Source organism: Oncorhynchus keta, chromosome 30 (genome assembly GCF_023373465.1).
Source record: "Oncorhynchus keta strain PuntledgeMale-10-30-2019 chromosome 30, Oket_V2, whole genome shotgun sequence".
In the NCBI taxonomy this organism is placed as follows: domain Eukaryota; kingdom Metazoa; phylum Chordata; class Actinopteri; order Salmoniformes; family Salmonidae; genus Oncorhynchus; species Oncorhynchus keta.
In genome coordinates, this window is record NC_068450.1 from 24,071,150 (window position 1) to 24,143,238 (window position 72,089).

The following is a 72,089-nucleotide window of genomic DNA, read 5'->3' on the forward strand; positions in this document are numbered from 1 at the left end:
GGCACCAAACGTCAGAGAGAGAGAAAGTTGAGAGCCCACCTAGGACTTGATCTGATGCTGTATCACGAGGATGTCAATTGTCATATTTGACACTTTAATAAAAGCACAGACATGAAGAAGAGATATGCCTTTCATGTTTTCTGTGTGTTCATAATATATCTTGGTGTGGTGACACATCTTTGTAAATATGTATTTTTAGTGAATGGAACATCAACACAACAAGTATGTTTTGATGTGATGTCAGACACTGTGGGAATGAAAAAAAAAAAAGATCCTTCAATATATCTTAATCTTTTAGATGCCTACTGTATTTTATGTATTTATATGTATACTGTATGTTACATAGTGTAGAACAGCTTAGAGTTTATCTTTCAAAAGTGTAGAACAGCTATTGGGTTTCTCTTTCAAAGTGTAGAACAACCATTGGGTTTTTCTTGCAAACGTGTAGAACAGCTATTTGGTTTATCTTACAAAAGTGTAGAACTGCTATTGGGCTTCTAAGTCATGAGGCATAGAAAAACAAACAGATAGAATGTGTGGCACATCAAAATGTGGCCTGCGCTGCGTAGCCTTGTCTAGGGCAAACCGATCAAATCAGAATGTAGCCTATTTGATGGGGGTGATACATGATACTGTATCATGAGAACCTAAACCCTGCAGCTCAACACACATCCAGCAGTGGCACCTGAACAACATGGGGAGATCTGGCACATACAGGAGGATCAAGCTATCCATACATGTTTTAGAACCTTTAGATCGTTGTATAGGAGAATCAAGCTAGCTATGCATTTTTTAAAACTTTTAGACCAGGGTGTAGTTGTTCGGTTCTTGAATATCTCTACTTTGTCCTGAACTTGTTGAGTGAAGAATGAGTCTGGTGGTGCAGTCGATGTAGCTGGGCTGTCAGTGAATTTAACAGACACTCAGAGACCCAGAATCAATCGATGAAGGGCATTTCATTTCATCCAATTGTCCTCACCAGCGCTCCATGCACCCAGGTTTAATTAGAATCAGTTTTAAATATTTATAGCAGTTGTCCCTACTGTAATCCTTAGAGGAAACTGGATAACTTGGGAAACCTGATGACACCAAACACACTCACTGACAACTTCAAGCTGCTTAGCAATTAATTAATTACCTAGGGCCATGCAGTTTCTTAACATATAGATCCATTTTGATGTCTTGTTGATGCGAGCTGGACTCCAGTGAACCTGAAAGATACGGTATAGAGTTGAGGAGTAGAGGTTAGTGGCGCGGCCTGAGCTAATGTGTCCATATGGTGTGAGGCAGGTCCACATGAATATGCAGCACATCAACGTCAGGGTTCCAGCAGGTTCACAGCATGACCATTAGGGCCGGAGTAGACATTTAACACTGATCACACAGCCCATTTCATCCCAGTGAATGGAGGCGCTCTCGAATGCCAGCTCAGGGTCACCTCCCCTCTTATACTCTGAGCATATGAGACACTCGAGGCAGCGATAACCTTTGTCTGCTTTGAACAAGGACCAAGCTGGAAAGTTGAATGCATCAGAATGAGTTGAAGTCCGTACAGCACACTCTGTGCCTGTAACTCTATCTGTCACATTGATGACTATGAGATACGTAGTCATTTGGGATGTGTTGTTGATGGAAAAGGACAAAGCTTGAAGGTTGTTATACTCCACACTGTCTCCAAACTGTCTCCACACTGTCTCCACACTGACTCCACACTGTCTCCTCACTGCTTCCACACTGTCTCCACACTGTCTCCTCACTGTTTCCACACTGCCTCCACACTGTCTCCTCACTGCTTCCACACTGCCTCCACACTGTCTCCACACTGTCTCCACAGTGCATTCTGTGCAGATATAAGCCCTGTGAGCTCATCAAAATGTAAAGTGAGGAGCACAGATTACTCATTCTGCTGTTACTGTCAGACCTCCCTATAATCTTTGAGGGCTCAATGATGAATTTTGAGTCAGTGACAGAAACATGAACACTCTGTCATTATTCCACAGAACAGCTATGCTGCACGTTTCACTGACACACAAGACCACAGACTATGTAACCCAGAGGTTGTCCACTGTCGTCATATAATATGACATTGTAGATGATGGTGGGAGGACACATGTCTCTGTAACACAGATTAGCCGTAGCATAGCGCTACACAGGAAACACTGTAAAGGTTACTAGAGTGGTAAACGTACCATCTCAAAGGGAAAGCTCCCTGTGCTCTTCTAGCAAAGTGAATCATTTGTCTCCATTTGACGGGACACCAGCCTCACAGAACCAGTCTTATCTGTTCTCGTTCATTCTTCTTACAACCTCGCTAATGTGTTGGGGGAGCAAATTATTCTATTAATATCAAGAGCAAAGTTAATCACATTGAAGAAAAACTCAGAGAAATCTATTGAGGTGCCGTGGCCAGGTGGCACAGGAAAATGGACTGCAGGGTGATGGAGTGAGCTGGGCTACGGGTTCCTCCATACAGCTGAACCGGGTGAACTATGGTCCTGTTATTCATTTGGCACTGCAAAGCAGGGAAGGTGAAGAAAAAAATGCAGAGCTCACATTTCATTTTGCACAATACCAGTGTAAACACATGTATTATCAGTCCACGATTGCAGGACATAAGCTACAGATGTGAAAGAACATTATCCTTTTACTGCATTTTACCATAGGCCACAGCTTTATATTATTGTCAACATGACTGCACAAGAACATCACCATTTTACTGCAGTAGGCTAAATCATGGCCACACAGTGTTTATTGGTAGTTTTAAATACATCTACTGAAACGTAAGTATACAACTCACACACATCACACACATGGTTATGTGTTTGACATAGAAACATAGAAGTGACATAGACATGTCATAATGTTTATTCATTATGAAATATATGAATACCATTACACCCATGAGGCCACTAGGTCATTTGACTTCAGGAAAGGGCTACCAAAGAGCATGTAATGTTCAATCAAAATCTTTTACCTAAATATGTGGTCCTCTCAGTTGGTAGAGCATGACGTTGAGGCACTTGCAATGCCAGGATAGTGGGTTCCATTCCCGGACCAACCATATATTAAAAATACATTTAAATGATGTTGCTTTGGCTAAAAGTGTCTGCTAAATGGCATATATTATTTTATTATATTATATTGCCTGAGTACAGATTTGTTCCTTATCGTTTGCTCTCATTATGCGATAAGGATGATACATTCTGATCCATAGGACCTAGTGATGTGGTAAGGTAGTTCATGTCACTACATGTATCTTTAGGTTACCGACACCAGGTGAAGCAGGTTGCATGTATGTTCATGTCAGCTTCACATACAGTATAATATGTAAACTAAGGTCTTCTTTCAGCCCAACAGCAATAAGACACCTGTCCCACCTTGTTCAAATTTGATTGTGCAATTTGAAAAGCTTAGTTATGTCTCACAGTGGCACATCAACAGAAATCACCTTTGAATTAATAATTTATACAGATAAATCAACAGCATGATTGGCATTGCATTTTCCCATAAAATTATCAGAATGACACCTATGAGCATGGAAGCATAACTGGATAATGCATAATGTATAACAACTACATAATGCACATTTGAATACAGTAATGAGCAAAAAAATGAATGATGGATGTCCTTGTTGTAAGCAATACAAGGACAAAGACAGTAATGATCCACCTGCACTGGAACTCTATTTTGACTTTCTCTCTTTTCACCTGCAAGTCATTTTCTACGTCAGGCTTTCAGTCAAGGCTTTCAGTCAAGAACTCTCACCGGCCAACTCTGGTCCTGTAGGACTGCAGGGTACAGGCATTTATTTCAGCCCTTCTACTACAGCGTAGTCAGAAATAAATATGTTTGGTATGGTGCTAATAAAACGTGACTGGTCTGGGTTCACCACAAGGTTAAACGCCTCCCATCTCAGTGCTAATCAGGGACCCGCTTCCTCACTTTGTCACGTCCTCCCACAGTCTGGTGAAGTGGCAAGTAACTCCTCCAAAACAGATCTTGAAAAGGAGTGAATGAGTCTGCATCTGAAATTGCCTTCCCCTCAAGCCAGTGACTGTGTCGGTCATCAATAAGACCAGGACAAGGAGATTACAGCCAGCTAGATGCTTTGTGTTGTGTAAATACATGCTGATCCCGAGGAGACACAACATGGCTAATTCCCTGTTGGCTCCATGCACCTTGAACTTTAGCCATGCAGTCTTAGTATGCGTCCCAAATCGCACCCTAGTCTCTATATAGTGCACTACTTTTGAGCAGAGCATGAAAAGGGTACCATTTGGGATGCACACTTACTCACAGCATTCGGATCCAGACAACAAGCGTATTGAGTAAAACAATATGGCTCAGATGGTTTGTGGTTGGCATCTGTGCCTTTGCAGTTTCTTAATTGCATTCAAAGTTGTACTCCACTTTGGCATCATGATGTTGTATCGCTCCCCTTAGAGCATGAAATAGAATAGAGGCTGCAGCAGAACTCACTGCATTATTCTCTGCCCTGTTTACTGATACTGTACCTCCTCCTGTCTCCCCTCTGAATCTCACCTACCAGGCTACAATGCTACCACGCTCACATGGCCCCTGCTGCACAACAAACAGCCTCAATAAGGTTAGCAGAACGTCAGGGATGACAAATGCAGCACTTAGTGTACGTGTCTTCTACACAGATATGTGTCTTGCCACATCTATTCTAAATGATCCCTTTACCCTTCTGTCTATCCTTCATGTTCTATTTATCTGCCAATATGAGTGGAGACTTTCTGCTGATTGAAGCACTCCTCGTGGCCCCTCCCTCCCTCTCCCTATCTCTCCTTTCCTCAGTCTGAATTTTTTTTTTTTTACTTTCTTCCCAGTCAATGCAGATCAAGATGAAACAGCTCCTCGGGCTAGTCCTCCTAGCCCTCCCAGTTCTCCTAGCCCACATAGCCTTCCTAGCCCTCCCAATCATCCTATCCCTCATAGCCCTCCTATCTCTCCCAGTCATCCTAGCCCTCCTTTTCTTCCTAGCCCTCCCAGTCATCCCAGCCCTCCCAGTCCTCTCAGTCCTCCCATTCCTCCCAGTCCTCCTAGCCCTCCTATTCCTCCCAGTCTTCTCAGTACTTCCAGTCCTCCTAGCCCTACCAGCCCTCCCAGTCCTCCCAGTCTAAAAAAACATGCATTGCTGTCATGTACAGACATAGAAAAAAATGGATTGTAGTTACACATGAGACTCAGAAGAGGGGAGGGGGATTGTGTTTATGTGTGTATTGTGGAGTAGCTTAGTGCATGTTGATAAAGCACTGGCAGAATGATGTCAAGAGACTACTGTTAAATATCCCTGCTATGTTGTTTTGACGCTGTCTGGCAGAACATGATGTTGCTTCATCATGGCTAATGCATTAGGTATATTCATTCTCTTGTAAACCGTCTATGGACGGCATGCACAAAACAACTGTCAACTCTGAAGGATTATTGACAACGTGAACTATATTTAATCTCAAATGTTAATTGAAAACATGAAGACATTTGTCCAATGAGCACTTGTTGTCCCTCAAATACATTGTTACAGTTGTTGGTTAGCTACCTAGTGAATTTTAGCCATGTTAGCATAGACATGAAATCAGTAAAAACACCTCAAAACAAGACAAGGTATCAATAACAAGATAAAACTAGCTGAAACGAGTCATCTACAGTTCTCTACATGGCAGTTCCTTGTCATTGATGCTCGCTATCTGGCCATCCAGAATCACAACACACCTTCGATATGTGCATTAGTTTCGTGACGTTGTCAGGCAACCCATCTATTGTATGTCTTCATCCATGATACTATCTGCACAAAATGATAGGGAGGAAGATAGTCAAAGTTACTTTGGAGGACACAGTTTTCCTGAAACATACAACCAAAATGGGATATAGTCATAGTGAGCTATGGTGTAATGTCTACGCCATCTTTTCATGGGATGACTAAACTGGGAGTAGTGTTGGAGGCTGAGTTGATCCTTTGTCTTTGTATTTAATACTGTTGTGTGTTGCCCTGTGGTGCCATACCTTCATGGATTTGAAAAATAAACGTTTGGAGAAAACGTTCTCCTGCAGTTTCATCTTTGCATACTCAATATCCTACGTACCGCCATAAGAAGTATTATACTTGTCACTTCCATGCTAAAAGAAAAATAAACATTCCTGACTTTCACAACTGCTATGGTTATATTTACTGTAGGCTGATATTCTGTTTGTCACTGAAATAAAACAGATAATCCTGCAGCAACAGGAAATGTGTATTATTGTGTGGATTATAATGAATATACGTTTTTGTGGGGGCAGGGCGAGACCCAGATGCAGACACAGGAGGCAGATGGTTCGAGTCTGATATTTATTAAAATATAAGGGGCAGACAATAGGCAGGTCGAGGACAGGCAGAAGTTCATTAACCAGGTCAGAGTCCGAAAGGTACAGGGCGGCAGGCAGGCTGAATAGTCAGGCAGGCGGGCTCAGTGTCAGAGCAGGCAGAACAGGTCGGAACCGGGAGGGCTAGAAAACAGAGACTAGGGAAAAACAGAGACTAGGAAAAACCAGGAGCATGGAACAAAACACGCTGGTAGGCTTGACAAGACAAGACGAACTGGCAACAGACATATAGAGAACACAGGTATAAATGCACTGGGGATAATGGGGAAGATGGCGCAGACAGAGATGGTCGCCTAACTTAGTGTTCTTGTGAAACTATACATTATCTCGTTTTTTATGTATTATCTCTTACATTGTTAATCCAGGAAATCTTAAGTCATAGTACATACAGCCATAAAGAACTATTGGATATAAGAGCGATGTCAACTAACTAACATTATGACCAGGAATACGACTTTCCCGAAGCGGATCCTCTATTTGGACCACCACCCAGGATAATGGATCTGATCCCAGTAGACGACCCAAAACAACGGCACCGCAGAGGGGGCAGACGGAGCGGTCTTCTGGTCAGGCTCTGTAGACGGGCACATTGCTCACCACTCCCGAGTATACTACTCGCCAATGTCCAGTCTCTTGACAACAATGTAGATTAAATTTGAGCAGAGGTTGCCTTCCAGAGAGACATCAGAGATATTAACTTTCTCTGTTTCACGGAAACATGGCTCACTTGGGATATGTTATCAGAGTCTGTACAGCCACCCGGTTTCAACACGCCTTGCGCCGACAGAAACAAACATCTCTCTGGTAAGTAGAAGGGTGGGGGTGTATGCCTTATGATTAACGAAGCGTGGTGTAATCATGACAACATACAGGAAATCCCTCCCCCGCCCTCCTTTCGGCAAATCTGACCACGACTTCATTTTGTTTCTCCCAGCCTACAGACAAAAACTAAAACAGGAAACGTCCGTGCTCAGGTCTGTTCAGCGCTGGTCCGACCAATCGAATTCCACGCTTCAAGATTGCTTAGATCACATTGAATGTGTTTCCGGATAGCCTCAGACAACATCATTGATGTATACGCTGACTCTGGACTCTGTGAGCGAGTCAGTTAGCAAGTGCATCGGTGATGTTGTACCCATGGTGACTATTAAAACCTTCCCTGACCAGAAACCGTGGATTGATGGCAGCATTCATGCCAAATTGAAAGAGCAGACCACCAATTTTTTTTTTTATCGACCAGAAACATGACCGAATACAAACAGTGTAGCTATTCCCTCCGAAAGCCAATAAAACAAGCTAAGCATCAGTATAAAGACAAAGTAGAGTCGCAATTCAACGGCTATAACTCCAGATGTATGTGGCAGGATCTACAGTCAATCACAGATTACAAAAAGAAAACCAGCCCCGTCGCGGACACCGACATCTTGCTCCTAGACAAATTAAACAACTTCTTTGCTCTCTTTGAGGACAATACAGTGCCACTGACATGGCCTGCTACCAAACCCTGTGGTCTCTCCTTCACAGTGGCCAATGTGAGTAAAACATTTAAATGTGGTAACCCTCGCAAGGCTGCCGGCCCAGACGGCATCCCTAGCCGTGTCCTCAGTGCATGTGCAGACCAGCTGGCTGGTGTGTTTACGGACATATTCAATCAATCCCTATCCCAGTCTGCTGTGCCCACATGCTTCAAGAGGGCCATCATTGTTCCTGTTCCCAAGAAAGCTAAGGTAACTGAGCTAAACTATTTCCTTGTAGCACTCACTTCTGTTAAACAGCCATCACAAACATTGAGTGGCTGCTGCCAACATACTCAAATCTCTAGCCAATTTAAAAATATATAATTGGATGTAATAGATGTATCACTCGTCACTTTAAACAATACCACTTTATATCATGTTTACATACCCTCCATTACTCATCTCATATGTATATACTCTACTCTATACCATCTACTGCATCTTGCCTATACGGCCATCGCTCATCCATATATTTGTATGTACATATTCTTATTCATCCCTTTACACTTGTGTGTATAAGGTAGTTGTTGTGAAATTTTTAGATTACTTGTTATTACTGCACTGTCGGAACTAGAAGCACAAGCATTTCTCTACACTCGCATTAACATCTGCTAACCATGTGTATGTGACCAATACAATTTGATTTGATTTGAGATGGGTGACACCTTGAGGGGGGTGGAGACAAGCACAAAAACAGGTGAAACAGATCAGTGTGACACATTTATCTCAGAAATTGTGGAAATTACAAACTCCAGAAGCATTTTTTAAACCTCAAATATACTACACGTTTTAAACGTCCTGCATTGCAGTAAAGTCCTCCTTCAACAAAATGATCAAATTAAAATCCTACATCTGAATGTCCTTTTAGTGAATACAGTCAGAGGTCAATAAAATACATTCCATCCACTTTTCCTTATTGCCTATCAAGGGGAGTCCTTATTCCCAGAAGTCTGTCTGTATTTGATTGAAACCCAGAGTGTTGGATTGAGTCTCTGAAACTTGATAACCGTGCTTGATTGAATAGGTTCCATCGTTTTTTCAAAATATGTCGCACTTCACGTCACAGAACACATTTCAACAAATGTTCAATACAGTCCCGCTCTTTGGTAAGATCAATATGGAGATATCAAAGCTGTGGTGCAGTACTCACACTGAGATATAAAATCACCTGGAAGAGAGGCCATGTGCCCTAATGTACATTATTACCACATCAACATGACATCAATGGGAAGTGGACAGCGCCATTCATTTTAATACATTACTATTAACCCATCAGACTACACCATATGGGCTTTGAAGGTATGAAATAAATTGCCCAACTGTTGATTGCTTCTACATCCCTATCAACACCATACCGCCTCTTATTGTTAAGCATCTGGAAAACCTCAAGGCCTATGCTAGACTGTTATTTATTGATTTCAGTTCAGTGTTTAGCACAATACAGCCATATGTCCTCCTCAGCCAGTAAAGCAGATGGCAGATGGGTGTTAACCCCTGTACCATAAGTACAGGGGTTACCACTCATTCCTGACTAGCTGTACTCAACAGGTTGGAGTTAACAGTACCCTCTCTAAATTACAATACTCAACAGGTTAGAGTTAACAGCACCCTCTCTGAATTACAATACTCAACAGGTTAGAGTTAACAGTACCCTCTCTAAGGCAAGAGACATTAGCACAGGGGCACCACAGGGTTGTGTGAGTTCACCCATCTTATTCACACTGTACACAAATGAATGCACTAGCAGCAATCCTGGTAATTATATTGTCAAATCTTCTAATGTTAACTCCACTCTCGGTCGGTTGTATAAAGATGCTGATATTACTGTGTACAGGTCAGAGATTCAAAGGTTTGTCAAGTGGTGTGATGATCACGATCTCATCCTCAATGTAAAGAAAATGGAGGAGACGGTGTTTGACCCCAAATGAGTCTGTGACCATGTGCCTGCCTGTGGTTGTCCACATTGCCTACATAGCACAGGTTAGTTGGTACCAGTACATGGGTGTACACTTGGATAATATCCTGAGCTGGGAGATCCAAGTAGAGAGTGTCTGCTGCAGAGTCCAACAACACCTCTATTTCCTACAGAGACTCAGGGTTTTTGAAGTTTCCCAGAAAATAATGCACATTTTCCACCATGCGTTCATATAGAGTATCCTGAGATACGGCACCACGGTCTGGCATGGCAATTTATCAGTCCAACGGAAAACCCAAATTGCCCGCCTGATACATACTGCCATGAAGGTCATGGGTGTGAGGCAACATCCCTCCCTGCAGTCTATTTTTGAACAGACTGTTACCAAACAAGTGCAAAAAAAAGTATGTTCCCTCCAATGTACTTTACTTTCAGTACAAGCTCCTCCCCTCAGGCAGACGCTATGGGGTCCCTCCTCCCCTCAGACAGACCCTATGGGGTCCCTCCTCCCCTCAGTCAGATGTTATAGGGTTCCTCCTTCCCTCATGCAGACCCTATAGGTTCCCTCCTCTCCTCAGGCAGACGCTATAGGGTCCCTCCTCCCCTCAGACAGACCCTATGGGGTCCCTCCTCCCTCAGTCAGACAGACAGACCCTATGGGGTCCCTCAGTCAGATGTTATAGGGTTCCTCCTTCCCCATGCAGACAGACCCTATGGGGTCCCTCCTCCCCTCAGTCAGATGTTATAGGGTTCCTCCTTCCCTCATGCAGACGCTATAGGGTCCCTCCTCTCCTCAGACAGATGGGGTCCCTCCTCCCCTCAGTCTATAGGGTCCTCCTTCCCTCCCCTCAGACAGACCCTATGGGGTCCCTCCTCCCCTCCAGTCAGATGTTATAGGGTTCCTCCTTCCCCTCAGACGCTATAGGGTCCCTCCTCCCCTCAGACAGACCCTATGGGGTCCCTCCTCTCCTCAGGCAGACACTATAGGGTCCCTCCTCCCCTCAGACAGACAGTCTATAGGGTCCCTCCTCCCCTCATGCAGACCCTATAGGGTCCCTCCTCCCCCTCCTCATAGGGTCCTCCTCCCTCATGCAGACCCTATGGGGTCCCTCCTCTCCTCAGGCAGACGCTATAGGGTCCCTCCTCCCCTCAGGCAGACGCTATAGGGTCCCTCCTCCCCTCAGACAGACCCTATGGGGTCCCTCCTCCCCTCAGTCAGATGTTATAGGGTTCCTCCTTCCCTCATGCAGACCCTATAGGTTCCCTCCTCTCCTCAGGCAGACGTAGGGTCCCTCCTCTCCTCAGGCAGACCCTATAGGGTCCCTCCTCTCCTCAGGCACTATAGGGTCCCTCATCTCCTCAGGCAGAGATAGGGCTCCTAGGGTCCCTCCTCTCCTCAGGCTCATGGGGTCCCTCCTCCCCTCAGTCACAGACCCTATAGGGTCCCTCCTCTCCTCAGGCAGAGGCAGTTATAGGGTCCCTCCTCTCCTCAGGCCTCAGGGTCCCTCCTCTCCTCAGGCAGACGCTATAGGGTCCCTCCTCCCCTCAGGCAGACGCTATAGGGTCCCTCCTCTCCTCAGGCAGACGCTATAGGGTCCCTCCTCCCCTCAGGCAGACGCTATAGGGTCCCTCCTCCCCTCAGACAGACCCTATGGGGTCCCTCCTCCCCTCAGTCAGATGTTATAGGGTTCCTCCTTCCCTCATGCAGACCCTATAGGTTCCCTCCTCTCCTCAGGCAGACGCTATAGGGTCCCTCCTCTCCTCAGGCAGACACTATAGGGTCCCTCCTCTCCTCAGGCAGACACTATAGGGTCCCTCCTCTCCTCAGGCAGACGCTATAGGGTCCCTCCTCTCCTCAGGCAGACGCTATAGGGTCCCTCCTCCTCTCCTCAGGCAGATGTTATAGGGTCCCTCCTCTCCTCTGGCAGACCCTATAGGGTTCCTCCCTCCTCAGGCAGATGCTATAGGGTTCCTCATCTCCTCAGGCAGACGCTATAGGGTCCTTCCCTCCTCAGGCAGACGTTATAGCGTCCCTCCTCTCCTCAGGCAGACCCTATGGGGTCCCTCCTCCCCTCAGTCAGATGTTATAGGGTTCCTCCTTCCTCATGCAGACCCTATAGGGTCCTTCCTCTCCTCAGGCAGACGCTATAGCGTCCCTCCTCTCCTCAGGCAGACCCTACAGGGTCCCTCCTCTCCTCAGGCAGATGCTATAGGGTCCCTCCTCTCCTCAGGCAGACCCTATAGGGTCCCTCCTCTCCTCAGGCAGACGCTATAGGGTCCCTCCTCTCCTCAGGCAGACCCTATAGGGTCCCTCCTCTCCTCAGGCAGACGCTATAGCGTCCCTCCTCTCCTCAGGCAGACCCTATGGGGTCCCTCCTCCCCTCAGTCAGATGTTATAGGGTTCCTCCTTCCCTCATGCAGACCCTATAGGGTCCTTCCTCTCCTCAGGCAGACGCTATAGCGTCCCTCCTCTCCTCAGGCAGACACTATAGGGTCCCTCCTCTCCTCAGGCAGACCCTACAGGGTCCCTCCTCTCCTCTGGCAGATACTATAGGGTTCCTCCCTCCCTCAGGCAGATGCTATAGGGTTCCTCCCTCCCTCAGGCAGATGTTATAGGGTTCCTCCTCTCCTCTGGCAGATGCTATAGGGTTCCTCCCTCCCTCAGGCAGATGCTATAGGGTCCCTCCTCTCCTCAGGCAGACCCTATAGGGTCCCTCCTCTCCTCAGGCAGATGCTATAGGGTTCCTCCTCTCCTCAGGCAGATGCTATAGGGTTCCTCCTCTCCTCAGGCAGATGCTATAGGGTTCCTCCTCTCCTCAAGCAGATGCTATAGGGTTCCTCCCTCCCTCAGGCAGATGTTATAGGGTTCCTCCTCTCCTCAGGCAGATGCTATAGGGTTCCTCCTCTCCTCAGGCAGATGCTATAGGGTTCCTCCTCTCCTCAAGCAGATGCTATAGGGTTCCTCCCTCCCTCAGGCAGACGCTATAGGGTTCCTCCTCTCCTCAGGCAGATGCTATAGGGTTCCTCCTCTCCTCAAGCAGATGCTATAGGGTTCCTCCCTCCCTCAGGCAGATGTTATAGGGTTCCTCCCTCCCTCAGGCAGATGCTATAGGGTTCCTCCTCTCCTCAAGCAGATGCTATAGGGTTCCTCCCTCCCTCAGGCAGATGCTATAGGGTTCCTCCCTCCCTCAGGCAGATGTTATAGGGTTCCTCCTCTCCTCAGGCAGATGCTATAGGGTTCCTCCTCTCCTCAGGCAGATGCTATAGGGTTCCTCCCTCCCTCAGGCAGATGTTATAGGGTTCCTCCTCTCCTCAGGCAGATGCTATAGGGTTCCTCCTCTCCTCAGGCAGATGCTATAGGGTTCCTCCCTCCCTCAGGCAGATGTTATAGGGTTCCTCCTCTCCTCAGGCAGACGCTATAGGGTTCCTCCTCTCCTCAAGCAGATGCTATAGGGTTCCTCCCTCCCTCAGGCAGATGTTATAGGGTTCCTCCTCTCCTCAGGCAGATGCTATAGGGTTCCTCCTCTCCTCAGGCAGATGCTATAGGGTTCCTCCTCTCCTCAAGCAGATGCTATAGGGTTCCTCCCTCCCTCAGGCAGACGCTATAGGGTTCCTCCCTCCCTCAGGCAGATGTTATAGGGTTCCTCCTCTCCTCTGGCAGATGCTATAGGGTTCCTCCCTCCCTCAGGCAGACGCTATAGGGTCCCTCATCTCCTCAGGCAGACGCTATAGGGTCCTTCCTCTCCTCAGGCAGACGTTATAGCGTCCCTCCTCTCCTCAGGCAGACCCTATGGGGTCCCTCCTCCCCTCAGTCAGATGTTATAGGGTTCCTCCTTCCCTCATGCAGACCCTATAGGGTCCTTCCTCTCCTCAGGCAGACGCTATAGCGTCCCTCCTCTCCTCAGGCAGACCCTACAGGGTCCCTCCTCTCCTCAGGCAGATGCTATAGGGTCCCTCCTCTCCTCAGGCAGACCCTATAGGGTCCCTCCTCTCCTCAGGCAGACGCTATAGGGTCCCTCATCTCCTCAGGCAGACGCTATAGGGTCCTTCCTCTCCTCAGGCAGACGTTATAGCGTCCCTCCTCTCCTCAGGCAGACCCTATGGGGTCCCTCCTCCCCTCAGTCAGATGTCATAGGGTCCTCCTTCCTCATGCAGACCCTATAGGGTCCTTCCTCTCCTCAGGCAGACGCTATAGCGTCCCTGCTCTCCTCAGGCAGACCCGATAGGGTCCCTGCTCTCCTCAGGCAGACCCTACAGGGTCCCTCCTCTCCTCTGGCAGATACTATAGGGTTCCTCCCTCCCTCAGGCAGATGCTATAGGGTTCCTCCCTCCTCAGGCAGATGTTATAGGGTTCCTCCTCTCCTCTGGCAGATGCTATAGGTTCCTCCCTCCCTCAGGCAGATGCTATAGGGTTCCTCCTCTCCTCAAGCAGATGCTATAGGGTTCCTCCCTCCCTCAGGCAGACGCTATAGGGTTCCTCCTCTCCTCAGGCAGATGCTATAGGGTTCCTCCTCTCCTCAGGCAGATGCTATAGGGTTCCTCCTCTCCTCAAGCAGATGCTATAGGGTTCCTCCCTCCCTCAGGCAGATGTTATAGGGTTCCTCCTCTCCTCAGGCAGATGCTATAGGGTTCCTCCTCTCCTCAGGCAGATGCTATAGGGTTCCTCCTCTCCTCAGGCAGATGCTATAGGGTTCCTCCCTCCCTCAGGCAGACGCTATAGGGTTCCTCCTCTCCTCAGGCAGATGCTATAGGGTTCCTCCTCTCCTCAAGCAGATGCTATAGGGTTCCTCCCTCCCTCAGGCAGATGTTATAGGGTTCCTCCCTCCCTCAGGCAGATGCTATAGGGTTCCTCCCTCCTCAAGCAGATGCTATAGGGTTCCTCCCTCCCTCAGGCAGATGCTATAGGGTTCCTCCCTCCCTCAGGCAGATGTTATAGGGTTCCTCCTCTCCTCAGGCAGATGCTATAGGGTTCCTCCCTCCTCAGGCAGATGCTATAGGGTTCCTCCCTCCCTCAGGCAGATGTTATAGGGTTCCTCCTCTCCTCAGGCAGATGCTATAGGGTTCCTCCTCTCCTCAGGCAGATGCTATAGGGTTCCTCCCTCCCTCAGGCAGATGTTATAGGGTTCCTCCTCTCCTCAGGCAGACGCTATAGGGTTCCTCCTCTCCTCAAGCAGATGCTATAGGGTTCCTCCCTCCCTCAGGCAGATGTTATAGGGTTCCTCCTCTCCTCAGGCAGATGCTATAGGGTTCCTCCTCTCCTCAGGCAGATGCTATAGGGTTCCTCCTCTCCTCAAGCAGATGCTATAGGGTTCCTCCCTCCCTCAGGCAGACGCTATAGGGTTCCTCCCTCCCTCAGGCAGATGTTATAGGGTTCCTCCTCTCCTCAGGCAGATGCTATAGGGTTCCTCCTCTCCTCAAGCAGATGCTATAGGGTTCCTCCCTCCCTCAGGCAGACGCTATAGGGTTCCTCCCTCCCTCAGGCAGATGTTATAGGGTTCCTCCTCTCCTCAGGCAGATGCTATAGGGTTCCTCCTCTCCTCAAGCAGATGCTATAGGGTTCCTCCCTCCCTCAGGCAGACGATATAGGGTTCCTCCCTCCCTCAGGCAGATGTTATAGGGTTCCTCCTCTCCTCAGGCAGATGCTATAGGGTTCCTCCTCTCCTCAAGCAGATGCTATAGGGTTCCTCCCTCCCTCCCTCAGGCAGACGCTATAGGGTTCCTCCCTCCCTCAGGCAGATGCTATAGGGTTCCTCCCTCCCTCAGGCAGATGCTATAGGGTTCCTCCTCTCCTCAAGCAGACGCTATAGGGTTCCTCCCTCCCTCAGGCAGACGCTATAGGCTTCCTCCCTCCCTCAGGCAGATGCTATAGGGTTCCTCCCTCCCTCAGGCAGACGCTATAGGCTTCCTCCCTCCCTCAGGCAGATGCTATAGGGTTCCTCCCTCCCTCAGGCAGACGCTATAGGGTTCCTCCCTCCCTCAGGCAGACGCTATAGGCTTCCTCCCTCCCTCAGGCAGATGCTATAGGGTTCCTCCCTCCCTCAGGCAGACGCTATAGGGTTCCTCCCTCCCTCAGGCAGATGCTATAGGGTTCCTCCCTCCCTCAGGCAGACGTTATAGGGTTCCTCCCTCCCTCAGGCAGACGCTATAGGCTTCCTCCCTCCCTCAGGCAGACGCTATAGGGTTCCTCCCTCCCTCAGGCAGACGCTATAGGGTTCCTCCCTCCCTCAGGCAGACGCTATAGGCTTCCTCCCTCCCTCAGGCAGACGCTATAGGGTTCCTCCTCTCCTCAAGCAGATGCTATAGGGTTCCTCCCTCCCTCAGGCAGATCTTATAGGGTTCCTCCCTCCCTCAGGCAGACGCTATAGGCTTCCTCCCTCCCTCAGGCAGACGCTATAGGGTTCCTCCCTCCCTCAGGCAGACGCTATAGGGTTCCTCCCTCCCTCAGGCAGACGCTATAGGCTTCCTCCCTCCCTCAGGCAGACGCTATAGGGTTCCTCCCTCCCTCAGGCAGACGTTATAGGCTTCCTCCCTCCCTCAGGCAGACGCTATAGGGTTCCTCCCTACCTCAGGGAGACGCTATAGGCTTCCTCCCTCCCTCAGGCAGATGCTATAGGGTTCCTCCCTCCCTCAGGCAGACGCTATAGGCTTCCTCCCTCCCTCAGGCAGACGCTATAGGGTTCCTCCCTCCCTCAGGCAGATGCTATAGGGTTCCTCCCTCCCTCAGGCAGATGCTATAGGCTTCCTCCGTCCCTCAGGCAGACGCTATAGGCTTCCTCCGTCCCTCAGGCAGACGCTATAGGGTTCCTCCCTCCCTCAGGCAGACGCTATAGGGTTCCTCCTCTCCTCAAGCAGATGCCATAGGGTTCCTCCCTCCCTCAGGCAGACGCTATAGGGTTCCTCCCTCAGGCAGACGCTATAGGGTTCCTCCCTCAGGCAGACGCTATAGGGTTCCTCCTCTCCTCAAGCAGATGCTATAGGGTTCCTCCCTCCCTCAGGCAGACGCTATAGGGTTCCTCCTCTCCTCAAGCAGATGCTATAGGGTTCCTCCCTCCCTCAGGCAGACGCTATCGGGTTCCTCCCTCCCTCAGGCAGACGCTATAGGGTTCCTCCCTCAGGCAGACGCTATAGGGTTCCTCCCTCCCTCAGGCAGACGCTATCGGGTTCCTCCCTCCCTCAGGCAGACGCTATAGGGTTCCTCCCTCCCTCAGGCAGACGCTATAGGGTTCCTCCCTCCCTCAGGCAGACGCTATAGGGTTCCTCCCTCCCTCAGGCAGACGCTATAGGGTTCCTCCCTCCCTCAGGCAGATGTTATAGGGTCTCTACAGCTGAACAGGTATAAGCAGTCCTTCATTCCCATGTCCATCAAATACCTAATCAGCAATAGGTAAAGCTGATCTGTGTTAGTACTCCACTGACAGAATAAGGGAATATGCTAAGTATTATACAGTAAAGTATATATACAATATATGGCTATTTGAGAAGTATATGGTGATAAGGGTAACGTGTAATGTACTGTATATAGTATTATGTTGAGTGTGTAATATACAGTGTTTATTTGTATGCAACAGAACCGTGTGTCTAAGACAATTTTCCGCTTGGGACATTACATTTCAACTTATCCTATCCTAAACAATATGACCTCATACAAATGATATCCCCTCTTCTCTCATGCTAAAATAATACTTTATTAACAACCATTAACCATTTACTTTCTCTAAAACGTCAATATCACTTACGATTCCTTTCCATGTGGGAGTGAAAAGGTAATAGTGTGTGAAGCTTTCTAAGGAGGTGAATGAAGAATATCCTATGAACATTTTCACCATCTGTGTTGTGGGACAAATTGTCAAATGCACCTTCCCTTCTGGTTTCATTTTTCTCCATTGGGCTCCCTTCATGTGTTGTGTTTCAGGCAAGGTAGATCAAATCCAATGCTTCATTGAATCAGTCGTGCAATTCAAATTGATATCATCACGTACATCCTAAAGATATGGATGAGAAAATTGTTCTTCATTAAAGTGGAACTGACAGTGTTTCAACTACTTTGCAGATATGAAACAAACAGACAATCATAATATCAATCAAAAATATCAAACTCCCAGTTTATGCTACAATACTTTTTAAAAATAGGTTCTATTTGACTTCAAATTCAATGATGTTCACTAAGACATTGTTGGCAGAATAGATGGATGCAGTTCAATGCATGATTGATATAATTCACCAATACATTTCTTGGTCATCCAAAACATATTGCTATCAGGTTGTAAATCACATCTCCCTGGTACATTGTTTTCTGCCTCCACTCACTCGGGAAGCACTCTTTCAGTTTCAAAGGCTCTGAATTTTATTGCAATCAAACTAGCAAGGGCAATGATCAAGTTAGTCATAATGTAGCTAATAGGTTACCGTATCTATTTATGTAGCTCTATATTTAGCAAGCTAAAAACATAGAGCCTAACGTTAGCTAGCTAGCTGATATGAGGCATGCCATGTGATTGGAGGAGTGGGTGAGTGATCGACTTTTCCCCCTCATATCATTTTTCGGTGGCTACAGTTAGATGCAGGTCTCATTTGGTTAGCTAGCAAAAAAATTGAATCGCTTTCTAGCTAGCTATGCTGAACTTGAAAAACAGTTATCCAGTTAGCGTTCGTAAATTCACTCTGACTAACTACTCTGATTGCTTTAGATAACATGTAACCAGCCTAACCAACTCTGCTAGGGTGAGTAAAATGGTCAGAGTGAGGTGTTCTCTCATTGATGTCATGAAGTAGCTAGGAAGCAAGCTAACTTTAGCCAGTTAGCTTGGGTGCTTGACTGCCGTTGTGAAGAACGCTCTTCTCAACCCTACGTTACCTACTCCTCGGCCAGAGCGTCCAGTGTCAGTCGTGCAGTGTGCGCTCTGAACACTCAGAGAATGAAACTGAATTTACAAACAGACAATCTGACAAAGCTCTGAATTTACGAAAGACCCAGAGCACACTGACACACTGGAGGCAATTTATGAATGCACCCTTATCTATTTGTCAATCAAATGGGCGGGCAGGCAAGTTCCCATTCAGTTATCAACACTTGGGTTAGGAAAGCATGCATTGGCAGGCAAGCTGCAGAAGGATGAGGAGGCTACTATTCCCCTATCGTTTATCAGTGAAATGTGGGTGGCCAACTATCTGAAAAGGTTTGAGAGAGTTTACCTAGTGTTCCCTCGTTAGATTTGAGCTCATCTCGCCTTGACTAGCATTGGTTGTTGTTCTTGTTTTTGTTGATGTGCATAACAGAGGGAGGGAGCCTGACCTTTTCATGGTTGTTTGATCAATAGGACTGTAACGTTCCCAAATGTAAAAGGACTCCTGTGGTATTTCCATATTTGCAGAAATCCATTCAGGTGTGTTCTTTCAGCTTTTGGCAAATGCCTTCTCATGATCCAAAGTTGCGGTGTTGCAACTGCCTGTAAACACACAGTCCAGTTCAAAGTGAATGATGGCAGGCCTGTATGGCAAATACAGTGGGGCAAAAAAGTATTTAGTCAGCCACCAATTGTGTAAGTTCTCCCACTTAAAAAGATGAGAGAGGCCTGTAATTTTCATCATAGGTACACTTCAAATATGACAGACAAAATTAGAAAAAAAATCCAGAAAATCACATTGTAGGATTTTTAATTAATTTATTTGCAAATTATGGTGGAAAATAAGTATGTTGAATATGTTGAAAATTACAGGCCTCTCTCATCTTTTTAAGTGGGAGAGCTTGCACAATTGGTGGCTGACTAAATACTTTTTTGCCCCACTGTAGCTTGTTTGCATAAAGGCCTACTGTAGCTCTGATTGGCAATGGTGCACTGGTCTGCATAGACTCCAGTCCTGTACGATACAGATGTTTTTATTAGGTTTTATTTCCTGTCTGAAACTGTCAAAAAAAAATATTCCTGGGGGTGTATATGAACAGATTTGAATAACATTTAATGTTGCGTATATTTAATGTGGCGTATAGAGAGAGAGTTGAGAGAGTTGTGTACATTTGGAGGATGTTGCATACATTTTAAAACACATTTCGAGGGTGTTGCATACATTTAGAAAGGGTTTAGCATACATTTAGAGAGGGTGTTGCATACATTCAGAGAGAGTGTTGCATACATTTAGTTTGGGTGTTGCATACATTCAGAGAGTGTGTTGCATACATTTAGTTATGGTGTTGCATACATTTAGTTAGGGTGTTGCATTCACTTTTAACAAGGCACACCTGTTAAATGAAATGCATTCCAGGTGACTACAGCATGAAGCTGGTTGAGAGAATGCCAAGAGTGTGTAAAGCTGTCATCAAGGCAAAGGGCGGCTACTTTGAAGAATCTCAAATATAAAGTATATTTTGATTTGTTTTACACTTTTTTGGTTACTACATGATTCCTTATGTGTTATTTCATAGCGTTGATGTATTCACTATTATTCTACAATGTAGAAAATAGTAAAAAATAAAGTAAAGCTCTGGAATGGGTAGGTGTGTCCAAACTTTTGACTGGTACTGTACGTAATTCCCGAACATGCTAAGAATGTATGAAAATGTGAAAATGACCATATCTAAGTGCTCACTTGTCTGAAACTGTAAAAAAATATATATTCCTGGGGGTGTATATGAACAGATTTGAATAACATTTAATGGTGCTAAAATGTTGTCAGTTCCATTTTTAAGAAATGTTAAATCTACATGTGTTATGATTGCCACTCACCCCAGCACAAATGGAATGCAATCCTTATAGAATATCCTTGAACATTCCTACACATTTTCGGTTCAAAATGTATAATCTGTTTTTTCTGTCCATCCTTCCACTAAGATCCAGCTCACAGGATCCTTATTTTCAATCTTCACAGTATTATGAATACACAACTATTGTTGTTTACTGATGCATTCATTAATCATTATAACGTTTCTTTAAGAAGGTGTTCTTAATGTTTTGTACACTCAGTGTCGAGACGTAGGCAAACAGATGGCGTAGTCAAGGACTCCATTTATTCCTTTTTCTGAGACCTGAGCTTGAAGCCAAGACATAAAAAACACTCCATCTCATAGTTAATTTACTTTGAATATAATTGATTAAAATCCACATTATGGGAGCCTGTAGACTTAGAGTGAGAGACCTTGAGCCATGAGGAAAAGAACTAAAGAAACATGAACGTTTCAAGATGTTTTAATGTAGCTAACGGCCAAGGACAGAATGATGGTGTACATACATCTTTTGTGGGATTGTTTTCTTCAGAAAGCTCAAAACATTTTGGACTCTTTCAGATGCTCTAATATGCCAATAAAGCAGTAAATAAATACATTTACAAGAGCACATCATTTGTTTGTAAGATGTTATGATCAACTGTAAAAACAAAAAGGATCATAATAAACATAAATGTTGGTAACACTGTATAAATGTAGAGTGTGTTGCATACATTTAGAGGGTGTTGCATACATTTAGAGGGTGTTGCATACATTTAGAGGGTGTTGGTGTTACATATATTTAGAGGGTGTTGGTGTTGCATATATTTAGAGGGTGTTGCATATATTTAGAGAGTGTTGCATATATTTAGAGGGTGTTGCATATATTTAGAGGGTGTTATATTTAGAGGGTGTTGCATATATTTAGAGGGTGTTGCATATATTTAGAGGGTGTTGCATATATTTAGAGGGTGTTATATTTAGAGGGTGTTGCATATATTTAGAGGGTGTTGCATATATTTAGAGGGTGTTGCATATATTTTTGAGGGTGTTGCATACATTTTAGAGGGTGTTGCATACATTTAGAGGGTGTTACATACATTTAGAGGGTGTTACATACATTTAGAGGGTGTTGAATACATTTAGAGAGTGTTGCGTACATTTAGATGGTGTTCCATATATTTAGAGGGTGCTGCATGCATTTAGAGGGTGTTGCATATATTTAGAGAGGGTTTTGCATACATTTAGAGGGTGTTGCATATATTTAGAGGGTGTTGTATATGTTTAGAGAAGAAGTTGCATACATTTAGATGTTGTTGTATACATTTAGAGGGTGTTGCATACATGTAGAGAGTTTTGTATATATTTTGAGGGTGTTGCATACATTTAGAGAAAGTGTTGCGTATATTTAGAGAGAGAGTTGTGTACATTTGGAGGATGTTGCATACATTTAAAAACACATTTCGAGGGTGTTGCATACATTTAGAAAGGGTTTAGCATACATTTAGAGAGGGTGTTGCATACATTTAGAAAGGGTTTAGCATACATTTAGAGAGGGTGTTGCATACATTCCGAGAGATTGTTGCATACATTTAGAGGGTGTTGCATACATTTAGAGGGTGTTGTATATATGTAGAGGGTGTTGTATATATTTAGAGGGTGTTGTAACGGCGTTCTTCGTTTGTAGAAAGAGAGTTGGACCGAAATGCAGCGTGGTGGTTACTCATGACTTTAATGAAAAAAGTGACACATGAAATAACTATACAAATACAAAACAACAAACGGAACGTGAAACCTAATTACAGCCTATCTGGTGAAACTACACAGAGACAGGAACAATCACCCACGAAATATACAGTGAAACCACGGCTACCTAAATACGGTTCCCAATCAGAGACAACGAGAATCACCTGACTCTGATTGAGAACCGCCTCAGGCAGCCAAGCCTATACAACACCCCTACTCAGCCGCAATCCCAAATACTACAAACCCCAATACGAAAATACAATATATAAACCCATGTCACACCCTGGCCTGACCAAATATATAACGAAAACACAAAATACAATGACCAAGGCGTGACAGGTGTTGCATATATTTAGAGGGTGTTGCATACATTTATAGGGTGTTGCATACATTTAGAGGGTGTTTGCATACATTCGGAGAGGGTGTTGCATACATTTAGATGGTGTTGCATATATTTAGAGGGTGCTGCATACATTTAGAGGGTGTTGCATATATTTAGAGGGTGTTGCATATATTTAGAGGGTGTTGCATACATTGAGAGAGGGTTTTGCATACATTTAGAGGGTGTTGCATATATTTAGAGGGTGTTGCATACATTCAGAGAGGGTGTCACATACATTTAGATGGTGTTGCATACATTTAGAGGGTGTTGCATATGTTTAGAGAAGAAGTTGCATACATTTAGATGTTGTTGTATACATTTAGAGGGTGTTGCATACATGTAGAGAGTTTTGGATATATTTAGAGGGTGTTGCATACATGTAGAGAAGGGTTTGTGTATATTTAGAGAGAGAGTTGTGTACATTTGGAGGATGTTGCATACATTTAAAAACACATTTCGAGGGTTTTGCATACATTTAGAAAGGGTTTAGCATACATTCTTAGAGGTTGTTGCATACATTTAGAGGGGGTTGCATACTTTCAGAGAGGGTGTTGCATACACTTAGAGGTTGTTGCATACATTTAGAGGGGGTTGCATACTTTCAGAGAGGGTGTTTCATACACTTAGAGGTTGTTGCATACATTTATAGGGGGTTGTATACTTTCAGAGAGGGTGTTGCATACACTTAGAGGTTGTTGCATACATTTATAGGGGGTTGCATACATTTATTCCTTTCTCTGAGACCTGACCTTTGAAGCCAAGACATATTAAACACTCCATCTCATTGTTAATTTACTTTGAATATAATTGATTAAAATCCACATTATGGGAGCCTGTAGACTTAAAGTGAATGACCTTGGGCCATGAGGAAAAAAGCTAAAGAAATGTGAATGTTTCAAAATGTTTTAATTAACTAAAGGCCAAGGACATGACGATGGCGTACATACATTTTTAGTTTGATTGTTTTCCTCAGAAATCTCAATTTTGGGGGGATTCTTTCAGATGCACTAATATGCCAATAAAGCAGTAAATAAAGACATTTACAAGAGCACATCATTTGTTTGTAAGATGTTATGATCAGCTGTAAAAACAAAAAGATCATAATAAACATAATTGTTGATAACACTGTATAAATGTAGAGGGTGTTGCATATATTTAGAGGGTGTTGAATACATTTAGAGAGGAAGTTGCATATGTTTAGAGAGGAAGTTGCATACATTTATATTGTGTTACATACATTTAGAAAGGGTGTTGTATACATTTAGAGGGTGTTGAATACATTTAGAAAGTGTGTGGTATACAATTAGATGGTGTTGCATACGTGTAGAGAGGGTGTTGCATACATTTAGAGGGTGTTGCATACATGTAGTGAGGGTGTAGCATACATTTAGAGGGTGTGGAATACATTCAGAGAAGGTGTTGCATACATTTGGTGGGGGTGTTGCATACATTTAGAGGGTGTGGGAAACATTTAGAGGGTGTTGCATACATTCAGAGAGGGTGTTGCATACATTTGGTGGGAGTGTTGCATACAATTAGAGAGGGTGTTGCATACATTCAGAGAGGGTGTTGCATACATTCAGAGAGGGTGTTGCATACATTTAGAGGGTGTTGCATACATTTGGAGTGGCTTGCATAGATTTAGAGGGTGTTGCATACATTTGTAGGGTTTTGCATATATTTACAGGCTGTTGCATACATTTAGAGGGTGTTGCATCCATTTAGAGTGTGTTGCATCCATTTGTAGGGTTTTGCATACATTTAGAGGGTGTTGCATACATTTAGAGGGTGTTGCATCCATTTGTAGGGTGTTGCATACATTTAGAGGGTGTTGCATACATTTAGAGGGTGTTGCATACATTTAGAGGGTGTTGCATACATTAAGAGGGTGTTGCACACATTTAGAGGGTGTTGCACACATTTAGAGAGTGTTGCCTACATTAAGAGGGTGTTGCATACATTTAGAGGGTGTTGCATACATTTAGAGGGTGTTGCATACATTAAGAGGGTGTTGCATACATTTAGAGGGTGTTGCATACATTAAGAGGTTGTTGCATACATTTAGAGGTTGTTGCATACATTTAGAGGGGGTGTTGCATACATTTAGAAGGTGTGGCAAACATTTAGAGGGTGTTGCATACATTCAGAGAGGGTGTTGCATACATTTGGTGGGAGTGTTGCATACAATTAGAGAGGGTGTTGCATACATTCAGAGAGGGTGTTGCATACATTTAGAGGGTGTTGCATACATTTGGAATGGCTTGCATAGATTTAGAGGGTGTTGCATACATTTGTAGGGTTTTGCATATATTTACAGGCTGTTGCATACATTTAGAGGGTGTTGCATCCATTTAGAGGGTGTTGCATCCATTTGTAGGGTGTTGCATACATTTAGAGGGTGTTGCATACATTTAGAGGGTGTTGCATACATTTAGAGGGTGTTGCATACATTTAGAGGGTGTTGCATACGTTCAGAGAGGGTGTTGCATACATTTAGAGGGTGTTGCATACATTTAGAGGGTGTTGCATACATTAAGAGGGTGTTGCATACATTAAGAGGGTGTTGCACACATTTAGAGGGTGTTGCATACATTTAGAGAGTGTTGCCTACATTAAGAGGGTGTTGCATACATTTAGAGGGTGTTGCATACATTTAGAGGGTGTTGCATACATTAAGAGGGTGTTGCATACATTTAGAGGGTGTTGCATACATTAAGAGGTTGTTGCATACATTTAGAGGTTGTTGCATACATTTAGAGGGGGTGTTGCATACATTTAGAGGGTGTGGCAAACATTTAGAGGGTGTTGCATACATTCAGAGAGGGTGTTGCATACATTTGGTGGGAGTGTTGCATACAATTAGAGAGGGTGTTGCATACATTCAGAGAGGGTGTTGCATACATTTAGAGGATGTTGCATATATTTAGAGGGTGTTGCATACATTTGGAGGGTGTTACATACATTTGTAGGGTGTTGCATACATTTAGAGGGTGTTGCATACATTTAGAGGGTGTTGCATACATTTGGAGGGGCTTGCATAGATTTAGAGGGTGTTGCATACATTTGTAGGGTTTTGCATATATTTACAGGCTGTTGCATACATTTAGAGGGTGTTGCATCCATTTAGAGGGTGTTGCATCCATTTGTAGGGTGTTGCATACATTTAGAGGGTGTTGCATACGTTCAGAGAGGGTGTTGCACACGTTCAGGGAGGGTGTTGCATACATTTAGAGGGTGTTGCATACATTAAGAGGGTGTTGCATACATTAAGAGGGTGTTGCATACATTTAGAGGGTGTTGCATACATTTAGAGAGTGTTGCCTACATTAAGAGGGTGTTGCATACATTTAGAGGGTGTTGCATACATTTAGAGGGTGTTGCATACATTAAGAGGGTGTTGCATACATTTAGAGGGTGTTGCATACATTTAGAGGTTGTTGCATACATTTAGAGGGTGTTGCATACATTTAGAGAGTGTTGCCTACATTAAGAGGGTGTTGCATACATTTAGAGGGTGTTGCATACATTTAGAGGGTGTTGCATACATTAAGAGGGTGTTGCATACATTTAGAGGGTGTTGCATACATTTAGAGAGTGTTGCCTACATTAAGAGGGTGTTGCATACATTTAGAGGGTGTTGCATACATTTAGAGGGTGTTGCATACATTAAGAGGGTGTTGCATACATTTAGAGGGTGTTGCATACATTTAGAGGTTGTTGCATACATTTAGAGGTTGTTGCATACATTTAGAGGGTGTTGCATACATTTAGAGGGTGTTGCATACGTTCAGAGAGTGTGTTGCATACATTTGGAAGGGGTGTTGCATACATTTAGAGAGGGTGTGTCACACATTTGAAGGTGCTGTTTACGTTCAGAGAGGGTGTTTCACACATTTAGAGGGTGTTGCATACATTCAGAGAGGGTGTTGCATACATTTAGAGGGTGTTGCATACATTTAGAGATGGTGTTGCATACATTTAGAGATGGTGTTGCATACATTCAGAGAGGGTGTTGCATACATTTAGAGGGTGCTCCATCCAATACTATGCAATGTCTAGTTTTTTCAACCTCTTAAGGATCCACACCCTTTTTTTTTTTTTTTTTTTTTTTTTTGTGCCTAAAATGACATACCCAAATCAAACTGCCTGAAGCAAGGTATGTATATTATTGTTACCATTTGAAAGGAAATACTTTGAAGTTTGTGTAAATGAGATAGGAATGTAGGATAATATAACACAATAGATCTGGTAATACAAAGAAAAAAACAACCATTCTTCTGATGTTTTTTGTACCATCATCTTTGAAATGCAAGAGAAAGGCCATAATGTATTTGATTTTGGCCACTAGATGGCAGCCGTCTATGTGCAAAGTTTCAGACCGATCCAATGAACCATTGTATTTCTGTTAAAAATGTTGTATCAAGACTGCCCAAATGTGACTCATTTGTTTATTAATAACTTTTCATGTTCAAAACTGTGCACTCTCCTCAAACAATAACATGGTATTATTTCACTGTAATAGCTACTGTACATTGGACAGTGCAGTTAGATTAACAATAATTTAAGTTTTCTGCCAATATCAGACATGTCTATGTCCTGGGAAATGTTCTTGTTAATTACAACCTCATGCTAATCGCATTAGCCTATGTTAGCTCAACCGTCCCGTGGACATACATCCGATCCCATCCTATCAGGTTTTGGTGGTTTGCAAACATTTATTTTGCAATTGTTAATAATTAAATGCATTCATAGTACCCTTGTTTTATTACAAAGCATATTACGTTTTTGATAGCTGTCTAGTTTACACAAGTCATTCTATGATACCATTTAACTGTTACCATTATCCACCCCTAACAAATCTAAGCATTTGAACTATTAAAGCCTCTGCAAATCAGCAAATCACATTGCTATCCAGTATGCGTGATCACGCCCCTGGGTAACGACTGCGTGGTGTAATTCTTTCCACACAATGAAATTGTAATGCAAGACAGAATCCAAACGTTTCATAGGTCATCACATGTCGTGAGTCAAAGACAAGGACCATTTTAATTAAGCATTGTCATGTTTCAGAATGACGTGGATGACAGATGTGGGAGCAGCGTAACAGTTACACTTGCAGAGATGAGAAGCAATGTTAGGAATCGAGGTAAGTAGGTTCCACCGAGACCCAGGGTATCATGAATCTCACCTTTGGATGTGGCCTTACACTGATCCCAATTGCATCTTAATATCATTATAAATAAAATCAAAGTGTATTGACCGCATACACAATTTAGCAGATGTTATAGCAGGTACAGCTAAATGCTTATGTTACTATTTCCTAGCAATGCAATTAAATGCCTATCAAGTACACAAATAATACAAATTCTAAAGTTGAAAGTTATGAAAAATTATAAAAATTATAAAGTTGAAGTCGGAAGTTTACCTACACTTAAAAATCATTTTCAACCACTCCACAAATTTCTTGTTAAAAAACTGCATGACACAAGTAATTTTTCCAACAATTGTTTATAGGCAGATTATTTCACTTATAATTCACTGTATCACAATTCCATTCACTGTATCAATTTCCTAAAAATGATGCCATGGCTTTAGAAGCTTCTAATTGGCATCATTTGAGTCAATTGGAGGTTTACCTGTGGATGTATTTCAAGGCCTACCTTCAAAGTCAGTGCCCCTTTGCTCGACATTATGCGAAAATCAAAAGAAATCAGCCAAGACCTCAGAAAATAAATCGTAGCCCTCCACAAGTCTGGTTCATCCTTGGGAGCAATTCCCAAATGCCTGAAGGTACCACGTTTATCTGTACAAAGAATAGTACGCAAGAATAAACACCATGGAACCACGCAGCCATCATACCGCGCTGGAAGGAGACGCATTCTGTCTCCTAGAGATTAAGGTACTTCGGTGCGAAAAGTGCAAATCAATCCCAGAACAACAGCAAACGACCTTGTGAAGATGCTGGAGGAAAGAGGTACAAAAACATATATATCCACAGTAAAACTAGTCCAATATCGACATAACCTAAAAGGCCGCTCAGCAAGGAAGAAGCCACTTCTCCAAAACCGTCATAAAAAAGCCAGACTACGGTTTGCAACTGCACATGGGGACAAAGATCATACTTTTTGGAGAAATGTCCTCTGGTCTGATGAAACAAAAATAGAACTGTTTCAAGGAAAAAGGGGGAGGCTTGTAACCTGAAGAACACCATCCCAACCGTGAAACACAGAGGTGGCAGCATCATGTTGTAGGGATGCTTTGCTGCAGGAGGAACAGGTGCACTTCACAAAATAGATGACATCATGAGGAATGACAATTATGTGGATATATTGAAGCAACATCTCAGGACATCTGTCATGAAGTTAAAGCTTGTTCGCAAATTGGTCTTCAAAATGGACAATGACCCCAAACATACTTCCAAAGTTGTGGCAAAATGGCTTAAGGAAAACAAAGTCAAGGTATTGGAGTGGCCATCACAAAGCCCTAACCTCAATCCCATAGAAAATGTGTGGGCTGAATTGAAAAAGCGTGTGTGAGCAAGGAGGCCTACAAACCTGACTCAGTTACACCAGCTCTGTCAGGAGGAATGGGCCAAAATGCACCTAACTTATTGTGGGAAACTTGTGGAAGGCTAACCGAAACGTTTGACCCAAACAATTTAAAGGCAATGCTACCAAATACTAATTGAGTGTATGTAAACTTTGACCCTCTGGGAATGTGATGAAATAAATAGAAGCTGAAATAAATCATTCTCTCTACTATTATTCTTAAATGTCACATTCTTAAAATAAAGTGGTGATCCTAACTGACCTAAAACAGGGAATTTAAACTAGGATTAAATGTGAGGAAATGTGAAAAACTGAGTTTAAATGTAATTGGCAAAGGTGTATTTAAACTGCCGACTTCAACTGTATATACTGTATATTTCTTATTAAATAAAGAAATCAAGAAACTGATGCACAGTATACCAGGAAGAGACAACGGATTGTTGACAAGTCACTCTCAAGGTGGCGCAGGTTCAGCACAATGCTCATTGGGCCTTTACATTTTGTTGGCACTGCTTCGGAGGCTACTGAATCAGACCATATTTTGCTGTCGGTGTAATTTCCGGCCTGTTATTCCGCCCTGGTATTCCGGCCTGTTGCTAAGGCTCAGGCATCTCACACCTTTTCATCTTCTTGGACGTTGCAAGCATTGGCGTCTGGATAAGTGGTGTCTCTTTTTAGCTTAGCCTCTCTTTGTTACTTTGCAAGAGTCTGTCTAAGTCTCAGGTCATGCCTTCAAACTGCATGTCTGCTAGAAATGGAAAACAGTTGAATACAGATAAGCTTGGAGTTAAACAGTCTGACGTCAGTGTCAGAAACACTGTGGATAGTGAATACTGATAGGGTAGTAGGCAACATTTGGACTTGACAGCTCCATGATTTAAAGTGCTTTTCAATGTTGGTGGCATTTAATTTCATTCCATGAAGCTTGGTATAATAAGCCGTGAACAATTGAGTGTAATAATCGGTCATGTTTTGTCTCGTACTATATCAAATAATCCAATAAGGTGAATTTAGATTGATTTGCGATTAAGCTGCGTGTTGTCTGTTCTTCAGCAGTGGTGGTGATAGATGGAAGTCTAAGCTTTAACCTGCTTCACAAACTGATAGGATACATGAATATTCTGCCATGACAGCCTTTGATTAGAGTACGGTTCTATTGTGATCTGCTGTGCATGAGCCAGAAATGACATGGGTTTTTCTCCTTTTCTTTTGTCGAAGGGCTCATTTTGACCGAGAGGAGGGTGAAAAACATTGTATTCGCTGCATCCATGTTAACAGCGTCTCACAAAAACCGAAAATATATGGGTGAGAGTCACAACCGAACAACACGTGATCCTGGAAATGGAACACTAAACTTATATTGAAATGCCATGACTGTAATCTGTGTGATTTACAGAGGCACACCCACACACATTCCCCAGAGGGATCCTCAAATAAGCTTTTCTACACTAATTTCATCTCAACATCTCTCCCAATATTATTTTGAATTTGTATTTACATGTGATATTCCTTTCTCCCCTTCTCACAACATGTTCAACCTCTCTGACTGCTCAACCTGGCACACTGAGCATGCTGGGAATCAACACTGTTCCTCAAACAATCTCAGGAGACTGTCAATGAATAGCTATGTAACATATTAGATGAAGTAAAATAAATATTTTCAAAATATTGTACCATGGTGTTTGTTTGAAAGGGTGTTATGGTGTTTAAACAAACCCACTTAATTGTTTCTAGTTCATTATGACGGCACCAAAGTAATCCAATGTAGATATTTATGTTAGATAATGATAAGGTTTGAGACAACATAATCAGTATGTGTATGTACATCTGTGAATGATTCTAGATGATTCAGCCACCAGAGTCATTGCTCTTTCATCCCCTGCACAAACATTTCAGGAGATGTTTCAATGAATATTTGCATTGGTTCAATTCTTAAGATACAGGTGTGGTCTTGCATTTTCCAGCAAAATCCCCACTGGGCCTACATGTTCACAGCATCTGTGAGTGCTGAAGCTAGTATATATTTATTTAATTACGTTTTGTGGATTCATGAATAAATCAGTGGCACAAAACGATTAACAGACTGCATCTTACCCCATAACAGAGTGAACATCAAAACAAAACATTTACATGGCCACATAAGGCCCATTGCTTGACTTTTGTTCTGCTGGAACAATAAACAATCCACTTCCCAGAATGGAAAATATTATTCCCTTTAGTGAGTTTCAGTGCTATGGGAGTAAGGAGCACAATAATAATCTTGACAGGGCTAAGGACACCGCTGTTTAAATAATCTGTAGTCCACTGTATGTGTTCTGTCATGTATATTTAGTAGAGTGAGGGTGGAAATATGAAGCCTTTTCCTGATATACACACAATGGTGCGGAGTTTATTTGAACTTGTTGGTTCCACTAGTGCCATATGTGTCTCAATGCCTGTAGCGGCACTGGCATCCTCTGTTGCACTTGCTAATTGGCTGTGCAGACACAAACAGACCCACTGTGTTCTGCTACTGTAGACAGAGGGTGTACAGACACAAACAGACCCACTGTGTTCTGCTACTGTAGACAGAGGGTGTACAGACACAAACAGACCCACTGTGTTCTGCTACTGTAGACAGAGGGTGTACAGACACAAACAGACCCACTGTGTTCTGCTACTGTAGACAGAGGGTGTACAGACACAAACAGACCCACTGTGTTCTGCTACTGTAGACAGAGGGTGTACAGACACAAACAGACCCACTGTGTTCTGCTACTGTAGACAGAGGGTGTACAGACACAAACAGACCCACTGTGTTCTGCTACTGTAGACAGAGGGTGTGCAGACAAACAGACCCACTGTGTTCTGCTACTGTAGACAGAGGGTGTACAGACACAACCAGACCCACTGTGTTCTGCTACTGTAGACAGAGGGTGTACAGACACAAACAGACCCACTGTGTTCTGCTACTGTAGACAGAGGGTGTGCAGACAAACAGACCCACTGTGTTCTGCTACTGTAGACAGAGGGTGTACAGACACAAACAGACCCACTGTGTTCTGCTACTGTAGACAGAGGGTGTACAGACACAAACAGACCCACTGTGTTCTGCTACTGTAGACAGAGGGTGTACAGACACAAACAGACCCACTGTGTTCTGCTACTGTAGACAGAGGGTGTACAGACACAAACAGACCCACTGTGTTCTGCTACTGTAGACAGAGGGTGTACAGACACAAACAGACCCACTGTGTTCTGCTACTGTAGACAGAGGGTGTACAGACACAAACAGACCCACTGTGTTCTGCTACTGTAGACAGCGACTGCTCTGCCTTTCAAGACATCTCATGTCAACAGACATAACATTTCAATATCTGTCATAACATTGTTATATAATTGTGCGAGAGGCATGGAGGCACTGAGAACTTTTATAGACCGTGACAACATTACTCTGGTTAGTTAACATCACATTCCACTGGGAACCTCCTGTATCAAGAAACTGACTTAATGTCTTGTCATCATGACTCATTACAGTCATGTTTTAAATGAATATAGAGAAACGACTATCAACTATCTGCTATACATACATTTACACAGAATGTAATGAACAATGTTCAGTCAAGTTAATGACAGCATGATGTAGCCATCATTCCTATGACACAGTACAACATTTCAAATCCAATCCAATCAAATGTTATTGGTCATATACACATGGTTAGCAGATGTTAATGCGAGTGTAGCGAAATGCTTGTACTTCTAGTTCCGACAGTGCAGTAATATCTAACAAGTCATCTAACAATTTCACAACAACTACCATATATACACAAGTGTAAAGGAATGAATAAGAATATGTACATATAAATATATAGATGAGCGATGACTGAACGGCATAGGCAAGATGCAGAGGATGGTATAGAGTACAGTATATACATATGAGATGAGTAATGTAGGGTATGTAAACATTATATAAAGTGGCATTGTGATACATTTATTAAATCCAATTTTTGTATTATTAAAGTGGCTATAGATTTGAGTCAGTATGTTGGCAGCAGCCACTCAATGTTAGTGGTGGCTGTTTAACAGTCTTATGGCCTTGTGATGGCCTTCAGTCTCTCGGCCCCTGCTTTGATGCACTTGTACTGACCTCACCTTCTGGAGGATAGCAGTGGCCTGGGTGGTTGTTGTCCTTGATGATCGTTTTGGCCTTCCTGTGACATCGGGTGGTGTAGGTGTCCTGGAGGGCAGGTAGTTTGCCCCCGGCGATGCGTTGTGCAGCCCTCACTACCCTCTGGAAAGCCTTACGGTTGTGGGCGGAGCAGTTGCAGTACAAGGCGGTGATACAGCCTGACAGGATGCTCTCGATTGTGCATCTGTAAAAGTTTGTGAGTGTTTTTGGTGACAGGCCAAATTTCTTCAGCCTCCTGAGGTTGAAGAGGCGCTGCTGCGCCTTCTTCACCACGCTGTCTGTGTGGGTGGACCAATTCAGTTTGTCCGTGATGTGTACACCAAGGAACTTAAAACTTTCCACCTTCTCCACTACTGTCCTGTCGATGTGGATAGGGGGGTGCTCCCTCTGCTGTTTCCTGAAGTCCACGATCATCTCCTTTATTTTGTTGACGTTGAGTGTGAGGTGATTTTCCTGACACCACACTCCGAGGGCCCTCACCTCCTCCCTGTAGACTGTCTCGTCGTTGTTGGTAATCAAGCCTACCACTGTAGTGTCGTCTGCAAACTTGATGATTGAGTTGGAGGTGTGCATGGCCATGCAGTCATGGGTGAACAGGGGGTACAGGAGAGGGCTGAGAACGCACCCTTGCGGGGCCCCAGTGTTGAGGATCAGCGGGGTGGAGATGTTGTTTCCTACCCTTACCACCTGGGGGCAGCCTGTCAGAAAGTCCAGGACCCAGTTGCACAGGGCGGGGTCAAGACCCAGGGTCTCGAGCTTAATGACAAGTTTGGAGGGTACTATGGGGTTAAATGCTGAACTGTAATCGATTAACAGCATTCTTACATAGGTATTCCTCTTGTCCAGATGGGTTAGAGCAATGTGCATTGTGATTGCGATTGCATCTTCTGTGGACCTATTGGGGCGGTAAGCAAATTGGAGTTGGTCTAGGTTGTCAGGTAGGGTGAAGGTGAGATGATCCTTGAAGCACTTCATAATGACGGAAGTGAGAACAATGGTGGCCCTCTTGAAGCATGTGGGAACAGCAGACTGTTATAGGGATAGATTGAATATGTCCATAAACACACCAGCCAGCTGGTCTGCACATGCCCTGAGGACACGGCTAGGGATGTCGTCTGGGCCGGCAGCCTTGCGAAGGGTTAACACGTTTAAATGTTTTACTCATGTTGGCTGCGGCGAAGGGGAGCCCGCAGGCTTTGTAGCGGGCCATGTCAGTGGCACTGTATTGTCCTCAAAGAGAGCAAATAAGTTGTTTAATTTGTCTGGGTGGAAGACATCGGTGTCTGCAATGGGGCTGGTTTTTGTTTTTGTAATCCGTTATTGACTGTAGACCCTGCCACATACCTCTCGTGTCTGAGCCGTTGAATTGCGACTCTACTTTGTCTCTATACTGACGATTAGGTTGTTTGATTGCCTTGCGGAGGGAATAGCTATACTCTTTATATTCGGTCATGTTTCCGATCGCCTTGCCATGATTAAAAGCAGTGGTTTGTGCTTTCAGTTTTGAGCGAATGCTGCCATCAATCATATATCATAATGTACTGTGCGCTAGTCTCAAAACATACCATTTAAGTTTTATTCTCATAATCAGCTATTAGGTTTGTTCAATTTTTGGGAAAATCCATATTGATGTCACTCTCCACCCACAGAGGCAAGGGTGATTTGGGTGAAATGTGTTTGTGTGTATGTACTGTATACTGTATGTGAAAGCACAGCTCTACATGGCCTTGAAATGTTACAGTACAATGATGAATAAATAAAGGTTGAGGTCCTGGATTCATGTTCACTAGCGAGGTCTGTCACTGCCTTCGATTTACTAAACTCAAATGTTACATTTAAGCAAGTGTGGCATCAAACTTTTACAGCGTTGTAAGCGGCGTCACAGTACACAAGACCTGTTTTATTGACAGAATTAAAATGACATGGCTCATGGTAATATATGTGCTGTAGAGAAACCTGAGCCTGTCAGACCACCTCTTCTGAGTGCACCGCCTCGTCTTCTCAGTGATATAGGCACTTGCCTGAAAGAATGAAGGAGTCAATCTCTTTTAACTGAACAACGCTCAATACCAGGGGGACCACTTATTTACTGTGTGGACAATAGGGCCCTTACCTACTATGTTCTTTACATTGCTCGTCATAATATTTCTACATTTCTTAATTCCATTCATTTACATTTTGAATCGTGTGTAATGTTGTGAATTGTTAGATACTACTGCACTGTTGGGGCTAGGTACACAATCATTTCGCTACACCTGCAATAACATCTGCTTCATATGTATATGCGAACAATAACATTTGATGTGATTTGAAAAGCATTTCATGAAAAGTACTTTCATCTATAATTATTATCACATAAACTGATATGCATGGCTGTGGGAGCATTAACACTCGTTCATTGTGAGAGTTCACCGGTGAGTGACAGGAACATTTATGTTTATTTCAGGACATTTTCCTTCAAGTGCTCTTGCTTCCCATTGATTTAGCCTGCAGATCAGGACAAGTGAAGGGAAAGAACAAAACAACAAATGAGCTGTGCTGAATAGTTACATCAATTTCCCCTTAACTGCTTTCTTCCTGCTGGGCGTCACGTCCAGTATTCAGTTTTTCCTGATGTGTGCCACCTACAAAACCACTTATTTTGCAGTCCTTTTGATATCTCTGTGATAAATGCAGCATGAGGCAGCTTATTCCTGAACTAATTGGCATCTGTAAAATATCACTCCATTCTCTTACAATTGAACCAGACACCTTGCATCTTCGTTCAAGATTCTGTTCCCAGTGTACAGGACAAACAGATAAACGGGGGCATGTTATGACATCGTTATTATATTGTTAAATGTATGCAAGCATTCCTGTTTCTTGGGACTATACAAAGGCTTCCCTGAGCAAGCCCCTCTTCACCTCACACTCTTTTCTTCTGCTATCTGAATGCTTGAGGAATTGTCAGAATACACTAACTGAAACAGGACAGTACTGGGAGAGATTTCAACTGCTGCAGGTGGGTGGATGGATTCTTGTTATTTATGTGAAACACTGAGAGGACTGCCTCACTTCTAGTCCTTAGGAAACCTAGAACCATCACTAGCACAGAGAGGCTGCTGCCTACATACAGACTTTAAATCATTGGCCACTTAAAAAAATGGAACACTAGTCACTTTAATAATGCCACTTTAATAATGTTTACTTATCTTGCATTACTCATCTAGTATGTATACAGTGCATTCTATACTATCTATTGCATCTTAGCCTATGCTGCTCTGACATTGCTCACCCATATAGCTATATATTCTTATTCCATTCCATACTTAGATTTGTATGTATTAGGTAGTTGTTGTGGAATTGTTAGATATTAGTTGTTAGATATTTCTGTGCTGTCGGAACTAGAAGCACAACCATTTCGCTACACACGCAATAACATCTGCTAACCATGTGTACGTAACCAATAAAATGTGATTTGATTTGATGTGATTTGGTGGAAAACATAAAAAGTTGTTTCGCCAGAAGTGTCATTGTACCCCTGAGGTACACAGACAATATCACAGACATTTAAGATGATTTACTTTTATTTAAGGGAGGAAACTGCCACTGGTTTAACACTGAGGTTTACCTTAATGCCTATTAAAATGCTAATCGTCTATTACGGTATGTTCTATGACATTTTATTTCAATAATGTACGCAATGAATTCAGACATGTTATCCATTTAACTGACTCATTCCATGTTAAATGTTATTTGATTGATTAATAGCAGGGTATGTGAAATCAGAATGGTGGTACTTGTATCTGACGTTCAGTTTACATAAACAAGACAACCCTTTATAAGATGACGAATGCCAAAGCCCCAAAGGTTGCATTGACTTTTCCCTTTGATATTTCACTCTGTCAAAAGCATGGCCGCCGTTTGGCATTAGTGTTGTTGGTTTGTTACGGTTTGTGCTCCCTCAGTATTACCAGAGGTAAATGTGGTGTTATTCATGGGGATTTTACCCCCAAGTTCAATGCAGAATCGGTCCAAAGGGATTGTCCTCAAAAAGGGCATTGCAGTGAGTGTGTTATGATGCTTCACATTGAGCACAGTTCACGAGGGTAAATTGGATTCTGACTGCAGTTTCCCTAGTGATTGACACTATTCTGGATCTTGTTTGACTGTTCAGCACAAACAGACTGTGATATAATCCAACTGTCCTATTTTACTGACAGTTAGGTTTCAGTAACGTAGTATAGCATGCATTTATTAATACTTGGGTTGTTTTTGGTATCAGGAAGATGGCTCTGAGCGATTTCCTAATGTCTTTTTGGTTCAGTATCTAATTTTTTTCACCACCACATTTCTAACCTCAAAACTTTGAGGTCTAAAAATGGAATTTGGTAAACATGATTTGGCTTCAAAAGCTCACAACGTGAGTAGGCGAATGTGCAGTTGAATCAATGTGTGAGTGAAATGGTGGAAAATTGCCAATGGTTTTGTTTCCTTCCCCTTGTTTCACTTTACTTTACAGCATCAATAGCAGGCTGTTTTGTCATCGAACTGTGCCGAACCATTCAACCGGGACACTAGCAGGCTGTGTTGTCATCGGACTTTACCGAACCATTCAGCCAGGATACAAGCAGGATGTGTTGTCATGGGACTGTATTGAACCATTCAGCCAGGATACAAGCAGGCTGTGTTGTCATGGGACTGTATTGAACCATTCAGCCTGGATACAAGCAGGCTGTGTTGTCATGGGACTGTATTGAACCATTCAGCCAGGATACAAGCAGGCTGTGTTGTCATGGGACTGTATTGAACCATTCAGCCTGGATACAAGCAGGCTGTGTTGTCATGGGACTGTATTGTACCATTCAGCCAGGATACAAGCAGGCTGTGTTGTCATGGGACTGTATTGTACCATTCAGCCAGGATACAAGCAGGCTGTGTTGTCATGGGACTGTATTGTACCATTCAGCCAGGATACAAGCAGGCTGTGTTGTCATGGGACTGTATTGAACCATTCAGCCAGGATACAAGCAGGCTGTGTTGTCATGGGACTGTATTGAACCATTCAGCCAGGATACAAGCAGGCTGTGTTGTCATGGGACTGTATTGAACCATTCAGCCAGGATACAAGCAGGCTGTGTTGTCATGGGACTGTATTGAACCATTCTGCCAGGATACAAGCAGGCTGTGTTGTCATGGGACTGTATTGAACCATTCATTCAGCCAGGACAAGCAGGCTGTGTTGTCATGGGACTGTATTGAACCATTCAGCCAGGATACAAGCAGGCTGTGTTGTCATGGGACTGTATTGAACCATTCAGCCAGGATACAAGCAGGCTGTGTTGTCATGGGACTGTATTGAACCATTCAGCCAGGATACAAGCAGGCTGTGTTGTCATGGGACTGTATTGAACCATTCTGCCAGGATACAAGCAGGCTGTGTTGTCATGGGACTGTATTGAACCATTCAGCCAGGATACAAGCAGGCTGTGTTGTCATGGGACTGTATTGAACCATTCAGCCAGGATACAAGCAGGCTGTGTTGTCATGGGACTGTATTGAACCATTCAGCCAGGATACAAGCAGGCTGTGTTGTCATGGGACTGTATTGAACCATTCAGCCAAACTTTTTTATGCCACTGGCTACTGGTGGAACCCCAGTGGAAGGAGGAAAGGACAGAATGAAGCTGCGGAACCCATCTCTTCTCCTACGGCCCCTTCTTCTCACTGAGGAAAGCTCAGTATCTCAGGCCAGCCTTTACAGATGCCACACTTCCTCTTAATGAATTAGCACTAGTTCACAAAGACCTACTAATTTGCTGCTATTGGATTTCTGGGCGGTCAGTGGGGAAGGTTGTCTTCCTTTTAATCAATTTTGTTTCCTTCACTAATGTGTGCGCATTTTTTATTCTGTCGCTAATGCCTTTAGCGCAGTATTAGTGGAGTGGGTCGAGAGAAAAATAATGTGTGGTTTACTCTGCCCTTATATGCCGTGGGGATAATATGAATGAGATTTACAAACTCCTGCTTTCAGTTTTAATGTGGCCATGCCTTCCTGTGACAGAGGATTTAGCAAGCAGGGAACTTGAGCAAACTGTATTTAGCAGCACTGTGCAGTCTTCAGTGCTGGCAATGCCAACGCAAGGGTGCTGTTGTAATACCCTTATATAAGCCTTTGTTGCTAATCTCATAGGTCAGTGCCATCCTTGGACAGACTTACAAAATGAGCAGCCTATCCACACACCAAAGTGCCGGCAACAGACGCTGTCCGGACTCAAACCGGATATGCTCCACTCGTCTGTGTGATGTCACTTTCTGTGCAGCTGTTAGAAGGGCCTCCAGCATTGGGGCCTCAGCCATCCTCTCTGATCACTGTCCCAACCATGGAACATGGGTGTCCTTTTCCTGCCATGTTGATTCACTTGATATGAGTTATTTGTGCCATTCATGCTTGTCTCCATTGCTGCCGCTCTACTATGTTGGAATTGAAGCAAATACTGTTCACACTATAACGTTCCTGTTCCCTCCTACCCTTATTCCCTGCTACCCTTATTCCCTGCTACCCTTAGTCCCTGCTACCCTTAGTCCCTGCTACCCTTATTCCCAGCTATCCTTATTACAGCTACCCTTATTCTCTGCTACCCTTATTCCCTGCTACCCTTATTCCCAGCTGTCCTTATTATAGCTACCCTTATTCCCTGCTTCCCTTATTCCCAGCTGTCCTTATTATAGCTACCCTTATTCCCTGCTACCCTTATTCCCAGCTGTCCTTATTATAGCTACCCTTATTCCCTGCTACCCTTATTCCCAGCTACCCTTATTCCCTGTTACCCTTATTCCCCGCTACCCTTATTCCCAGCTGTCCTTATTATAGCTACCCTTATTCCCCGCTACCCTTATTCCCTGCTACCCTTATTCCCTGCTACCCTTATTCCCTGCTACCCTTATTCCCTGCTACCCTTATTCCCCCCCTTATTCCCTGCTACCCTTATTCCCTGCTACCCTTATTCCCTGCTACCCTTATTCCCTGCTACCCTTATTCCCAGCTGTCCTTATTATTCCCTATTCCCTACCCTTATTCCCTGCTACCCTTATTCCCTGCTACCCTTATTCCCAGCTGTCCTTATTATAGCTACCCTTATTCCCGCTACCCTTATTCCCGCTACCCTTATTCCCAGCTACCCTTATTTACCCTTATTCCCCGCTACCCTTATTCCCCTGCTACCCTTATTCCCGCTACCCTTATTCCCGCTACCCTTATTCCCTGCTACCCTTATTCCCCTACCCTTACCCTTATTCCCAGCTACCCTTATTCCCAGCTACCCTTATTCCCTGCTACCCTTATTCCCCGCTACCCTTATTCCCTGCTACCCTTATTCCCTGCTACCCTTATTCCCTGCTACCCTTATTCCCTGCTACCCTTATTCCCTGCTACCCTTATTCCCTGCTACCCTTATTCCCTGCTACCCTTATTCCCTGCTACCCTTATTCCCTGCTACCCTTATTCCCTGCTACCCTTATTCCCTGCTACCCTTATTCCCTGCTACCCTTATTCCCTGCTACCCTTATTCCCTGCTACCCTTATTCCCTGCTACCCTTATTCCTGCTACCCTTATTCCCAGCTACCCTTATTACCCCCGCTACCCTTATTACCCTTATTCCCTGCTACCCTTATTTACCCTTATTGCTACCCTTATTCCCCGCTACCCTTATTCCCTGCTACCCTTATTCCCTGCTACCCTTATTCCCTGCTACCCTTATTCCCTGCTACCCTTATTCCCTGCTACCCTTATTCCCAGCTGTCCTTAGGCACTTTTCAATTTAGGAAGTAATCCATGCAAGATGATTATAATGCATGATCATGTCAGTACGCCAAGATATGAAGATGATAAGCAGAGAGCTGTGCTGCGCAGTCCCAACCATTCCAAGTGTTTAATACACGCAAACTGAAAATCAAACCACTATAAAAATGCAAATTAGAGCCAATTGCTCCATACTTTGGGAATAGATTAATGTGACTATCAAAGTAATGACTTTCACGCAAAATCAAATGAAACAGAATTTCTGCTATTACATGCGCTGATATGAACCAATCCTAAAAATAGCTCTGTTATCTGTGGATGAGGTCCACTGACGCAACATTACTCCCACAGTAATTGCTGCTGAATAGATTACTATTTGGCGTTTGTGCTTGATATGTCAGCAAGAGTTTGATGTCTTACTTGCTGACGTTCCATTCATGAATTATCGGACAGCACAGGGAGGCTAGTTGTTCGGACTCGTTTGATAAGCTTGTGATTATTTGTCTCTATTTCAGACATGTTTCAGATTTTTGTGTTTGGAACTAGAGGTAATGGATACATTGATCTTATTTTCCATATGACATTTTTTTGTTATCCTTTTTGTCTCCTCAGCACCATCAAACATGCTCAAACATGCTCCAACCATGCACTGCCAGCATGAGTAATACATTTTAAAAAGGATTTTCTCCCAAACTTGATTTATTTTCTACAATGCACAGTGGCTCAATTCCTTGATCTCTGCACATTCTCAGCCCTCATCTATCACACATGGCCACCTGTCAGAGGGACCAGCAACTGAACACTGTCACTGTCAAAGGGCTCTGCTCTGTTCTGGTCCCAACTACTGAACACTGCTCTGTCAGGATGCTGTGCCCCTCTGATACATAACACGGCTCAAAGTAGAGGAAAGAATGACTTCATCGCTACTTGTATTTGTGAGAAGTATTGACATGTTGAATGTACCAAACTGTTTGTTTAAACTGCTAGCACAAAGCCTGGACACCCATGCATACCCCACACGACATGCCACCATAGAGCTCTTCACAGTCCCCTAGTCCAGAACAGACTATGGGAGGCACACAGTACTACATAGAGCCATGACTACATGGAACTCTATTCCACATCAAGTAACTGATGCAAGCAGTAGAATCCGATTTAAAATTAACCTTATGTAACAGCGGGGACTGTGAAGAGACACACACACAGGCACAGATGCATGCATACACACACCTGATAACATACACACCATACACACATGCACACATTAATTTTGTGTTGTAGATACAGTATGTGGTAGTAGAGTAGTGACCTGAGGGCACACACTTAAAGTATTGTGAAATGTGTTGTAAAACGTATTGTAATGTTTTTAATTGTATATAACTGCCTTAATTCAGCTGGATCCCAGGAAGAGTAGCTGATGGCTTGGCAGGAAATAACTGGAAGCCTAATAAGTACAAATACAAAGTATAAAACACACCTTTCTGAATGCTGTGGCCCTTTAAAATACAACACACCTCTCGGGATGCTGTGGCCCTGTAATATAAAACACACCTTTGTCATATAGCAATGTCCTTGTCCATGGTTCTGCACAGCTTTACTTTATATGGATGTGGCCCTGTCCTTGGTACTGAATGCCTCCATTATATGGATGTGGCCCTGTCTTTAGTACTGAACGCCTCCATTATATGGATGTGGACCTGTCCATGGACCAGAACATCTCTACCGCAAAGCTGTGCCTTTGCTGGGTTTCTCAACTCCTTGATATGTACGTCTCGGTGGAGTTGGTTTGCAATGACTGTGGGCGGAGTGTACATCCGACTACATCGAGTCGCTGTCAGTCGATACGAGGAAACAGTCGGTGGGGTGTTTGATTAAGGTTTTATTAAAAAGCATGGATTTCAGCAAACACAGAAAGGCATGCAGCTATAGAAGACCAACAGTATCAGGGTAAGGGTTTAAGAACGATGGGTGTAGTCTGAGCTTCTGTCAGCCATCTCCGCTAAACTCCATTGATGTGATCATGTACATTGTGGCTAGGCTGTGACCCTGTTCTTGGTACTGAACACATTTAAAGGGTTTTGGTGAACACCTCTGTCAGAAGACTGAATACCAGCGTCTATTACTGCACAGAGCTCCATGCATAGTGCTCTTTCCCTGTCAACCTCACTGAACATCTCTTTAGAACCTACCAGAGTTTTAATAGCCATAAAGTAGATACACATTTATGACTCTAAATGTCCATATGTCACTGCCATAGCTACTCCTACTCCGTTCCTGCTATTTTTATAAACCAGTATCGCATATGCAAGTCACTCCAGAAGCACAATGTCATCCTTGATTATGTTACTGACACCTCGCCTCAGCAGTATAGCTAATGACAATTAGAAACAATTAGACTGCAGTCAGGTCAAAAGTCTGGCCAAGAACATTCAGAGGTTTTTACAGCAACGCTCATGAAGGTTTCCTCCCCCTTAAATCCAACATAAACAATCTGTCCCTCCAAGGGAAAAGAAAACGAGCCACGAAAACCAGAACAGAAGACTGTCAGCTTCCTCTCATTTGGTGATGCAGATAGGATACATGGGAATAAACTTTCACAGTCTAGGAGTCTGCTGATAGTATGAGTGCAATTAGTGGAATCATTGGCATTTAGAGTCTGCACTGCCGACAGAGCTGAAGCAGCCTGCACATCCCAGCCCTCCTGACTCCACTCCAGAAGAAAATGACCATAGTTCCAATGCATGACTACTGATGCTCTGGGAATAAAATAGGACTGTATAGTGGAAGCGACTGGGGAGCGATGATTACAGTGCGCTGTGACATCTCTGTAACCCGACGCCGTCTCCAGGAAGTCCAGGCGAGCACACTAATCAGGATAGTGCCAAACAAGACGGATTACAGCATTCATTTACTGTGTAAACCAATATATCACCACGTCAACAACAATGGCTGGCTCAGATGATCTGTTATATCTGTTACGGAGCGTGTAGAAGGAGAAACAAACTGTCTGTCTCGACTGAAGAGCAGCGTGCAATTAGGAGGAAGTTTATCTCAGTAGAAAGAGACTGCTACAGTCAATCCATCTACCACATCATAGCCTACAGAGTTTATGCAAACCAATGTCACTGCTTTCTTTAGAAGAGAACTCTGACATTGCTGCCAACCTGCTGCACACATTTGATGTACACTGACAGATGTCAGTCTGGCATGAGTGACAGAGTCGATTAGGGTTGCTCCGTGGTCCTATTAACAGACCAGACTGTATATTGTGATGCTTTGCCGTTGGTTGGTGATCGGTGTTGACATGGCTGTTGACTCGTGTGTGCTTAGTAATATTTTGGTGGTTTACTTGGGCCTTGTTATGGGTTGAGCAGCAAAGCTAGGTGTTTGCATATGTTAAGCTCGGTGTTTGCAATGCCAGTTGGCCACATGTTGGTGCTATAACAATCTATTTAAAATGCTAACTTTGAATGCTCACGCCCCTCACCCTGTTGGACTTAGAGTCATGAAATACAGATCACAAGGAACAAAATTCCCTCAAAGACACATAAGGTCTACCATGACAGAATTTCCCCATTATGAATTTTGTCAAAACACTTAAAAACACAACTCATCTGGCACCAAATTACCAATCTGCACGAAACTTGATATGTGGCATCTATGGAACAGAAGTTGTCAACACCATATTTTCCATACATTTTACCAAAAACAACTTGGCCACTATTGACCAATAAACATTGACAAGCGTGTGGTCTGCCACATAAATGCCTGTAAATCAGTAAAAGATTTCCTTATTGTAACAAAACTTGGTGTGTTTGTTACAAACATTATTAAGACTCAACATATGCAAACACCTTCATATCGACCACATGGTGGCGCTATAACGGGCACATTTTTATATCTCTTGATCTGCTTGACTCAGAGTGATGAAATGTTGCACACATGCTCATGGATATGAGTCAAACTAACCTGTAAATCATGCTTGAGTGTGGCCTCATTGTGGCACTGTTAAACAGGAAGACGTGTATCCATAGATGCTATATAAAACATCTGGTGCCGATTGGTCTTGCAGTTCTGGAGAAGAAGACATTTAAAGTAGTCAACATCATTGAGAAAGGTCCAAAATACATCAAAATCATATTATATTGCATGATCAGTTCGATTCTGAGTTCTGATATTTATAAAGAGTGGTAAATAGTACAGAAGTAACTCATACTAGGGCAATGTGTCCAATTTTTTCTGATGGTGGCACAGTGGGCACACAGCTGAATCCCGGCAACACTGCTTGTAGCTTTACTTGTTATGGTTGTGCTTAGAGATGTTGTTCCAGCTGTTTGGGCTGTACACGGAAGTACACATGCCTCTCTATGGAGTAGATGCATCCACTATCCAGTTTATCTGAACTAACCAAACCTGACTTATGGATTTGTGGGCACATCTGGCCTTTGTTTCGCAGAGGGTTCAGCAGAGTGTAGCAATTCAACAGGGAGACTCTAAACATTATGTTCTAACTATTATGCCAAAAATACTGTACCAGGGTAAAACTGGAGTTGGTGAACACAGCCTTCTTTCTCTGTCATTGCCAGGTGTGATTGTAATTAAGGGTGTGGCCTTCAGTATATAACTTGGCTGTTTTCTGTCGTTCAAGAAATTCCCGTGCGCAGGTAGAACGGGAGTGGCGACGTTGGACTAGTCTAAATTTGGAAGAATATCCGTGGATCGTAACTGTGTGTATGGCAAGAATGTCCCTCCTGAGATCTCCTTTGACTGGGAGTTATATACAGTATAAAGTACTCATTATTAATTTTGGGGGGTATCTGTACTTTACTCTTTTTATTCACCTTTATTTCACTTTTACTTTTACTTCACTACATTCCTAAAGAAAATAATGTACTTTTTACTCAATACATTTTCTGACACCCAAAAGTACTCATTACATTTTGAATGCTTAGCAGGACAAGAAAATGGTCCAATTCATGCACTTATCAAGAGAACATCCCTGGTCATCCAAACTGCCTATGATCTGATGGACTCACTAAACACACATGCTTAATTTGTAGATTATGTCTGAGTGTTGGAGTGTGCCACTGGCTAGCCTTATAAAACAAGAAAATGGTGCAGTCTGGTTTGGAATTTTAAATGATTTATAATTTACTTTTGATTCTGTGTTTTAAACCAAATACTTTTAGACTAACTCAAGTAGTATTTGACTGGGTGACTTTCACTTACTTGAGTCATTATCTATTAAGATATCTTTATTCCAATATGAGAATTTGGTACTTTTCCCACCACTGATCTGTATTGAGTAGAATTAAAAACCTGATGTTTTTATGTCTTGTGATTTTGTACGAGAGCTTCCGTGGAACATATACAAATACTGTTGTGTAACTCAGAAGGAAAATGTATTTGTAACGGATGTTTGACGAAGAGGACCAAGGTGCAGCGTGGTACGAGTTCATGATTTTTAATAAAACTGAACACTAGAACAAAAAAGAACAAAGCGGAACAAACGAAACAGACACACAAAACAGAAAATAACTAGCCACAAAACACAGGTAGGAACAGGCTACCTAAGTATGTTTCTCAATCTGAGACAACGATAGACAGCTGCCTCTGATTGAGAACCACACCCGGCCAAACACACAGAAATAGAAAACATAGAACACGAAACATAGAATGCCCACCCCAACTCACGCTCTGACCAAACCAAAATAGAGATATAAAAAGGATCTCTAAGGTCAGGGCGTGACAGTATTATTATTGATCAGTATATCTTTCCTATTATCCCCCCCTGATTTAAAGAACCTGTGTAGTATGTTTGTAACGGCCGTTGTTGGTGGTGGAAGAAGAGGAGGACCAATGCGCAGCGTGGTAAGTGTCCATATTGATTTAATAGAACAATCGGACACTGAAACAAAACAATAAAGCAACAACGAACAAAACGAAACAGTCCTGTACGGTGCACACAGAACAGAAAATAATCACCCACAACTCAAGAGTGAAAACAGGCTACCTAAGTATGGTTCTCAATCAGGGACAACGATTGACAACTGCCTCTGATTGAGAACCATACCAGGCCAAACACAGGAATCCCAAATCATAGAAAAAGGAACATAGACTGCCCACCCCAACTCACGCCCTGACTATACTAAAACAAAGACAAAACAAAGGAACCAAGGTCAGAAAGTGACAATGTTAGTTTAGCCCTCAGGACCTCATCTCGCGTATGAAAAACGGTGGAATAGTATCGGCTACAAGAAAGTTTATTTATAGTCAAATCCCCTACACGTTACAATCCAATTCAGAGGTATTAGCTACTTGCAGCATTTTAAATTCCTGTCAATCTAGCTGGAAAAACGAGCTGATGCCTGCTATATTCTGAAGATGGGTTGGAATCGACATATCCATCCATCTCCTCTCTCCTCTGATGTTTGATACACTTATGCAACTGCATCACAAAGCTGGGATGATAAATAGAAAACTATCGACACCGACCATACCGAACACTTATCGCAGGCATTTTGCTGATATTGTTCATTACGATAAGTAGCCGATAAGTAATTGGGTGATTGTTAATGGGACAATTGATGGCTACAACCATCAAACTAGTAGAAGTAGTTTATAGGATAATTGTTAAAAATATTTGATATGTTATAATCTTTTTGTTCTATTTACATCTATACATCATTGCATTCAGGCAGTTTATCGAGATATGGATTTTTGGCCATATCACCCAGCTCTATTGTGTCATTATCTACTGTACTGTGTCCAATGTAGTTCTTTGATTGACTGACTTGTTATAATTCCCGATTGAAGGTATAAATGCATATTTACACTGTACAGACTGTATGTAATGGAACTGTAAATATAGGACGTGTACCACATGACAAACAGATCTATTATGTTCTATGGTGCTTTCCTGGTCAAAAGGAGAAGGAACCATTAAAAAAAGCACTTCATGCAGTACGTTCATTACCCCCCTACTCAGACAATTCATCAACAATGTCCTCGGCTCTTGTCTTAAAACTTCTCAGCTTGAAGTGATTTTAACGAAGCTAGCAATGTGTTCCATTAGATATTGTTTTACCTAAAATGACTCCTAACTCTGAAGGCAATAATGCCAGCAGCTGTAATTGCATAAATGTTTGGGGTCCGCGTTGTAAACCATTTTGTGAGTTCCAATTTGATCTGAACAGCACTACCGATAGACCAATTCCCAATGCTTGATAACTAGATGGGAAACTTTTAAAGCCTGATCCTTACTAATGCATTCTGAAATGTCTACAATTGATTATGAACACGCCTTGGGTTATGCTATAAAGTTATTCATTATCAAACTTGAACAAAAATATGTAGATGTATCAGAGCCCTGAACAATACATTACAGCACAGCAGTGAATGACAGGATAATGGCTTCAATCAAACAAATGACCCTCCCCAACTCCGCTGAAACGACTGTGAGGATTAGCATTTGTGACACATCTGACCTGTATACGGTTTCTCCAGGACAAATAGCTGTCTAAGGGATGACGCAGGCTATTCAATTTGCTTTCAGAATGATTTCCTCACCACACAGTGAGCCTCACACTCCTGAAAATGCCACATGCCCTAGAATACCTCGCCTTGAAGTAACTGTCCAGTGAAAATCTTTTCTGTTAACACATACCCAAATAATGTTGTTGACTCATCCGAAACTCGTATTTGTGGCCAAAGCATAAATAGGTGAACATCTTAAAAAAAAATATGTGCTATGTCCTCACAGAGTATGATGTCATAGTCCTTAGGAGGATGAGCTGGCCAATCAGCGGACTAGAAGAGGATGTGCTAGCCACTCAGTGGTCTTCTCGCATTAATATTTTTAATGACCGTTATACGCCTACACCATTCTGTTGTTGGGGTACGCCCACACCATTCTGTTGTTGGGGTACGCCCACACCATTCTGTTGTTGGGGTACGCCCACACCATTCTGTTGTTGGAGTACGCCCACACCATTCTGTTGTTGGAGTACGCCCACACCATTCTGTTGTTGGGGTACGCCCACACCATTCTGTCTGTTGTTGGGTACGCCCACACCATTCTGTTGTTGGGGTACGCCCACACCATTCTGTTGTTGTACGCCCACACCATTCTGTTGTTGTTGTTGGGGTACGCCCACACCATTCTGTACGCCCACACCATTCTGTTGTTGGGGTACGCCCACACCATTCTGTTGTTGGGGTACGCCCACACCATTCTGTTGTTGGGGTACGCCCACACCATTCTGTTGTTGGGGTACGCCCACACCATTCTGTTGTTGGGGTACGCCCACACCATTCTGGGTACGCCCACACCATTCTGTTGTTGGGGTACGCCCACACCATTCTGTTGTTGCGGTACGCCCACACCATTCTGTTTTGGGGTACGCCCACACCACGCCCACACCATTCTGTTGTTGGGGTACGCCCACACCATTCTGTTGTTTACGGTACGCCCACACCATTCTGTTGTTGGGGTACGCCCACACCATTCTGTACGCCCACACCATTCTTGTTTGGGTACGCCCACACCATTCTGTTGTTGGGGTACGCCCACACCATTCTGTTGTTGGGTACGCCCACACCATTCTGTTGTTGGGGTACGCCCACACCATTCTGTTGTGGGTGCCCACACCATTCTGTTGGTACGCCCACACCATTCTGCCCACACCATTCTGTTGTTGGGGTACGCCCACACCATTCTGTTGTTGTACGCCCACACCATTCTGTTGTTGGGTACGCCCACACCATTCTGTTGTTGTACGCCCACACCATTCTGTTGTTGGGGTACGCCCACACCATTCTGTTGTTGGGGTACGCCCACACCATTCTGTTGTTGGGGTACGCCCACACCACGTACGCCCCACACCATTCTGTTGTTGGGGTTCCAACATTCAGAAAAGCCCACACCATTCTGCCCACACCATTCTTTTTATACGCCCACACCATACTTAATGGGGTACCATTTTCTGTACGCCCACACCAGGACACCATTCTGTTGTTGGGGGACACCATTCTGACACATTCTGTTGTTTACGCCCACACCATGTACGCCCACACCATTCTACGCCCACACCAACGCCCACACCATTCTGTTGTTTACGTTACACCATTCTGTTGTCACTCATTCACAAATGCTGTGGCCCACACCATTCTTGCCCACACCATTCTGTTGTTGAGCAATAATTCTGTTTTTACGCCCACACCATTCTTTAAGGTCTGCGAGCGGGTCACATCACCGACTGAACCCTACTAGTGTGTAGCACACACCATTCTGTTGTTGACCACACCATTCTGTTGTTGGGGTACGCCCACCACCATTCTACGCTGTTGTTAGTACGCCCACACCAGCCATTTCACATCTGCTACACTTGCTGTTTGCTGGTCAAAAAGTCTTCCAGCCATGATGCAATCATGATAACATTGTATTTTCATGCCCTATCTGCCAAAACACATTTTGTCCATTGTTTCTTTGCCACCAACACCTTACATTGTGTTGCTTGTATTTCTGTGTAATATTAGTGTAATTACTCTAGGAACGACATTGCAGTTTAGTATTGTTTTATAATTGCATAATAATGGGGTTGAGCATTAGGCCGTGGTTTTCACTTGATTATTGGCTCGGCTATTGAAGGTCTGTAGCCAACATTCTTACATGTACACACACACACACAAACACACACGCACACACACACACACACACACACACACACACACACACACACACACACACACACACACACACACACACACACACACACACACACACACACACACACACACACCTCAGATACTACAAACACACACCTCAGATACCACAAGCACACACCTCAGATACCACAGACACACACCTCAGATACCACAGACACACACCTCAGATACCACAAACACACACCTCAGATACTACACACACACACCTCAGATACTACACACACACTCCTCAGATACCACAAACGCACACCTCAGACACCACAGACACACACCTCATATATCACAAACACACACCTCAGATACCACAGACACACACCTCATATATCACACACACACACCCCAGACACCACAGACACACATGTTTGCACATTTGTCATTCTATCCACTTCTGCAGTGGCATGAGATAGTTGACCTCTGGGATGACTCAAAACTCCATTATATGAATATATTAAATCTGGGACATAATGGTGAGGATGGGGGTGGTTAGGGCAGAGGCCAATGAGACAACACAAGGGACACTAGATGGTGAAACAAGGCCCTTTGAAGTATAATCTTCATTTAGATGGCCAAGCGATTAATATTGTATAAGAAATGTTTCTGCCCAGGGGCCTCCCGAGTGGTGCAGCGGTTTAAGGCACTACATCGCAGTGCTTGAGGTGTCATTACAGCCTGGTTCGATCCCAGGCTGTGTCACAACTGACCGTGACCGGGAATCCCATAGGGCGGCGCACAATTGGCCCAGCATCTCCCGGGGGACGCATGACTCGACCTTCGCCTCTCCCAAGCCCATTGGGGAGTTGCAGCGATGAGACAAGATCACAATTGAAATTGGGAGAAAAAGTACAATACAATCCTGACTTGGGCAAAATTGAATTCCTAACAGAGAATAGCCAACACAACAGAAAACACTATTCATTGTTGACGCAGAACACAAGCTCTACTGTACAAATGGCATGCTTCATCTCTACAGTGGGGCTACTGTTAGTATCACAATTACTGTTCATTCAGGATAACACAAAAGAAACCCAGGAGTTCCATGTTGCTTCACAGTTATGGTAAATACCTGAGAATATCCCAGAGTCCTAATGGAGATCCTGCGTGTTTTATAAAGGCAAACATTTCTATGCTAAGCACGACCATCATAGTCCTTCAAGGACAGTCCGCCTACAAAGTGTAATGACTCTATACAACCTGTGATGTTGAAGAGTTACAGATTCCCTAATGACAAATGTTAAAATAATGTCAGATTGAGCCGACATATGCAGCGTTAACCGTGAATGCAGTCTCCACTAAAGAGGGAACATTGCTTTTAATTTCAGTTACGCTGTAAAGCTGAACTTCAGCGATACGGATTGAATTGAACCCAAACTATAACCTTTACAATTCCAAGGCTGTCTGAACCCTCAAGTCAGTGTAATAAACAAGAACATATTTTCAAAAACACTATTATCCTCAAGAAAATATTTCAGTTGAAGATTTTTCAGCAGAAAATATCTTGTTTTCGAGTATGAACCAACTGACATGAGTACAAATGGACATTTCCTCCGTTTAGCAGCCATTATAAACTGGGTGGTTTGAACCCTGAATGCTGATTGGCTGACAGATATGGTATATCAGACCATATATTATGGGTATGACAAAACATTTATTTGTACGGCTCCAATTAAGTTGGTAACCAGTTTATAATAGCAATAAGGCACTGCGTTTTGTCGACTAAGATCAGCCCTTAGCTGTGATATATTGACCATATACCGCACCCTCTCGTGCCTTATTGCTTAATTAACTCCTCTGTATCCTGTATGTCTCATTCAGTTCCCATTGAAAAACTGTTGCAAAAACTGTTGAAACTGGTCCTTTTCTTTCCTAACAATGTCAAATAGTTCACTGCACCAGTACATTACCTCCCGTGTGGCTAATAACCGAGAGGTTGTCATAGCTGTGTCTACTATACCTATAGCGATTCCCAATACACCTGTTCAAGATCCACTACTGTCTTTTTGATTGCTGTGCCTGTTCATGGAGAATGTTCCCGTGACTCATAGGCAAATTCATCACTTACTATAGCTGCAGTGATAAGTTCCCTGACACTGAACACCGACACCGGTTTTCCTGGGTGTATGAATTTCGATTAATCAGTTAGAAAGAGATCATCAGATACCTGCTAAAATATCTACTCGTGCCACATTGGCATCATTTAAGTTTCATTACCAGACCAATCTATTCGGTTAGCCTTCGTTTCTGACATGCTGTGTATCAGCATACATGCCCCCAATGGCTCAACTCTCACCTGTGAAGTTATGTATTACATTCATCTTGAAATGTCGCCCAACAAACACAGTTGTACTATACAGTATGTGATTCTTCAGCTGAGAAGAGAAAAATGTCTAGAAAGTGCTTAGCCACCAAAAGGTAAGTGGTTAAGAGCACATATTATGTCAACCTCTACAACTTGCATTAGATTCCTTGAAGACTGCATAACGCTAATGGGAATCTCATGTCATGGAAAATGGGTGTCATGCTGTGTAAAGTACCTCTGTCTGCAAGACGTGGTTTAAAACGGACTCTTTTGAGTCCCTTATCCCACATGTGAAGACAGAGTTAACATCCCACTGAGAAAAAACAGGATGAATCAACGTTGTTTGCATGTCAATGTGATGACGTTGAATCAACGTGGAAAACTGACTGCCTATGTAGAGCAGCCACTGCACAGCAAATGCAGGATAATTAGTCTTCCTCAGACCTATTGATTTCAGAGAAATATCTCTGTTTACGGCACCACATGCATTGTTCTCTTGGGGAGGAAAATTTGATCTCTCCCTGTTCTTTGCTGAACAATGAACTTAAAGCCTCTGAAAATAGCTGGGTTATTTAGTAGCTAAACAGTCTCATTTCTGGTTTCAAACATAACTACCATGATGTATCATACATTTCTCATCAACTGTGAGATTTAAGTTTAAGATTATGATATAAGAGTAATAGAGTATATTCTCATAAAAGATGAGGGGTTCTCTGTAATGGCTGGGTTTCATTAAATCCTGCTCATGGTTATTAATTTTGTTGTGGGCCTAATGAGGCTAATCATCCCAGGTTCATCAGATGAGTCCAAAGCATTTTAGGCAGCCTGCCCAGTAGCTAGACCGGACATGGACCGGACATGGACCAGAGGTGGACCGGACATGGACCAGAGGTGGACCGGACATGGACCAGAGGTGGACCGGACATGGACCAGAGGTGGACCGGACATGGACCAGAGGTGGACCGGACATGGACCAGAGGTGGACCGGACATGGACCAGAGGTGGACCGGACATGGACCAGAGGTGGACCGGACATGGACCAGAGGTGGACCGGACATGGACCAGAGGTGGACCAAAAATGGACCAGAGGTGGACCGGACATGGACCAGAGGTGGACCGGACATGGACTGTACATGGACCGGACATGGACTATACATGGACCGGACATGGACTATACATGGACCGGACATGGACTATACATGGACCGGACATGGACTATACATGGACCGGACATGGACTATACATGGACCGGACATGGACTATACATGGACCGGACATGGACTATACATGGACCGGACATGGACTATACATGGACCGGACATGGACTATATATGGACCGGACATGGACTATACATGGACCGGACATGGACTATACATGGACCGGACATGGACTATACATGGACCGGACATGGACTATACATGGACCGGACATGGACTATACATGGACCGGACATGGACTATACATGGACCGGACATGGACTGTACATGGACCAGACGTGGACTATACATGGACCGGACATGGACTATACATGGACCGGACATGGACTATACATGGACCGGACATGGACTATATATGGACTATATATGGACCGGACATGGACTATACATGGACCGGACATGGACTATACATGGACCGGACATGGACTATACATGGACCGGACATGGACTATACATGGACCGGACATGGACTATACATGGACCGGACATGGACTATATATGGACCGGACATGGACTATATATGGACCGGACATGGACTATACATGGACCGGAAATGGACTATATATGGACTATATATGGACCGGACATGGACTATACATGGACCGGACATGGACTATATATGGACCGGACATGGACTATATATGGACCGGACATGGACTATACATGGACCGGACATGGACTATACATGGACCGGACATGGACTATATATGGACCGGACATGGACTATATATGGACCGGACATGGACTATACATGGACCGGACATGGACAATACATGGACCGGACATGGACTATACATGGACCGGACATGGACTATACATGGACCGGACATGGACTATATATGGACCGGACATGGACTATATATGGACCGGACATGGACTATACATGGACCGGACATGGACAATATATGGACCGGACATGGACTATACATGGACCGGACATGGACTATACATGCACCGGACATGGACTATACATGGACCGGACATGGACTATATATGGACCGGACATGGACTATACATAGACCGGACATGGACTATACATGGACCGGACATGGACTATACATGGACCGGACATGGACTATACATGGACCGGACATGGACTATATATGGACCGGACATGGACTATACATGGACCGGACATGGACTATACATGGACCTGACATGGACTATACATGGACTATACATGGACCGGACATGGACTATATATGGACCGGACATGTACTATACATGGACCGGACATGGACTATACATGGACCGGACATGGACTATACATGGACCGGACATGGACTATATATGGACCGGACATGGACTATATATGGACTATATATGGACCAGACATGGACTATACATGGACCGGACATGGACTATACATGGACTATATATGGACCGGACATGGACTATACATGGACCGGACATGGACTATACATGGACCGGACATGGACTATATATGGACCGGACATGGACTATATATGGACCGGACATGGACTATACATAGACCGGACATGGACTATACATGGACCGGACATGGACTATACATGGACCGGACATGGACTATATATGGACCGGACATGGACTATATATGGACCGGACATGGACTATACATGGACCGGACATGGACTATATATGGACTATATATGGACCGGACATGGACTATACATGGACCGGACATGGACTATATATGGACCGGACATGGACTATACATGGACCGGACATGGACTATATATGGACCGGACATGGACTATACATTGACCGGACATGGACTATACATGGACCGGACATGGACTATACATGGACCGGACATGGACTCTACATGGACCAGACGTGGACTATACATGGACCGGACGTGGACTATATATGGACCGGACATGGACTGTACATGGACCGGACATGGACTATACATGGACCGGACATGGACTATATATGGACCGGACATGGACTATATATGGACTATATATGGACTATATATGGACCGGACATGGACTGTACATGGACCGGACATGGACTATACATGGACCGGACGTGGACTATATATGGACCGGACATGGACTATACATGGACCGGACGTGGACTATACATGGACCGGACATGGACTATACATGGACCGGACATGGACTATACATGGACCTGACATGGACTATACATGGACCGGACATGGACTATATATGGACCGGACATGGACTATATATGGACCGGACATGGACTATACATGGCCGAGGATCAGTTGGTGGGTTAGATGGACAGAGGGGTTAGGTGGACACCCTCCTACTCCATCCTGAACCCTGAACCCTGAGCCCAACCCAAACACATTAACCTTCTCCATATGAGAAACTAGATGTCTAGATGTTTCTGTCCTCCATGTCAGCTCTCATTTAGACGAATGCATACATTCAAAAACAACTTCCTCATGTTCAGCATTACAACTCCCACAAACTCATGTTCATATTAAGTGGCTTTTCAAAGATGTATTTCAGTGGGAGTGTTTACATGGGGCTAGTAGTGACAAAGTTGCTTGAAACGTTGGTTTAAATGGTTTGTGGGCTCATTACCTGGAGTCAGAGCTTTAGATATAGAAGCTATATATGTGTATGGCTCTGTGTGGAATATGCCATATATGCATCATTGGATGTATTATTATTCTCATTCCAATGCCCTATAGAAGCTTAGAGAACAACGTCAACCCCCCCAGAACTTCACATATCTTTCCATAAAAATATGATTTTAATAGACTTCAGTCAACACTCAGTGATACGTGCAGCCATGCCCTTTAAGAAGACCCATATTGGTCTTCTGATTCCCCACTGGGCACAAGGCATGCGGTCATCGTAAGAAATGTCCTCAGTCTGCCTGGAGGAGCACAGTCATAGCCTTGCACCCCCTGTGGCCAAACTGTGGGTGACAGTATGACTAAAAAAAGCTTATCATTCCCACTCGTCCTACCATGCACTGTAGTGTTTGCCAAAATGTTTTCATCTGTGCCCAACTCCATGCATCCTCTCCTGGGTAAAGAGAGGTGCCAGGGGTCCCTGGAGCGCCCGCCCACGGTTCTCTTCTACAGCAATTTCACCAGCATGTCTACAGCCGTGGGTGGGAAGACAACACACTGATGCTTCATCATGAATGCCTTCCTCTAAAATAGAGACTTCTGTGTTCGCTTTTGCAGAAATGTGCTGTAATATCAGGTTTCCTTCAGTATGAAGGAGCATTGTTGATTGTACGCGTGAAACCCATCAGGAGCCAGCGTCTGTGTTTCTCAGTCAATGGAAATGATATCCTCATTATGATGATAAGTCTTGATCACGGCATTGAGCAGCTGTATGTAATTGCCACATTTGTTTCACACCATCAACACCACCATCGAAAGGAAAATGTAAACTAACAGTATCTTCATCAATCATCCTGTGTTTACATGCGAAGCTATGCACATCCTCATTTACATGTTCCTGCCATAGTGTCCTGTAGCAGAACTGAATAGGAGCCAATGGAAAGTAATTAAGACAAAATAAAATGCATAAGCCGAAAAGAAAGGAAGAACTCTTTTGAAGACATCATCCAATAAAAGTAATGAGAAATCAAATATGATTGAGTGGATTTAATTCAGGGTTAGGGTCTGTAGTAGAACACGTTTCCTGTAGTTAACTCTCTGGATGGTTTTCGTTTGTGACTTTTTAGTGACTTGTCACCAGAGAGAGTGTTTCCTCTCAGACTCATCAGGAAGGAACACGGCAGGCCTGTCTCTCTATCTCTATGTTAAGGAGTGTTTACCGCTGAAAAAGAGCTATTGATTTGCTTTCATTTCCCTTCCTGGGTTGAATTAAAGCAAACAACATGATACAATCATTACCATGCCACACGTTGTTTACGATTTTCTGAATCAACATGCAAAGCCTGTTTGTTTGGGCCACTGTAGTTGATGTTTGAATCAACACACAAAGCCTGTTTGTTTAGGCCACTGTAGTTGATGTTTGAATCAACACACAAAGCCTGTTTGTTTAGGCCACTGTTGTTGATGTTTGAATCAACACGCAAAGCCTGTTTGTTTAGGCCACTGTTGTTGATGTTTGAATCAACATGCAAAGCCTGTTTGTTTTGGCCACTGTAGTTGATGTTTGAATCAACACGCAAAGCCTGTTTGTTTAGGCCACTGTTGTTGATGTTTGAATCAACATGCAAAGCCTGTTTGTTTTGGCCACTGTTGTTGATGTTTGAATCAACATGCAAAGCCTGTTTGTTTTGGCCACTGTTGTTGATGTTTGAATCAACATGCAAAGCCTGTTTGTTTAGGCCACTGTTGTTGATGTTTGAATCAACATGCAAAGCCTGTTTGTTTTGGCCACTGTTGTTGATGTTTGAATCAACACGCAAAGCCTGTTTGTTTAGGCCACTGTTGTTGATGTTTGAATCAACACGCAAAGCCTGTTTGTTTAGGCCACTGTTGTTGATGTTTGAATCAACACGCAAAGCCTGTTTGTTTAGGCCACTGTAGTTGATGTTTGAATCAACACACAAAGCCTGTTTGTTTAGGCCACTGTTGTTGATGTTTGAATCAACACACAAAGCCTGTTTGTTTAGGCCACTGTTGTTGATGTTTGAATCAACATGCAAAGCCTGTTTGTTTAGGCCACTGTTGTTGATGTTTGAATCAACACGCAAAGCCTGTTTGTTTTGGCCACTGTAGTTGATGTTTGAATCAACATGCAAAGCCTGTTTGTTTAGGCCACTGTTGTTGATGTTTGAATCAACACGCAAAGCCTGTTTGTTTAGGCCACTGTTGTTGATGTTTGAATCAACATGCAAAGCCTGTTTGTTTAGGCCACTGTTGTTGATGTTTGAATCAACATGCAAAGCCTGTTTGTTTAGGCCACTGTTGTTGATGTTTGAATCAACACGCAAAGCCTGTTTGTTTAGGCCACTGTTGTTGATGTTTGAATCAACACGCAAAGCCTGTTTGTTTTGGCCACTGTTGTTGATGTTTGAATCAACACGCAAAGCCTGTTTGTTTAGGCCACTGTTGTTGATGTTTGAATCAACATGCAAAGCCTGTTTGTTTTGGCCACTGTAGTTGATGTTTGAATCAACACGCAAAGCCTGTTTGTTTAGGCCACTGTTGTTGATGTTTGAATCAACATGCAAAGCCTGTTTGTTTTGGCCACTGTTGTTGATGTTTGAATCAACATGCAAAGCCTGTTTGTTTTGGCCACTGTTGTTGATGTTTGAATCAACATGCAAAGCCTGTTTGTTTAGGCCACTGTTGTTGATGTTTGAATCAACATGCAAAGCCTGTTTGTTTTGGCCACTGTTGTTGATGTTTGAATCAACACGCAAAGCCTGTTTGTTTTGGCCACTGTTGTTGATGTTTGAATCAACACACAAAGCCTGTTTGTTTAGGCCACTGTTGTTGATGTTTGAATCAACATGCAAAGCCTGTTTGTTTAGGCCACTGTAGTTGATGTTTGAATCAACACACAAAGCCTGTTTGTTTTGGCCACTGTTGTTGATGTTTGAATCAACATGCAAAGCCTGTTTGTTTTGGCCACTGTTGTTGATGTTTGAATCAACATGCAAAGCCTGTTTGTTTAGGCCACTGTTGTTGATGTTTGAATCAACACGCAAAGCCTGTTTGTTTAGGCCACTGTTGTTGATGTTTGAATCAACATGCAAAGCCTGTTTGTTTAGGCCACTGTTGTTGATGTTTGAATCAACATGCAAAGCCTGTTTGTTTAGGCCACTGTTGTTGATGTTTGAATCAACACGCAAAGCCTGTTTGTTTAGGCCACTGTTGTTGATGTTTGAATCAACATGCAAAGCCTGTTTGTTTAGGCCACTGTTGTTGATGTTTGAATCAACATGCAAAGCCTGTTTGTTTAGGCCACTGTTGTTGATGTTTGAATCAACACGCAAAGCCTGTTTGTTTTGGCCACTGTTGTTGATGTTTGAATCAACATGCAAAGCCTGTTTGTTTAGGCCACTGTTGTTGATGTTTGAATCAACACACAAAGCCTGTTTGTTTAGGCCACTGTTGTTGATGTTTGAATCAACACACAAAGCCTGTTTGTTTAGGCCACTGTTGTTGATGTTTGAATCAACACGCAAAGCCTGTTTGTTTTGGCCACTGTTGTTGATGTTTGAATCAACACACAAAGCCTGTTTGTTTTGGCCACTGTTGTTGATGTTTGAATCAACACGCAAAGCCTGTTTGTTTAGGCCACTGTTGTTGATGTTTGTTATCTTTCTTTATAACCTGATTTTGTTTTCTCTATTTCTCCAAGTTCTTTGAGAGGTTAGCTGAGGACCATCTCACCTCTACCTTACCTGACACCCTAGACCCACTCTAATTTGTATACCGCCCCAATAGATCCACAGACGATGCAATTGCCATATCATTGCACACTGCCCTATCCCAATGGACAAGAGGAATACCTATGTAAGAATGTTGTTTATTGACTACAGCTCAACCTTCAACACAAGAGTACCCTCCAAGCTCATCATTAAGCTTGTGGAACTGGGACTGAACCCCACCCTGTGCAACTGAGTCCTGGACTTCCTGATAGGCCTTCCCCAGGTGGTGAAGGTAGGAAACACCTCCACTACGCTGATCCTCAACACAAGGGCCTCACAAGGGTGCCTGCTCAGCCCTCTCCTGCACTCCCTGTTCACCCATGACTTCTTGGCCCATGCACGCCTCCAACTAAATCATCAAGTTTGCAGACGACACAACAGTAGTAGGCCTTATTACCAACAATGACATATTAGCTTACAGGGAGGAGGTGAGGGCCCTGGCGGAGTGGTGCCAGGAAAATAACCTCTCCCTCAAGGTCAACAAAACGAAGGAGCTGATCATGGACTTCAGGAGACAGCAGAGGGAGCACGCCCCCATCCACATCAAGGGACCGGAGCGGTGAAAATGAAAAGCTTCAAGTTCATCGTTGTACACATCACTGACAATCTGAAATGGTCCACCCACACAGATCGCCCGCATCCACAGGGTTCTCCAGAGGGTGGTGCGGTCTGCCCAACACAATGCCTGCTCTCCAGGAGACCTACAGCACCCAATGTCACAAGAAGGCCAAAAATACAGTGCCTTCAGAAAGTATTCAGACCCCTTGACATAATGCACATTTTGTTACGTTACAGCCTTATTGTAAAATTGATTCTATAGTTTTTCCCCCTCATCAATCTACAATGTGTACAATTCTTAATGCGTTTGAGCCAATCAGTTATGTTGTGACAATCTAGGGTTGTACACAGAAGATAGCCGTATTTGGTAAAAGACCAAGTCCATATTATAGCAACAACAGCTCAAATAAGCAAAGGGAAATGACAGTCCATCATTGCTTTAAGACATGAAGGTCAGTCAATCCAGAAAATGTTGAGAACTTTTAAGGTTTTGTTCAAGTGCTGTCGCAAAAACCATCAAGCGCTATGATGAAACTGGCTCTAATAAGGACCGCCAAAGGAAAGGAAGACCCAGAGTTACCTCTGCTGCAGAGGATAAGTTCATTAGAGTTACCAGCCTCAGAAATTGCAACCCAAATAAATGCTTCACAAAGTTCAAGTAACAGATAAATCTCAACATCAACTGTTTAGAGGAGACTGCATGAATCAGGCCTTCATGGTCGAATTACTGCAAAGAAACCACTACTAAAGGACACCAATAAGAAGAGGAAACTTGCTTGGGCCAAGAAACACGAGGAATGGACATTAGACCAGTGGAAATCTGTCCCTTGGTCTGATGAGTCCAAATGTCAGATTTTTGGTTCCAACTGCCATATTTTTGTGAGATGCAGAGTAGATGAACGGATGATTTCCTCATGTGTGGTTCACAACGTGAAGCATTGAGGTAGAGGTGAAATGGTGTGGAGGTGCTTTGCTGGTGACACTGTCTGCGATTCATTTAGAATTCAAGTCATACTTAACCAGCATGGCTACCACAGCAGCATTCTGCAACGATACGCCATCCCATCTGGTTAGCGCTTAGTGGGCCTATCATTTGTTTTTCAACAGGACAATGACCCAACACACCTCCAGGCTGTGTGAGGCCTATTTGACCAAGGAGAGTGATGGAGAGCTGCATCAGATGACCTGGCCTCCACAATCACCCGGCCTCAACACAATTGAGGCTGAGTTGAAAGAAAGTGTGTTTTTCACAGTGTGAAAGAAAAGCAGCCAACAAGTACTCAGCATATGTGGGAATTCCTTCAAGACGGTTGGAAAAGCATTCCAGGTGAAGCTCTTTGAGAAAATGCCAAGAGTTTGCAAAGCTGTCATCACAGCAAAGGGTTTGACAAATTTTCGTAATATTTTTTTGGTTACTACATTGGTGCTTTAATTTCAAGTTTTGAGTTTATGAGTTTATGCCGCAACCGTTTGTGGTAGATGGTAGCAGATTGTGGTTAATTAAGTCATTCTGGCAACAATGGCTGACACTTAAATGATTGGCAGGCAGGTGCGGGCAGTGATCAGTTGAAAAGCATGCATTTAGTTTTAATTGCATTTAAGTTCAGATGGAGGCCACGGAAGGAGAGTTGTATGGCATTGAAGCTCGTCTGGAGGTTAGTAAACACAGTGGGGCCAGAAGTATACAGAATGGTGTCGTCTGCGTGCTGCAGTATGCCACAACTTTTAAAGGAAGAACCACTGTACATGATTCCACATGTGTTATATTTGATGTCTCCGCTATTACCCTTGAATGAGTAGGTGTGTCCAAACTTTTGACTGGTACTTTAAGTACTCCAATCAAGTTGTAGAAACATCTCAAGGATGATCAATGGAAACAGGATGCACCTGAACTCAATTTTGAGACTCATAGCAAATGTATTTTTATTTCACCTTTATTTAACCAGGTAGGATAGTTTAGAACAAGTTCTCATTTGCAACTGCGACCTGGCCAAGATAAAGCATAGCAGTTCAACACATACAACAACACAGAGTTGCACATGGAATAAACAAAACATACAGTCAATAATACAGTAGAAAAAAATAAAACAAAAAGTCTATATACAGTGAGTGCAAATGAGGTAAGATAAGGGAGTTAAGGAAATAAATAGGCCATGGTGGTGAAGTAATTACAATATAGAAATTAAACACTGGATTGGTAGATGTGCAGAAGATGAATGTGCAAGTAGAGATACTGGAGTGCAAAGGAGCAACATAAATAAATAAATACATTATGAAGATGAGGTAGTTGGATGGGCTGTAACGATGAATGTGCAGGTATAGATACTGGGGTGCAAAGGAGCAAAATAAATAAATAAATACCAGTATGGGGATGAGGTAGGTAGATAGATGGGCTGTTTACAGATGGGCTATGTACAGGTGCAGTGATCTGTGAGCTGCTCTGACAGCTGGAGCTTAAAGCTAGTGAGGGAGATATGAGTCTCCAGCATCAGTGATTTTTGCAGTTCGTTCCAGTCATTGGCAGCAGAAAACTGGAAGGACAGGCGGCCAAAGGAAGAATTGGCTTTGGGGATGACCAGTGAGATATATCTGCTGGAGCGTGTGCTAGGAGTGGGTGCTGCTATGGTGACCAGTGAGCTGAGAAAAGGCGGGGCCATACCTAGCAGAGACTTGTAGATGACCTGGAGCCAGTGGGTTTGGCAATGAGAGTGAAGCAAGGGCCAGCCAATGAGAGCATACAGGTCGCAGTGGTGGGTAGTATATGGGGCTTTGGTGACAAAACGAATGGCACTGTGATAGACTGCATCCAATTTGTTGAGTAGAGTGTTGGAGGCTATTTTGAAAATTACATCGCCAAAGTCGAGGATCGGTAGGATGATTCGTTTTTTTAAGTGTATGTTTGGCAGCATGAGTGAAGGATGCTTTTTTGCGAAATAGGTTGCCGATTCTAGATTTATTTTGGATTGGAGACGCATAATGTGAGTCTGGAAGGAGAGTTTACAGTCTAACCAGACACCTAGGTATTTGTAGTTATCCACATATTCTAAGTCAGAGCCGTCCAGAGTAGTGATGATGGATGGGTGGGCAGGTGCGGGCAGTGATCGGTTGAAAAGCATGCATTTAGTTTTAATTGCTCGCCTGGAGGTTAGTAAACACAGTGTCCAATGAAGGGCCAGAAGTATACAGAATGGTGTCGTCTGCGTAGAGGTGGATCAGAGAATCACCAGCAGCAAGAGCGACATCATTGATGTATACAGAGAAAAGAGTCGGCCCGAGAATTGAACCCTGTGGCACCCGCATAGAGACTGCCAGAGGTCTGGACAACAGGCCCTCCTATTTGACACACTGAACTCTATCAGAGAAGTAGTTGCTAAACCAGGCGAGGCAGTCATTTGAAAAAAAGGCTGTTGAGTCTGCCAATAAGAATGTGGTGATTGACAGAGTTGAAAGCATTTGCCAGTTCAATGAATACAGCTGCACAGTAATGTCTCTTATTGATGGCGATTATGATATCATTTAGGACCTTGAGCGTGGCTGAGGTGCACCCATGACCAGCTCTGAAACCAGATTGCAAAGCGGAGAAGGTACGGTGGTATTCTAAATGGTCGGTAATCTGTTTGTTTGCTTGGCTTTCAAAAACCTTAGAAAGGCAGGGTAGGTTAGATGTAGGTCTGTAACAGTTTGGGTCTAAAGTGTCTCCCCCTTTGAAGAGGAGGATGACTGCGGCAGCTTTCCAATCTTTGGGGATCTCAGACGATACGAAAGAGAGGTTGAACAGGCTAGTGATAGGGGTTGCCACAATTACGGCAGATAATTTTAGAAAGAGAGTGTCCAGATTGTCTTGCACGGCTGATTTGTAGGGTTGCAGATTTTGAAGCTCTTTCTGATCATCAGCTATCTGGATTTGGGTGAAGGTGAAATCGGGGAGGCTTGGGCAAGTTGCTGGCATGGCCAGCCGTGAAATTCTCAATTATGGTGGATTTATCGGTGGTGACAGTTTTTCCTAGCCTCAGTTCAGTGGGTGGCTGGGAGGAGGTGCTCTTATTCTCCATGGACTTTACAGTGTCTCAGAACCTGTTTGAGTTTGTGCTACAGGATGCACATTTCTGCTTGAATAAGCTAGCCTTAGCTTTCCTAACTGCCTGTGTATATTGGTCCCTAACTTCCCTGAAAAGTTGCATATCATGCAACTTATCAATACCATTCAATGCTAATGCAGAATGCCACAGGATGTTTTTGTGCTGGTCAAGGGCAGTCAGGTCTGGAGAGAACCAAGGGCTTTATCTGTTCCTGTTTTTCATTTTTTGAAAGGGGCATGCTTATTTAAGATGGTGAGGAAGGCACTTTTAAAGAATGACCAGGCATCGTCTACTGAAGGGATGATGTCAATATCCTTCCAGGATACCCAGGCCAGGTCGATTAGAAAGGCCTCCTGTTTTAGGGTGCGTTTGACAGTAATGAGGGGTGGCTGCGGACCCATTACGGATGCAGGCAATGAGGCAGTGATCGCTGAGATCTTGGTTGAAAACAGCAGAGGTGTATTTGGAGGGCAAGTTAGTTAGGATGATATCTATGAGGGTGCCCATGTTTTTAGATTTGGGGTTGTACCTGGTAGGTTCATTGATAATTTGTGTGAGCTTGAGGGCATCAAGCTTAGATTGTAGGATGGCCGGCGTGTTAAGCATGTCCCAGTTTAGGTCACCTAGCAGCACGAGCTCTGAAGATAGATGGGGGGTAATCAGTTCACATATGGTGTCCAGGGCACAGCTGGGGGCAGAGGGTGGCCTATAGCAAGCGGCATCGGTGAGAGACTTGTTTCTGGAAAGGTGGATTTTTAAAAGAAGAAGCTCAAATTGTTTGGGTACAGACCTGGCTAGTAAGACAAAACTCTGCAGGCGATCTCTGCAGCAGATTGCAACTCCACCCCCTTCGGCAGTTCTTTCTTGTTGGAAAATGTTAAAGTTAGGGATGGAAATATCAAGGTTTTTGGTAGTCTTCCTGAGCAAGGATTCAGACATGGCTCGGACATCCGGGTTGGCTAGGGCAGTGAATAAAACAAACTTAGGGAGGAGGCTTCTAATGTTAACATGCATGAAACCAAGGCTTTTACGCTTACGGAAGTCAACAAATGATAGCGCCTGGGGAATGGAAGTGGAGATAGGCACTGCAGGTCCTGGGTCAACCTCCACATCACCTGAGGAATAGAGGAGGAGTAGGATAAGGGTACGGCTAAAGGCTAAAAGAACTGGATGCCTAGTACGTTCAGAACAGAGAGTAAAAGGAACAGATTTCTGGGCGCGGTAGAAGAGATCCAAGGTATAATTTACAGACAAAGCTATGGTAGGATGTGAATACAGGATGTGAATACAGTGGGAACAACCTGTGCAAAGAGTGACGAAGAAAGAGATATTGTCTCTAGGAATATAATTTAAACCAGGTGATATTACCGAATGTGTTGGAGGTGGAATTAGTGTTCACTAAGACGTATTGAGCAGGGCTAGAGGCTCTACAGTCAAGTAAGGCAATAAATGCTAACCAAAACATCAATGGACAAGGCATATTGATGTTAGGCAGAGGCATGCGTAGCTGAGTAATCATAGGAGTCCAGTGAGTGGCGTTAGACAGCTAGAGGCCCGGGGATAGCAACTAACAGAAGGGCCTTAGAAGGATGTCGCGACGGAAGAAAGTGTGTTGTGGCCCCCTCGTGCTGAATATGTCGGCAGACGGATCAGCAGGGCTCCGTGTGGTAAACCAGGCCAAATTGGCAAAATAGTTATAGTGGCCGGAGAATTTGTCCGATCAGCCAGAATAACAGAATAACAAAATGTGGAAAGGGGTTTGAATACTTTCCGAATGCATTGTACAGTTGAAGACCTCAGCCAAATACATTTAAACTCAGTTTTTCACAATTCCTGACATTTAATCCTAATAAAAGTCCCTTTCTTAGGTCAGTTAGCATCACCGCCTTATTTTAAGAATGGGAAATGTCAGAATAATAGTAGAGAGAATGATTCATTTCAGCTTTGATTTCTTTCATCACATTCCCAGTGGGTCAGAAGTTCACTCAATTAGTATTTGGTAGCATTGACTTGGGTCAAAGCATTAACGTGGGTCAAACGTTTCAGGTAGCTTTCCACAAGCTTCCCACAATAAGTTGGGTGAATTTTGGCCCATTCCTCCTGGCATAGTTGGTGGAACTGAGTCAGGCTTGTAGGCCTCCTTGCTCGCATACGCTTTTTCAGTTCTGCACTCAAATTGTCTATGGGATTAAGGCAGGGTAGCCTAGTGGTTAGAGTGTTGGACTAGTCACCGGAAGGTTGCAAGTTCAAACCCCCGAGCTGACAAGGTACAAATCTGTCGTTCCGCCCCTGAACAGGCAGTTAACCCACTGTTCCTAGGCCGTCATTGAAAATAAGAATTTGTTCTTAACTGACTTGCCTAGTTAAATAAAGGTAAAATACATTTTTAAAAAGGGCTTTGTGATGGCCACTCCAATACCTTGACTTTATTGTCCTTAAACCATTTTGGCACAACTTTGGAAGTATGCTTGGGGTCATTGTTCATTTGGAAGACCCATTTGTGACCAAGATTTAACTTCCTGACTGATATCTTGAGATGTTGCTTCAATATATCCACGTAATTTTCCTTTCCTCATGAAGCCATCTATTTTGTGAAGTGCACCAGTCCCTCCTGCAGCAAAGCACCCCCACAACATGATGCTGTCACCAATGTGCTACACGGTTGGAATTGTATTCTTCGGCTTTCAAGCCTCCCTCTCTTTCCTCCAAACATAACGATGGTCATTATGGCCGAACAGTTCAGACCAGAGGACATTTCTCCAAAAAGTATGATCTTTGTCCCCATGTGCAGTTGCAAAACCTAGTCCGGCTTTGTATGGCGGTTTTGGAACAGTAGCTTCTTCCTTGCTGAGCGGCCTTTCAGGTTATGTCAATACAGGACTCGTTTTATTGTGGATATTGATACTTTTGTACCTGTTTCCTCCAGCATCTTCACAAGGTCCTTTGCTGTTGTTCTGGGATTGATTTGCACTTTTCACACCAAAGCACGTTCATCTCTAGGAGACAGGATGCTTCTCCTTCCTGAGCGGTATGACGGCTGCGTGGTCCCATTGTGTTTATACTTGTGTAATATTGTTTGTACAGATGAACGTGGTACCTTCAGGCTTGTTGAGTTCTACAATATTTTTTCTGAGGTCTTGGCTGATTTCTTTTGATTTTCCCATGATGTCAAGCAAAGAGGCACTGAGTTTAAAGGTAGTCCTTGAAATACATCCACAGGTACACCTCCAATTGACTCAAATTATGTCAATTAGCCTATCAGAAGCTTCTAAAGCCATGACATAATTTTCTGGAATTTTCCAAGCTGTTTAAAGGCACAGTCAACTTCTGACCCACTGGAATTATAATACAGTGAATTACAAGTGAAATAATCTGTCTTTACACAATTGTTGGAAAAATGACTTGTGTCATGCACAAAGTAGATGTCCTAACCGACTTGCCAAAACTATAGTTTGTTAACAATACATTTGTGGAGTGCTTGAAAAACAAGTTTTAATGACTCCAACCTAAGTGTTTATAAACTTCAACTGTATATACTGTATTCTACTGCATTCTAGTCTATGCCACTCCGCCATTGCTCATACTTATATTTATATATTACTTAATTCTATTCTTTTACTTTTAGATTGCGTTCATTGTTGTGAATTGTTAAATACTACTGCGCTGTTGGAGCAAGGAACACAAGCATTTCGCTACACCCGCAATAAAATCTGCTAAATATGGGCATGCTACCAATAACATTTTATTTTATTCGATAAATGTAATTTAAATTCCAAGAAAAAAATTACTTTATTATGAATGTGTGTGTTTTATGGAAATATATTAGAATGACCTTTTTCCAAAGTATATTTGATCCCTACAGAAGAGTATCTCTATCATAGTACATGTTTTTTTTTGTATAACTTTTTTTTATCAAGGTGAGCAAAGGTTATTCTGAGACAGTTACATAAATATGTAACTTAGTGGGTTGCATTCCCAAAGGTTATTCTGAGGCAGTTCTATGAAAATGTAACTTAGTGGGTTACATTCCCAAAAGGTTATTCTGAGACGGTTCTATGAATATGTAACTTGGGTTATATTCCCAAAGGTTCTTCTGAGGCAGTTCTATGAATATGTAATAATAATTAGGGTTACAATCCCAAAAGGTTCTTCTGAAACAGGTGTATGAATATGTAACTTGGGTTACATTCACATACGTTTATTTTGAGACAGTTCTATGAATATGTAACATGGGTTACATTCCCAAAAGGTTCTTCTGAGACAGTTGTATGAATATGTAACATGGGTTACATTCCCAAAAGGTTCTTCTGAGACAGTTGTATGAATATGTAACATGGGTTACATTCCCAAAAGGTTCTTCTGAGACAGTTCTATGAATATGTAACATGGGTTATATTCCCAAAGGTTCTTCTGAGAGAGTTGTATGAATATGTAACATGGGTTACATTCCCAAAAGGTTCTTCTGAGACAGTTGTATGAATATGTAACTTGGGTTACATTCCCAAAAGGTTCTTCTGAGACAGGTGTATGAATATGTAACTTGGGTTACATTCACATACGTTTATTTTGAGACAGTTCTATGAATATGTAACATGGGTTACATTCCCAAAAGGTTTTTCTGAAACAGGTGTATGAATATGTAACTTGGGTTACATTCCCAAAAGGTTCTCCTGAGACAGTTGTATGAATATGTAACTTGGGTTACATTCACATACGTTTATTTTGAGACAGTTCTATGAATATGTAACATGGGTTACATTCCCAAAAGGTTTTTCTGAAACAGGTGTATGAATATGTAACTTGGGTTACATTCCCAAAAGGTTCTCCTGAGACAGTTGTATGAATATGTAACATGGGTTACATTCCCAAAAGGTTCTCCTGAGACAGTTGTATGAATATGTAACTTGGGTTACATTCACATACGTTTATTTTGAGACAGTTCTATGAATATGTAACATGGGTTACATTCCCAAAAGGTTTTTCTGAAACAGGTGTATGAATATGTAACTTGGGTTACATTCCCAAAAGGTTATTCTGAGACAGTTACATAAATATGTAACTTAGTGGGTTGCATTCCCAAAGGTTATTCTGAGACAGTTCTATGAAAATGTAACTTGGGTTACATTCACATAGTGGGTTACATTCCCAAAAGGTTATTCTGAGACGGTTCTATGAATATGTAACTTGGGTTATATTCCCAAAGGTTCTTCTGAGGCAGTTCTATGAATATGTAATTAGGGTTACAATCCCAAAATGTTCTTCTGAAACAGGTGTATGAATATGTAACTTGGGTTACATTCACATACGTTTATTTTGAGACAGTTCTATGAATAAGTAACTTGAGTTACATTCCCAAAGGTTCTTCTGAGGCAGTTCTATGAATATGTAACTTGGGTTATATTCCCAAAGGTTCTTCTGAGGCAGTTCTATGAATATGTAACATGGGTTATATTCCCAAAGGTTCTTCTGAGACAGTTCTATGAATATGTAACATGGGTTATATTCCCAAAGGTTCTTCTGAGACAGTTGTATGAATATGTAACTTGGGTTACATTCCCAAAGGTTCTTCTGAGAGAGTTGTATGAATGTGTATCTTGAGTTACATTCCAAAAAGGTTCTTCTGAGACAGTTCTATGAATATGTAATTAGGGTTACAATCCCAAAAGGTTCTTCTGAAACAGGTGTATGAATATGTAACTTGGGTTACATTCCCAAAAGGTTCTCCTGAGACAGTTGTATGAATATAATGTTACATTCACATATGTTTATTTTGAGACAGTTCTATGAATATGTAACATGGGTTACATTCCCAAAAGGTTTTTCTGAAACAGGTGTATGAATATGTAACTGTTACAGAGGTTCTCCTGAGACAGTTGTATGAATATGTAACATGGGTTACATTCCCAAAAGGTTCTCCTGAGACAGTTGTATGAATATGTAACTTGGGTTACATTCACATACGTTTATTTTGAGACAGTTCTATGAATATGTAACATGGGTTACATTCCCAAAAGGTTTTTCTGAAACAGGTGTATGAATATGTAACTTGGGTTACATTCACATACGTTTATTTTGAGACAGTTCTATGAATATGTAATTAGGGTTACAATCCCAAAAGGTTCTTCTGAGACAGTTGTATGAATATGTAACTTGGGTTACATTTGCAAGAGGTTCTTCTGAGACAGTTCTATGAATATGTAACTTGGGTTACATTTGCAAGAGGTTCTTCTGAGTTCTATGAATATGTAACTTGGGTTACATTTGCAAGAGGTTCTTCTGAGACAGTTCTATGAATATGTAATTAGGGTTACAATCCCAAAAGGTTCTTCTGAGACAGTTGTATGAATATGTAACTTGGGTTACATTCCCAAAAGGTTCTTCTGAGACAGTTGTATGAATATGTAACTTGGGTTACATTCCCAAAAGGTTCTTCTGAGACAGTTCTATGAATATGTAACATGGGTTACATTCCCAAAAGGTTTTTCTGAAACAGGTGTATGAATATGTAACTTGGGTTACATTCCCAAAAGGTTCTCCTGAGACAGTTGTATGAATATGTAACTTGGGTTACATTCACATACGTTTATTTTGAGACAGTTCTATGAATATGTAACATGGGTTACATTCCCAAAAGGTTTTTCTGAAACAGGTGTATGAATATGTAACTTGGGTTACATTCCCAAAAGGTTCTCCTGAGACAGTTGTATGAATATGTAACATGGGTTACATTCCCAAAAGGTTT

The 72,089-nt window shown here is 43.3% G+C and overlaps 1 long non-coding RNA gene across 1 annotated transcript; it reads left to right on the top strand.

Moving 5' to 3' along the window:
* The first annotated feature begins 18,381 nt into the window (after positions 1–18,381).
* Positions 18,382–30,791, top strand: LOC118371454 (uncharacterized). The gene is made up of 3 exons (XR_004823006.2): positions 18,382–18,537; positions 27,711–27,786; positions 30,407–30,791. It is a non-coding gene; the product is annotated as an uncharacterized LOC118371454 (long non-coding RNA).
* The last annotated feature ends 41,298 nt before the right edge of the window (positions 30,792–72,089 follow it).